General features: G+C 40.7%; 1 pseudogene across 1 annotated transcript; it reads right to left on the bottom strand.

Moving 5' to 3' along the window:
• Positions 1 to 27,575: 27,575 nt before the first annotated feature.
• Positions 27,576 to 33,071, bottom strand: LOC308340809 (RNA-binding protein EWS-like; annotated as a pseudogene). Its single transcript has 3 exons — positions 32,994 to 33,071; positions 28,379 to 28,862; positions 27,576 to 28,217 (listed from the first exon to the last, which is right to left on the bottom strand). The product of its transcript is annotated as an RNA-binding protein EWS-like (transcript).
• Positions 33,072 to 72,089: the final 39,018 nt, after the last annotated feature.

Genomic DNA, 72,089 nt, shown 5'->3' with positions numbered 1-72,089 from the left:
ATGAAACCATGAACATAGTGGGAAAAAAAAAGTATTTCTTTATTCAAGAAGTATTTACTGAGTGCCTGTCGTATGCCAGGATTTAGAAGTGCTGGGGGTGTAGTGCAGATCAAAAGAAACAAGACTCCTGCTCCTTTTAGGTCTACAGAGTGGAGAAGGCAGGAAATAGGCAACAAATGAAGGAATAAAATAAATTAACAAATTAAAGTGCACATATAAAAGATGAACAATTGCTATGGGGAGAAAGAAAGGAGAATGAGGGGGAGAGAGGCTGCACTTTCCAGCAGGACCCATGGACTTCTTCGACAAGGTGGTTTGAGTCAGCACCTACAAGAGGTGTGGTTCTGAGTGAAGGGGGGTCTGAGGCAAACAAAAGAACACACACAAAAGGCCTAGGATGGAAGAAGTACTTGGTCATCTTGGAGCGTGGATGAAGTTTCTAGCCAAAATTCAAACTCTAGAAGAAATCATTGAATAAAAAAGTAAAGTCATCGGCATTGTTAAAAAATATAATTAGACATGGGGAGGAAAACCTGATCCTCTTAATAGACTAAGGCAAGAATCCTTAATACACAAAAGATATGAAAGGAAAGCTCACAGAAAGGGTTCTTCAACCTATAAGAAGATGCTTAGCATCACTTGCAATAAGGCACATGGAAGTTAAAACTCCCCTGAGTTGTTATACTGACCTATTGTCAAAGATTAAGAAGGTAGTGGTTGTACTCTTTGGCAAAACTGGGGAAGGGGGAACAGATCCTTTCACATATGGCTTGTAGAAACATAGATCCACATACGAAGGGCAGTGACTATCAAAATGATAAATTTGTATGTTTTTTTGTTCCATAAATTCCATTTCTGGAAGTTTATCTTATTGTGTTAATTCTCATATGTAAGATGATTTGTAAATTATTATTTGCTATAGCACTGTTTTTAGTAACATGAGAGGACACCACGTAAATGCCCATTAACAGGACACTTGTAAAAACAATTCTAATATTTTCATGTAACCAACTGCTGTTGTTGTAAAAGAGAATGGAGAAAAATCCTTGTGAAAATATCTCTAAAATCCAGTAAGTTGTGTAATCATATCTTCTGTATAAAACTGGAGAAAAATAAGAATATATACTTTCATTTGCTTTCTTATGCATAGAGAAACTCTGGAAAGACACATAAGAAACTTTATAAATAAGGGGTTACTTGTTCAGGGGAGGGGAAAGAGGGAATGGAGAAAGATTTTTCACGGTAGTACTTCTTATCCTTTTTATTTTGAATGAAGTTAATGAATTACTTATTCAAAATTAATTAAACTATATGATGAAGTTTAAAATGAAGCACTCAATTTATATCTGCTATTATATTTATTAATATTAAAATTGATATTAATATTAGATATCCTGAGTTCTTGTCAGACTCTGATACAAGCTAACTGTTTGGACTCTGGCAAAATCTCATAATTACTCTAAACTCTTTTGATTCATAAAATGTTAATTTTGGGGGTTGCTTCCTCCTTTAACATCATAGCGACAGGAAACAAATGGGCATTTGAAGATCAGTGTGGTACGCACTGGGACTTTCTAAATTAGCTCCACAGTAATGCCACGTATTTCTTTTTCTCCATTTCAGAGATGAGGAAGTTGCAGTATAGATTACTTTTAGATTACTTGCTCAGAGCCCCAGACCCAATGGGTATCAGAACTGAGTCATGGACCCATGCCCTCTGTGACTCCAAATGTCTTGATCTTGCCACTACCTGAGGGAGGCATTCTATCTTAAAAGAACCTGATCAAGAATCAGAGGCTAGTACAAATGAAAGAAGATACATATCCAGACTTCATTTCTGCATTAGTTCTGCTTGAATTGGAAGATTGAAAACCAGCACCTGCCAGAACTAGATCTGTTGGGTTTCTGTGACATTTTACTGGCCATGCCAGTTTTTAACATTGTCATGGGGGGCAGAAGGGCCCAAATTTACCATCAAATAGAGTGGATTTAGTATTTCCTCTTGAAACAAGTTCCTCCTGCTGCCATATTCCTTGGGTCTGGAGTTCATGCCACATTGGTCCAATTCCTGCCATGTCCTTTTGGACATTATTTGAGACTTGCATCCAGGGCTGTAATAGGTTAGTTGTAAATCCTAACCACTCTATATCCAGAATAGAGTCTTCACCATAGGGTGGAATAGACAAGCCATTAATCTGTAGAAACCATGGTTGAAATACAAAGAGTGAGTGTGAAATATAGTTATAAGGGAGGAAATGACTTCAAGGCTAGAAAATTACTTCCATGGCTTGGATTCAAAGAACCCAGATCATAATGGAGAATCAAAGCTAGAGGTCTGGGTCAGAAAAACCAGTAAAGAGACCAGGAATGAGGAGAGCCGGATGGTATCTGTTTTTCTCTGGTATTGATCATGTGTCTTGTACTGAGTTTGCTGGTCGTACAATAAAAAGTTGGACTGCTAGATTGTTTCCAAATGTATCTCTCTCTCCTGAACCTGCCCCACTTCCCTTCCTTCCTTCTTCCCTCCTTCTTTTCTCTCCCTATCCCTATCTCTCCCTCCCTTCCTCCCTCTCTCCCTCCCTTTTTCTCTCTGTTTCTCTCTCTCCCTCCCTCCCTCCCTCTCGTTCTCTCCTTTCCTTCTCTCTTTGTTTCTTTCTGCTTTTTCCTCCCCTGGAATTTATTGAGATATAATTGATGTATAACATTATATAAACTTACAGTGTTCAACACGATGACTTCATATTTGTGTATGTTGTGAAATGATCAGTAGGTTAGTCAGCACACCCATCACCTTGCATAATTTATACACACACACACACACACACACACACGCACATGTGCACACATGTGCATGTATTTGTGGTGGAAACATTTAAGATCTACTCTCTCAGCACCTTTCCAGTATATAACATAGCGTTGTTAACTACAGTTACTGTGCTGAATACTAGACTTCCACAACTTAATCATCTTCTAACTAGAAGTTTGCACCCTTTGACCAGTATCTCACCATTTTCCTCATCCCTGGCTGCTGTTTCTGTTAGAATTTTCTCTGTTTCTGTGTTAGAACAAACCTACTATGCCTCTACAAGTCAAAAAACATGGATTTTTCCTCTTCCTTCCACCTCACGGTTTCCTGCCCTTCACTGTGCAAGTTGTTGCTGCCATGTTTGGTAGCAAGAATCGAAGTCACATTTTTTTCCAGACATCAGACTAACTAAAGTAGTTGAAGAAGTTTAAAATCTCAGGAAATCTGAGTGGTGTTTTGGTCTTGGGACTTTTCTAACTGTAAACCACACTTAGGATTTTTCTCATGGCTGATACGACTCAGGAGGATATATGTGGGATGCTTAGACAGACAGAGAGATATTGGTATTCCAGGGTGGGCCAGAGTTTGAGAGGCATTTGCTAAGAAAAATCTCCACACTTTTATTATGTGTCTGGCCCAGACCTATGATTTAAGTGGCTCTGTGTTTCAGAATCAGACAAAACATTCCTAGAGCTTAGATGATGCCTTAATTGTGCTGGGCAATTTAGATGCACTTAGAAGTGACAACACCTCCATGTCCAGCCTTTGCAGAAAGGAAAGTATCATTTATCAAAATGGCTTCCAAACTGCTCTGTTTTGTGTAAGCATGCCCGCAGGTACTCATCAGTGTCGAGGCCGAGTGCTGTGGGGAACATTTCTGAGAGCAGCCAGGAGGAAAACCGTTTACTTCGCTTTCTCTTGAAACTCTGGAACAATTTGCTGGTGGCGAATGGATGCCCCTATGCGCTGTGATCTTGTGGAGGGGGAGAAGAGGGCCGGTGTTTTTAATCTCAGCCTCCGGTATGCTTTGGAAACCAACGATTAATTTCCCAATTTCTGCAAGGTTGCTTTAGGATTTTTTTCCCCATTTTAATTTTATTTTAAAGCTGGAACATTGCAAGCCTCTGTAAACAAAGTAATCGATCAATGGCCATCAGCAATTCTTGTGAGAGGGAAGAACATTTGATGGATTCCAGACAATAGTAGAAAAAATAGTGCAAGCAAGCTGAATAAATTAATGAACATTATTATACATGGAAATAAAGGCCCCCTCAAGTGTTCTTAAAGGAGCACATTTATTTTTACTCTGAGGGAACTAACTCTTCCACAGGCCACATGGAGTTGATAATGTGCAAAAGATTCTCATTTGCAGGCTTTGGTTCATTCTAGAGCCTTCTTGAATCTGTAATTAGACTTTGCATCTGGATTACAGGCATTAGAGACATTCCTTGTTTATTTTTAATTTTCGTCAAGCCCCTGAATGTTAGTGCTGGAAGAAGATGCTTCTGTTTTCTTACACCATGACTTTCTTCCATGAGAAATAAAGACTCTAGGTCCCAGGGATGAGAAGTGATTTACTCAAGGTAACAACTGCTTATTGCCAGAGCCAAGCTTTAAGTTCAAGTTTTCTGCCTTCAAGTCCAATGCTCTCTCCCCTCCATCACGTCACACCCCTCTCCAGGTTTTATTCAGGTAACTGTAATGTGAATTCCATTATGGCTGTGATGTCTTAGTGTGCCTCCTGCTTCCCCTTCCCCCTTCTCATCCAACTTTCAAACGACCTCTTGCTTAAATTCCCTAAACAGATTTTGTCCTTAATAGGACCAGAGAGTCTCGAATCAGGGTTCAAAATTCTTTTATATGTTTCCACTGTTGACTATTTTAAATACCACCTGTCCTCTGACAGTGACACACTATGTATACCTTTGCATGTTGTGTCCTGATCTACTACTCATCATGTTTGCTCTATATTCCAAGCAGGACATTTTGGTCCTGTGAAGATATCTGTGTTGTCTCATGCTCTTCCCTCAGTTGTTGGCCTTTACCCACATCATTCCTTAAAATCTTGCCTGGTTTTCAAGATGTTTATTAGATGACATTTCCTTTATGCTGCTGTGTCTCTTCTCTACACCTCTAGCCTTCCCATGCCCAGTCTTCTGTGCTTGCTCTGTTTCTGGAATGACCTCAGAGTCCACTTACAGGAGATGGTAGAGCCCAGGTGGAAAGAAGCTGGATCCCTAAATCACCACTCCAAGGAGATTTGTTCCTAGCCAGAACAATCATTTTGGACTTTATATGAGTAAGAAATAAGGTTTTACTTTGATGGCCACATAATTTTAGGGTTTACTTTAACTAAAACAAAATAATAATCCACTATAGAGCAAAGTGGTGAGTTAAATAAGTGAACTTCAGAAGGCAAGGAGAGAAGCAATGTGACTGACAGTTTTGTGGTTTGCTGGATAAATGGTGAATAATTCCCTTTATCCAGGGCAAGGACTTAAAATGGCACATGATTCAGATTTGGTCCATCATCTGTCTGTTAAATGAAGTTTTACTGGAACAGGGCCTTATTATTTATTTATTTATTTATTTATTATCTATGGTTGTCTGCATGCTATAACAGCAGAGTTGATTAGTTGTGATAGAGCTATATGGTTCATAAATTTGAGAATGTTTACTATCTAGCCTTTTACGGGAGAAAAAAAAATTGCCTCTTTTGCTCTAGTGTTTTACCTGTGCAGGCACAGAAAGAAGAAAGGAGATGGGAAATAAGATTCTTGATTCCACTAAGGAATTTGGATTTTATCTCTCTGGGCCCCCTTTTCCACGCCATCCGTCAAATGCTTAGAGTAATAGTACCCATCCTCTGTGGTTCTTTGAGTTCAGCATGGGTTAATGCACAGAAGGTGGTCAAGGGCAATCAAAATATGTTTACTGTTAATGATCTTGAAGCCCAAGAAGAAAAATCAGATAATTGATAGCAAGTGTGCTCCAAGTCATATAGATCTTCCTCAATTTATGACAGGATTACATCCCAATAAACCCTTTCCTAAGTTGAAAATATTGTAAGTTGAAAATGCATGTAATAACTTCTAACCCATGGATCTCACAGCTTAGCCACACCTATCTTAACCATGCTCAGAACACTGACATGAGCCTGCAACTGGGCAAAATCAGCTAATACACAGCCTATTTTATAATAAAGTATTGACTGTCTCTTGTATTGTATTGGGTACTGTGTTGGGAGTGACAAACAGAACATGTTTAGGGGTACAGAACTGTTGTCTGTGTGTCAGTTGTTGACCGTTGTGATCTCCGGCTAACAGGGAGCTGTGGCTTCTGCCACCCCCCAGCACCAGGAGAGGATCGCTTGCCCTGGAAAAGATCCATGTTCAAAATTTCAAGTATGGTTTCTACTGAATGTGCATTGCTTTTGCACCACTGTGAGGTCGAAAAATTAAAGTTGAACCATTGTAAATTGGGGACCATCTGTATTCATTTAAAATTAATTACCTTGTCTGCAGCCAAAAATGGTGTTAGAAATACAGGTGGAAGGAGAGAGATACAGGTGGAAGGAGAAGATGCTTATAGAGACTTTCTTCCCAAGGAGTCTCTGAAATGAGTTTTACTTAATTATGTGCTGGTTAAATAGCACCTAGCTAATCTTAATGAAATGTACTGACAATGTCTAGAGCATGCTTGATGGCAGAGGACTAGTAAGCTAGTCTCAATACACCTGCATTCTTCTGCTCCCAAAGGGAGAGTTTCTGCTTCCAAAAAAGCACTTATATTTGTTTCATTTGTGCCTGTTGTTGTATTTATACATTGATTTAATTATGGTGTAAATAATGAAAGGTGAGCACAGAGACAAAAGAGTTGCTTCTATAATACTAAATGCTTTGGGAAGATTTGATGAAGGTGAATCGTTGAAAAAATTGTGGTTGGATCAGTGTAAGACTGTGGTGAAAAAAAGCTGAAAAACCAAGAAGTCTGCATTCATATTATTTTCCAAATATTTTTACATTTTTACTCTACTGTCAAAAAATTCATACTGGAAACCAAAGACCATACATTATGAGTGTCATCTATGCAAGAAAGACTAAAGGAAGTGTAATTAACTGGGGGCCTGTTTTCAAATCAAGACCTTGGATGTACATCTGAACCTTGGCAAATGAAGGTATCTTTTATTTTTAGATTTTTTTTTAATTTTAATTTTAATTTTTTATTTTTATTAACATATAATGTATTATTTGCCCCAGGGGTACAGATCTGTGAATCATCAGGCTTACACACTTCACAGCACTCACCATAACACATACCCTCCCCAATGTCCATCACCCAACCACCCTATCCTACACACCCAACCCCAGAAAACCTCAAGTTTTAAGTTAATATAAAATGTTTAAAATGTGTAGGTATCATTTTTATGATCTGCTCTTTAGCAGACTTTTAAAATTAATCAATCTACTGTAATATCCCCAGTTTATTGGCTACAAAGGCCTCGCATGAATTTTGAGACATTTTAAGTCACTGCTCCTCTCAGAATTCTGCTCATAGCATGTGTTCCTTTTTTGTGCCCCTGGGCTTCTAACCGGGCACACCTTTTCAACACCAGTGTTAGAGTAGCTCCAGTAACTCCTGCAGACTGTGAGGCACTTGAAGGCAGGACTAAGTCCTTGAGCTTTACTTTCCCACTTCCCATCCACATTCTAAAAGGTCTGGTGCAAGTTATTTATTTATTTATTTATTTATAAAATATTTAATTAATTAATTTAATTTGTTTGTTTGCTTGTTTAGAGAGAAGGGGGAAGGATAGAAGGAGAGGAGGCAGAATCTCAAGCAGACTCTGCACTGAGAGAGGAGCTCCCATGGAGCTCGATCCCACACCCTGAGATCATGACCTGAGCTGAAACGAAGAGCTGGAAACTTAACGGACAGAGCCACCCAGAGGCCACCTCTACTAAGGAAGTCATTTAACTGATGATCTGCACATGGACTTTTAAAAGACATTTCAAGCATTACCAATCCATCCTGCTCTTTACACATTCTTCCCGGCTCAAGGAGTCGTGACTCCAGACTTCTGGTTGCTCAGACCCACATCCTTGAGTCATTCTTGGATCGTCTCTCTCTCTTATAACTGGCATCTGATCTTTCGCCTACCCCTGACAACTCCCGTCCTTTCACAATTGAACCAATTTGGCCACCTCTTACCCCTTCTACCAGTGCCACAATGGCCTGAGACTCCCCTCCTCTCTTATCTGGATCATTACAATAGCTTCTCAACTGGTCCCTCTGCTGTTGCCTTGTTTGTCCTGTCCCTACCCTCTTCTCAATAAAGGAATCAGAATCCTATTTTTGAAGTCTATGTTAGAATGTATCACCCTTTCCTCAAAGCCCTTCTTTAGCTCCCCAGATTACTCACAGTAAAAGGTGTTCAATAAATATTTTTTAAATGAATGAATACCTTGCTGAATATTCACTGAATATTCACAATAATTCACAATGCTATTATAACCAAAGTAGTAATTCCCATAGTAATAAAAATAATAGCGACTTTATAACTGTAGTAGTACTTGCCATAATTCTCAGAAAAGATAACAGCAAAGATAATGGGAAAAATAAGGAGCTCTGCCTAGGACTGAGATGTCTGTGTAATGCTTACAAGCCCATGTAGCTGCCCACCATGTGGCCACATGTAGGTTATGGGTCTTATCACCACGCAGAACATGGGGCTGGAGGTGCGGCTATGGGAGCTCAAGACTGAAAGGCCTGGGACACTTTGAATTTTATTTTATGACAAATGTATAATATTACCAATATTACCAATAAAGAATGGAAATCAAATCTCTCTCTGTAAATGCCAATCATGATATTAATAATATTGGACCCTGATGATTACTAGTTAAATGTATGGGTGAATGAATAAAGGAAGGAAGGAAGGAAGGAAGGAATAGAATAGAATAAGCCATTGACTATTTGAGAGGGAGGGCATCAGAATTTATTTGCCATCTATTAAATTTCAGCTATCTTGCTAGCTGATTTTATGCCATTTAATCTCTACCAGATCTTAGTATGACTAATTTTCATAGTCTGTCAGGGACACTGAGTATAAGAGACTCAGGTGGTCACAGCAGAGTTTGGTTAAAGAGGATGGCTTTTGAGATCAGCTAGTGACCACACCCTGCTCTGACTCATCTGTCCTTGGAAAGTGTATTCAGTCTTCCAGAGTTCACTTGCCTTCTCTGTAAAATGATAATATCGGCACCTCTTACTGGGTTTATGTGAAGATAGAGTGAGTTAAAATAAAATGATTCCTATAGTATTCATCACACGATGGAATGGTCAGCATTGTTATTGTTGAACTAGTATGGTAAAGTTGGGTTTTGAATACTTGTTTGTCTCTTTTCAAACAGTGCATCAGATTTTGTGATGGTGAATTTTATGTGTCAAGTTGGAAAGTGTTTTCGGGTGAGATTAACATTTAAGTAGGTCAACTTTGAGTAAACAGATTGCTTTCAATTCAGCTTAAGGCCTGACTAGGAGAAAAAGACTGGCCTCCTCAAGTAAGAGAGAATCCTCCAGCAGACGGTTTTCAGATTTCATCTGCACAGTGGGGTCTCCTGGGTCTCCAGGTTGCCAGCCGACCCTGCAGATGTTGGACTTCGTCAGCTTCCATAATCCACACCTTCATGTCTGTTGGGTGCTCTTTTCCATCTGATGCTTCTTTCCCAACTGGTGAACTCCAATGTGGGCACATTTCACCAGCTTCTGGATGGCCACCCTCGCCTGGCCACCACCACCTGACTCAGAGTACTGACTTGTCCTCTCAGAGTTGGTCTTTTTCTCCATCCATCAGCTAGGATGATCATTTCAAACATAAATCTGCTCTCTCAAATTCTGCTATGGTTCCTCTCAAATTATGTAACCATCTCTCTTAGGATGGAAATCTGACATTTGTCCCATGACCTAGGAGGTGCTAGGTGATCAGCCCTCTGCTCCTTCTCCAGGGTCACCCCCTAACCTGCTGCTCTTGCCCATCCTTCCTTGACCTGATGGATTGCTATCCTTGGGAGACCTTCAGCTGGTTCCCACATCAAGGGTGTTACCTGTTTTTTCTCACCTGAACTGCCTCTTCCAGGGCTTCCTTCCGCTTGCTTTTGGGTATCAAACTCAAATACCTCCTCTTCAGAGGAGGCTTTTCCTGACCTCTCTCTGTCTTAGGAAGCACCCACATCCCATCAATCCCTACCACTGGACACTTTTGAATAACTTTAAGCATTAGTGGAAATGGTGTTACTTGTTTGCTTGTTTTTCTCTCCCACTCAAGTGGGAGCTCCATTGGAGCACAGGACTTAAAAAAAAAAAAATCTGTTTGCTCAGTTCCTAGAACATGCTCAACATGTAGTAGGTAGACAGTGATTATTTTCTGAATGAATGAATTGAAGGAACAATGTTTATTAGGTTTGGTTGCTTTGGTTTGAGTGACTTTTTTTTTCCTCTTTAAATGTATTCACCATGCTCTTGGCAGAACACAGGAGAGTGAATATAAGTCAGATGATATATGTGAAAATGAGAAAATAAAAAGGAAAAACTGCTGAGCTCCTGAATAGTGAATCTTAAGGGGAACTTTCTTATTTTCAATATCTTTATTTCCTGGAATAGAAATAGAATATCTTCGTTTGGAAAAGAAATCCCAGTGGAACTTGCAAAACGAAAGAGCATTGCTTTGCCTTTTTGGATTTTGTTTTGTTTTGCATTGCTTCAGTGTATAAAAAGAGGTTTCTGTGCATCTTTATTAGGTCAATGTTTGCAATAACGTTATCCTCAGGGCAGTAAGAAAGAAGCTGAAAGCATGAGAAAAGAGCACTAGGCAAGAAAAAGCCATCAGTTTCTCAGACCTACTCTGTGCTTCTTGCTTCACAGTAATTATTATAGTAGCTAAAAGTTATTGAGGAATTCACCCTTGTCTTGTGTTGTATGCTTTATCTGTTTAATCTTTATGGAATCTGGATAATTGGTACCATTATCCTGACTTTGTGGATAGGGAAATTGAGACTCAAAACATTTGCCTTTCCAAATCACACAGGTTGTAAGATCCTCCTCTTTGTATTTCCATGGTCAGCGCTCCAGCCGAGGCTTGACTTCTGCCCTGGAACAGAAGGAGCAGCTCCTTTGTGGACCTGCCTGCCTCTAGGCTCCATTTCCTCCAACCCTTTCTGTGGCCTGCAGGGAGATAGCAGGGAGATCACGTGTGTTCTCAGATTCCTTCTGATGGACCACCTTCAGGACACAGGATGCTGTTGGCATCCATGTGCTCCAGAACCTCTGCAATGCAGTGAAGAGAGCTGGAGTCTTCCAAACAGTGGGATCACTGGGAGCTTTGAGAGCCTTGAGGGCTAGTCTTGGCCTTTGTTCACCTCTGGATTTCCAACACTTAATAAGATTCAAAGAATAGAGAGCATATTCTGTAATTGTTAGCTTTCCTCTTAATGTGTTATGTTACTTTATGTCCAGAAATCTATTGTGTAACTCTTTTTTTTTTGTAAAGGTTTTGTTTATTTGAAAGAGAGAGAGAGAGAGAAGGAGCAGAGGGAGAAGGAGAAGAAGACTCCCTGCCAAGAGGGGAGTCTTATGTGCCACTCAATCCCAGGACCCCGAGATCATGACCTGAGCTGAGGAGAGACACTTGACTGACTGAGCCATCCAAGTGCCCCTATTTTGTAACTCTTGAGGGTTTATCTGTGAGATGAGCAGTGGCCATTTGGGACAAGCAACAGTGGTGCACAGCGTGGCTAATGTCCTCTCCACAAACACTTCATAGACCATAGACTATAGGGTTAAAGTCTCTTGGTTTCCTCATCTATAAAATGGAGATAAATCATTACACTCTCCTCACGACATTTCTGTGGGGTTCAGTGAATCAATACATAAAAACTTAAAAGGGTACCTAGATGAATTTAAATGTTAATAGACACATGTGGCCAAGTGAACACTGTATTGGACAGCACAGTTCTGGAATATCATACAGTCAAGTCATTCACATATCCTTTAAAAATATGCTTTAGGCATGATTTCTTTTAAATTTATCATGACATGTTCCATGATTGAAGTAAGGGTACTTCATGCTTAGCTGAGTATTTAGATTATAGTATTCTACTTTATGAAAATGTAAATTGAATAAATAATCTACAACTTAATACAACCAGGAAAAAAGTGCCTAGATTATCATAAGCACTTAATAAATGTCAGTGAAAATTATGACAGTTTTTATAAAAAACCTTGTGAGGAACTCACTTATATATAAGGCAATTTTATAGACACTGTCAGAGTGCCTTGGGAGACAGAGTGACTTCTCTAGGATCTCACAACTAGGAAACAGAAGTCCTTGGGCTTATATCAGTGTCTGTTTGTTTTTAACCCTCTAGTTGTCAACAGGTAATATTTTAGTCTTCCAGGAATGCTTGACAATGGCCGGGGACATTTTTGATTGTCACAACTGGAGGCTGGTGCTACTGGCTTATAGGAGGTAGAGGCCTAGGATGTTCTAAACTTCTTTCAATGCACAGGACAGTCTTCACAACAAAGAATTATCGTACCCAAATATCACTAGTGCCTACGTTTAGCAAATGTGCTTTAACCAATGATCAATTAGACTGATTGACCACCGCACTATAATCACAATCTGATAATGAAATGACCACAGAGCAGACACCCACAGAGACCACTGCAAACTTTTATGCCCAAGGATCTGGTCAACACTGGCTGACTGGAATCTGGCATCACAAGCAAAGGTGGTCCAATCAGGCCAGTTGGAGGCACCATTTTGTCTTTCTAATAACGAAGCTGCTGGTAAAAGTATCATTGTTTGGGGAGAGCAATTCTAGATCAGAACCCTAAGATAACCCTTCATTCTATTTATCACAACTGTGATTCATTGATGCATCGGGTCATTGTCTCTTTAAACACTGTTCTTCCTGCAGTGTAAACTCTGTGATGCCAGCGACCCCTGGGATTGTCCATTGCTTTCCCTTAGCATCTGGAAAAGTCTTTGAATCATAGTAAATCTAAGACAGATTCATGCTGGAGATAAACTTGCATGAATGAATTAACAAATCAATGATCCGGGTTCACATTTGAAATCTAAAAACAGAGTCCAGAGTCTAGAAGAGAAGTTTGTGATGTTTAACTTGTATTCAGTAGACTAGAATGCTTACAGGATTTGAAATTTAATGTTCATTCATTCATTCATTCATTGACCAGGTCTGACTTGAGAACCCACAATGCAGTAGGCCTGGTGAGGTAAGAGGGGCACACCCAGGAAATCTGGAGATGGGCCTGGCTTTGAGTCCTGGATTATCACTCCCTACCTCTGTGAAGTTATCTAACTCCTCTACGCTTCAACTTTCTTCTACAAAATGGGTAACCAGCCTTTGCAAAGAGACTGGTAGGAGGATTAAAAAGGGTCATTACAGGGGTGCCTGGGTGGCTCAGTGGGTTAAAGCCTCTGCCTTAGGCTCAGGTCATGATCCCAGGGTCCTGGGATTGAGCCCCGTGTCGGGCTCTCTGCTCTGGGGGGAACCTGCTTTCCTTCTTCTCTCTCTGCCTGCCTCTCTGCCTACTTGTGATCTCTTGCTGTCAAATAAATAAATAAATAAATAAATTCTTTAAAAAAAAAAAAAGAGGGGTTCATTACAGGTTTAAGCACAGCATCTGGACATGGAAGGTATTCTGTAAATGGATAGAACACACCCAGGAAATCCTTGTCACACCTTCCCTCAAGAGGCAGCAAATGTGTCCTGCCCCTTGAACAGGCTTTGGGGTTTCCTGGACTAACAGTTTGTGGCAGATGTGACACCATGCGACTCCTGAGGGCAGATCAGGGGAGGCCAAATGGACAAATAGCTCCACTGTCCTACAGAGAGATGAGAAACATAGAGAGACAGAAAGAGACAGAAGAAAAGAGAGAGGCTCAAGGAGCCCCGGTATTCCAGTCCAGGTGTGTGAGTAAAGACACCTGAGATCCTAGGAACTGCTTGGCTACAGTCCCTTTTCTTGCTCTAAAGATGCCCGATAGGGAATAACATGGGGAAGGGGAAGAGATTTTGGAAGATGAGTATAGAATGAGACATTGAAGTCAGATGTTAAAAACAAAAAACAAAAAACAACTTGTATGTTATACTCTAAAGATTGTTCAAGAATGAACTATCAGGATTTTTGTCCACAGTAGTGGAAATACAATAAAAAAGTTGAGAAAATTCAAGACACTGTGAACCATGACTTCAGCACTTTATCTTATAGAACTCAAGGTCATGGGAGGTTATATGGGATCAAGTTATCATGACATGAGCTATGCTGAAGACAGTCAGTTGGATGCCAGCCCAAACACATGGACATGTTATTGTTTTATTTCAATTATTATAGAAATAGACTACCATTACAACCCTAATCTCTGGCCTCACTTTATTCTTGCAATAAAAACTTATAAAATGTAATCAAACAACTGTTTATAGACATTAACTTCTCATTAACGGTGAAAGTATATATTTTAAGCAATACCTAAAGATTAATTTAATATGCAAATGGGACCTATTTCCTATTTCTTCTGTTATAAAAGAGAAGAGGAAAACAGTGCCAAGAGATGAAGGCAAAGGTTTTCCTGAGGCCGTGATCTTCCTTCACTGCCGGAGGGTCTGACAGCAGGTACTGGGGAGACCCAGAGACACAAAGCAGAACAGCGACCTTTCCTCCCAGCATTTGACATTTAACTCCAACTTCTGACCTTTGGATAATGTTACAATGCGATCCGATGTCATCTACCCTTGCGGGTGTTTATTTTGTACTTATTTCTTGCAGGAGAGAAAACTACCATTCCTGGTTCAGTGTGTCTGCTTCCTACCTGACGAGGAAGCAGTTGCCCCATCATGACCACAGAGGGCTGAAGCGCTGGGAGCAGCAGAAGGACCGGTGTTTTTGCAGAGCAGCGGACATTGGCTTCTCCGTCTGCTTGAATTATTGATAGCAGATTCGGCACGTGGCTAGCAGTGCCTGAGCTATTATGGCTCTTGGCGAGAGTCACCGGAGAACCTGTGTTTCCAGAGCCAGGCACCCGGCTTATCGGAGGCATAGCTAGAGGTACCACTGCCTTGCTGGAAACTCTTAGAATTCAGCGGGGAGGGCTCCAGGTCTGAGAAACCCTCCCGAGACGTGTGCTGTTGTGGTCGGCACCCGTGGGACTCTCGTACACTGGGCGCTCTCCATGTTCCTGCTAATTCGTTGCTTCATAAATCCCTGGGGCACAGGGGACAGATGTGAGCTCGAATCTCAAATATCACTGATGAGTTTCGTGACTCCAGAGGGGTCCCTGGACCTCCCTGAAAAACAGAAGTGACCTGAAAGTTATGGAGTCACCATTATATGTCTAGTGTTGTGGTTGTCTAGTGTTGGGGGAGGGCAGTAAATGCCAGGCCTCTCTTTCCTGTCTATGTTCTAAACCAGCCAGGGAATAAGAAAAATGTGTCTAGATCGGGACAGGAGTGTGAAAATATCCCGCTTACCGTCAGTTGAGGGAGGCTGCAGGACTCAGCTGACGGAGCCAGACAGTTAGGCTTCTAACCCAGATCCTGGGAAGGAGCCAGGCTCACTCCCTGGTCACCAGACTCCTGGATCGGGCTGCGTTCCCTCAGACTCTGTTGCCAAGTTTTCTGCAGGTCCAAGAGGCTTCAAGGCCTCCAGCTATCTGTCGGCAGCCAGCTCCCAAGGAGAGGAGAAAATGCACGAGCCAGACAGGCTCCAGGTTCTCTTTGTGCGTGCCAATTACATGTCTCTAGACCTCCCCAGAAGAGCAGTGAAGGACACATGGGGAAGAGAACTCAGTGGTGTGATCTCCGAGGGCCTGCCTGCACTTGGAGGGAAGTGTCAGGTGTGGAAGGAGGTGTCCCCTCTACCCACAAACATCCAGCACTGTGATGTTTGTTTCATGTCTGTTACTTCAAAGGACTATGGAAAGGGTTGAACACAATGATGGCCAAATGGAGTTACCATTATAAGATGGCATTGAGTCTTTATTATCTAGAAAGCCCTGTGCACTAGGCCTTTGGAGAATAAACAAATGGGAAACTAAATCCAAACAGATTTGTATCAAATTTCATTGACTTGGTCTTCCCTCAGAGGATAGTCACTGAAATCAAATGTCAAAGGTTTGGGTTTTACCCCTACTAATTATAAGCTGTGTGACTTTGGGCAAATTGCTAACCTCTCTGTGTCTCAGACAATAGTAGATTGTTAGAAGTGCTTTAAGAATAAGTTACTATAAGATGAACGCCTATCAGACATACAGTAAGCACACCCACAAAGCTAGTGTTGGGGATTATTATTGAAACAGTGCCCACTGGCGTCTTCTGCCCCCGTAGAGATCCAGACGTGCATAATTCTGTAGCACGGTAGAGCAGTAACATTAATCAGGTTGTAACACTCTGATGCTCAAATCCCTTCAAATACTTCCTGGTGCTCCTAGAATAAAATCCTCAGTCCAGTCCCCGCACAACTTAGCCCCTGCCTGCCTCTTCATCCTCAAGTCCTACACCCTTACCCTTGCTCAGTAGACTCCACAGACCCATGGCTCATGTGTGGGCTTCTCAGTAGACCAAGCCTGCTCCAGCTCAAGGGCATTCCTTCCACGTGTTCTTCCTGGACGACTCTTTCTCCACCTCTCTTGCCCAGATCTTTCTTATCCTTTGGGCCTGCTCAGGACCAAGTCCTTGCAGAGAACCCTGCTCACCAGTGACTCTCTCCAAGAATCTTGTCATCTTTTCTTGCAGAATATATCATGATCAGTAACTTTGTTCATCAGCTTACTGTCTTTCCCTCAGCAGAATGGGAACAAGAGGAGGACAAGGGCTGTGTCTGTCTTACTCACTTCTCTATGTCCAGTGGCTCTCAGAGGGCCTGGGCTCAGGAAAGATGCAGTAAAATAACATCACTTGACCTTTCGACTTAGGCAACCTGGATCAGAGCCCAAGTCCTGCCATCCATGACCCTTGGAACCAGGAAGTAAATTAAATCCATATTGCCAAGACTCTGTCTCCCCAGGGGAGAAAATGAGGGCTTGTGTATCTGTGTTCGCAGCAGCATTATTCACAGCAGCCAGGAGGTGGAAGCAACCAGGTATCCGCTGCCAGGTGAACAAGTACACAGAATGTGGTCAGTCACTACAATGGAGTGCTACCCAGCCTGAAAAAGGGAGGGGGTTCTGACACCTGCTAGCAGGGGGGATGAACCTTGACGACGTTATGTGAAGCGAGACAAGGCAGTCAAAAAAAGCACATGTTGTACAGTAAAACGGCGCTCCTTACGTGACATATCTAGAGTCATCAAATTTGTGGAGATGAAAAGTAGAGTGGCGGTTGCCAGGCTCCGGAGGGAGGGGAAATGTGGTGTCATCATTAAAAAGCTACAGAGTTTCAGTTTTGCAAGATGAAGAGGTTCTGTTGATGGAGGATGGTAATGGTTGCACGACAGAGTGCCTGTACTTAACACAGTTGAGCTGGGCTGAGCGCTGAGAAATGGGGATGACACTACATTTTATTTATGTGGTTTTTTAATGAGAGTTAAAACACAGAAAAGTAAAAATAGAAAAAATAGAAAAGAGGGAAAAAGCACTTTGTCTTACTGGAAAATAGAACTTGGATAAGCCTCACGGGGGACTTTTGAGTCCAGGGAGGTCAATCTGCAAACTGTCCAAGCTTCGGAGTGACCGAGTGTGAGATCTGAAATAAGGGAGGTTTGACTTTGACCGTGGGTCTATTAAAACCACTATTAAAAGCAATGTAGAAGAAACTTGTAATGAATACATGATAGCAAAAATAAACATAATGAACAAAAAAATGAGGGACTTTGATTTATAGATCCTCTTTAGTACCTTTTTCCTCTGCCAATATGAAGCAAATCTCGTTTAGCTTATTTGACATTTCAGAAGCTCTCCACTCAGGAAACTAGAGAGGTCATTTGGCCTCGTTCCCTCACTGCAAAAAGCATTGCACTGCAGATTGGTTTTTGTTTTTGCTTTTTTTTTTCCTTTTTTAAAGCATCAAGGAGGGGCGCCTGGGGGCCTCTGTCTGTGAAGCATCTGCCTTCGGCTCAGGTCGTAATCCCAGGGGCCTGGGAGGGAGCCCAGCATTGGACTCTCTGCTCAGCCTGAGTCGGCTTCTCTCTGTGTCCCTCTCCTCACTTGTGCTCTCTCCCTCTCTATTTCTCTACCCCAAATAAATAAATAAAATCTTAAAAAAATAGAAATCTTCAGGTAAGAGAGTTGAACCCTTGAACCTATGAGTTGTCGTGTTCTCCAGTTCAATACAGGTTCTTTCTCTCACCTATGTTTTGTTTTGTGTTGTAATGTGTGTTTCGGCAATAATATGTATAATGCAATTGTGGTGAAGTTGTCTGTACCTTCCATCCTGCTATCTTAAATTCCAGTGCCTCATTTATTTATGGCAGCAGCTGTTAGCTATCTTGTCCCGACCACTCACCATTTCCTTGCCCTGTGGCCTTTCTTCTGCAGGTATCTGGGATTCTTTAGCTGAGGCCTTGCCAGCCAGAGCATGATCCTTCCCTTCCCCTCCACCCCCAGCCCCAAGCAGGGCAGAGACAGCAGAATGGGGCAGCGTAACTCCCCAGGGAACAAGCCACAACCCATGATGGGCAGAAGGGCTGGATATACACCCTGGCTTTCTTACCTTTGGGTAAGATGACTCAACTCACTGACCTTATTTTCTGTTTCTATGACTATCTGGGAGTAAACAGAAAAGAACTGTCAAATTCCCACCAACACAAGGACTTACCTGGTCCTCCTTCATCTTATGGACATCAGTGAGCTAATTACCTACAAGAAACTACTTGAAAACCTAAAGTAATACTCCTTTACTATGTTTCATAGGCCTACAGGTCAGCGGAACAGCTCCAATTATTTGGACCTGTCTGGGATGATTTCTGCTTTCTTGTGTGATTGTGGTTGGCTGGGAGCTAGTGCTGTTTGCTTTGTTTTGAGGACTCAGTGCTACTCCCCACCTCTCACATCCCTTAGGCAGGCTGGTCCAGGCATCTTGGTATCATGGTGACAAGAAAGCAGTTTTCAATTTTCTGTTTACTTCAATTTGCTGCTATCCTATTGGGCAAAATAATCATCTGTCAAGCCCAAAGTCAGTGTCAGCATAGGCACAGAGAGGTAGAAAAAATCAAACCCCCTACGATGTCAATCTACTACTGTCTTTATATAATTGGATTCCTTCTCATTGCACTGATGCAAGTTGATTTTCACAATCACCTCCCAACGAGTTTCCTTGAGTCATCCGTGGCTCTTGGAATGTCCACCCTGAACACAGCAGCCAGAGTGATTCTGTTAAATAGTAATTCAAATCACGGCACTGATCACATCTCTCCAAGGACTTCCCATCCCCATTAGAAATGAAGCAAAGATCTTTCTCTTGGCTCACAGGGTTTTACATGAGTAGCTTCCCTGTAACTTTTTTTCTCATCTCAGTTCCTCCCTCTCCCCCGTCACCCACATGCAGGCACCATGGCCCAGTGCCTGGGGTATTTCCAAACCCTCCTTATTTAAGCCTTTTGCATTCTGTTTGGAATCCTTTTCTCCCAGGAGCTCCTGATTTAGATCTCCACACAAAGGGTCACCATATCAATGACGATTTCTCTGACTATGCTATATAAAATATCTACATGCTTCAATCCCAATAATCCCTTTTAAAATATAAATTTAACTAGCTGTCATTAGTTTCAGATGTAGAGCACAATAATTCATCAGTTGTGTATAACAGCCAGTGCTCATCACATCCTGTGCCCAATAATCCTTATCCTCAGCTTTTATTTTTCCTCCACAGTTGACATACTGTGAGTTCATGTTTACTTTTGTTTGCTAGTTTACTCTAGAATGTAAGCTCCATGTAGCCAATACTCCATTTGTTTGCTGTTGTTTCCATCTGGCACAATTAGGCCTTCAACAAATATTTGTTGAATAGATAAAGAGGTGGATGAAGGAATGGGAGAAGATTAGGAACAACCTGACACACTCTGGCCATAAAATGAATGAATTAATCTTGGTGTACTTCAGCATTGGGATGCTAATCAGTGAAGCAGAATGAATCACCACTATACATATCGACAAGGAAAAGTCTCATTATATAATGCTCAGAAAAAAAAAAAAAAAAAGAAAAGAAAAGAAAGAAAAAAAGAAAAAAAAAAAGAAAAAGAAAATTTTAAGAGAACTTTGGAAGTAGCCACACAAAGAATCAGGTCTGATTAACCAGAGCCAGGGGCCACAGATTAGTGTGTCATTTCCAGGAATGTAGTCCAGCTTCAGATTCCCTTTCTTGACTGCCTCTGGAGGGCGGACCATGGATTTCAGCCGCTGGGCTGCAGCATCTGAGGTGGGAGTCGTGGGGCAGATGCAAGCCGCGGGCCCAGCGGGTCTGGGCCCTGCTCTCGGCTGATTGTTATGGCAGCCAGTTGTAAAGAGAGCTCTCAAACTGAAAATAGTATGTTCTCTTGTGTTTAAGTGGCAGGGATTTTAGATATCATCTTTTCTTTTGGAGCATGCATTAAAAAAGGAAACTTCAACAAATAAGGTCTGTAGAGAAAACAGTAGGTCAAAAGCTAAGGCCAAGACATAATGCCTTAACTTTATCAGGCAGAGTTAGGAGGTACTCTGAGTCACGTAACGGAGGGGGAAAAAACCCCAAAAAACCCAAATACGAATAATATATCTACCTACCTATTTAAAACCACTTCTAGGGGCGTCTGGGTGGCTCAGTGGGTTAAAGCCTCTGCCTTCGGCTCAGGTCATGATCCCAGGGTCCTGGGATCAAGCCCCACATCGGGCTCTCTGCCTCACGGGGAGCCTGCTTCCCCCTCTCCCTCTGCCTGCCTCTCTGCCTACTTGTGATCTCTCTGTCAAATAAATAAATAAAATATAAAAAAAAAGTAAAACCACTTCTATAGTGTGTTATAATGTGACCAAAACAAATCAAATAAGATGATATGTCCCCCAAACACTGTGGAATATCCATAAAACATGACTTTGGGATTAAAAAGACCTAAGCTCAAATCCTAATGCTACAACTCACTAGCTATATGTTCTTAAACCATTGTCTAAACTTCCTAAGCTTGTTTTCAGTTTTTCTTCCAGGAAAAAAAAAATGGAGGCATTAATAAGTATGCTAAAGCTTTCTTCAATGATTAATTAAAAATATATAAAAGTACTTAGTATAAAGCCTGGCATTAAAACTTGAATAATTGCATGGATAAATGAACGAATGAATGAGTAAGCTCTATGGTCGAGTAGGGGAGACATGCAATTAATTATAATTCCATGTTCAAATGTGATGAAGGTAGCTGCCCTGCTGTCCTGGAGAATAGAGTAGATTATTATAACTGGGGAATAAGGAAGGCATCATAGAGGAGTGAGTTTAGGATTTGGTATGTGGTGAGATTTTTTTTTTTTTTTTTTTGGTAATAGAGACCAGAGGACATCATCTGTGTTGAAGGGGAGGGGAGGAGAGGTTTCATAGGGAGCAAAGGCAAGTTTGGGTTTTTTAATCCAACTTGGCAATTCTTTATCAATCTACCCATTGAACTCTGGGTTAATACTGGTGACAACTGCACATACATTCATGCAGCGTCATCAGTGTACGCTCAATTTTCCAATCACATATCCAGAAGCCTTAGGCCTGATATGCTTGAGAATTCTTCCCTCCATCCCCTCCCTCCCTCCTTCCCTTCCTTTCCTTTCCTTTCTCTCCCTCCCTCCCTCCCTCCCTTCCTTCCTTCCTTCCTTCCTTCCTTTCTTTCTCTCTCTCTCTCTTTCTTTCTTTCTTCCATCATTTTAGAAAGGCTGTGTCTTCAGTGGGATCAGGGACAGCAAATAAATGAACGTTTCTCCAATGAACCACAAGACCAGTGTCACCAATGGGACACGTAAAGACTATAAAGAGCCTCAGGTTGAGTCAGATAACATTTTACTAACAAATACGTACGAAAAAGACTTTTAGTTTTCAGAATTTTGGATTTCAAAATTGCAGTGGAGAGCCAGCCTGTATAGACCTTAAGAAAGGAGCCCGACCAGATGCAAACACCCTTGGCCATATCGGAGATAAACATGAAACCACTTATGACAAGAAGTTCGACAGAGGAAATGTTAGGCCTCTATCCCACCTACTGTGCAATAGATTCTTTGCTCCCCGCTTTAAATAAGCCACCAGAATTAGGAGGCCCTCTGGAGAAATCGGAGCTGTCACGTACTAATTAACACACATAGCAATCCTCACGTGGCTGGATTATGTCTGAAAAATCATCCTTGACAGCGCACATCTAAGCATCTCAGGAAAGTGATGACAAATAAGTGTTTTCTCTCTCTAATAGCTTGAATTGCAAGATATTTCAAAAACAAGATCAACAGAATACCAATTTGTCTGACAAGGGAGAGAAAATATGAGACATGTTTCCTGACTATTTTTTTTCCTTGAGGTGTCAAAGATTGAACTCAAATCTGCAGCTCTTCAGCATCTTGTATAATTCCAGAAGCATGGCTTAATGTGCTGGGCTCTGATGCGGTTAACATGATGAGAGATGAAAGCTCCATCCCATCACACTCATTGCAAGAAGATCTCTTAATTTCTATTAAAGAATCTTTGCAAGAGAACTGGCAAACAGAGTCCAGCCGGTCACTGTCTGTGAGGGATGTGCACATCAAGACATTGGATTATCTAGGCTCAATCTTTCCCGTTAAATTTAAGACAGTAAGCACTCAGTGTAGACGACAAAAGATCACACGTGGACACTGAGAGTCCTTCAGTGAGTTTGTCTTAATCACTTCATCTCACCAATCCAGTGATATAAGCATATTCTCATATGTTTCCACTTGAGATGAGAACTGGAATGAACATGGTTGTAGGACTTCATTATAAGAGGCCTGAGGACACTGTCCAGGGTGGCTAACAGCATAGGAATCAGGTCAATTCCAAGGCACAGTCCTTGCAGAAAGAAAGAGTGGGATGAAATGAGTTTTTAAAAATAAAAGTGGTAATGAGCTGGAGGCCTAGAGACCCAGCCAATGCTCATGAGTTGGGAGAATCTGGAATAAAATAAGAGGGCAAGATTGCCTTGTGGAAATCACCACATTTGGACTCAGGCAGCCCTAGGCTTGAAACACACTTCCCCACATATTAGCCACGTGATTTTGAACAAGTCATTGGAACTTTCTGTGCTCTTAGCCCCCCTTTCCATTTGAAATAAAGAAAATGGTATCAACCTGCTCTCATTGTAAGGATTAAATGAAAAAGTAGCATCGTGTCTGGCACTTGAAATATGTTTGATAGAAGCAGCAATTATTTTTTTTTAAGATTTTATTTATTTATTTGACAGACAGAGGTTACAAATAGGCAGAGAGGCAGGCAGAGAGAGATAGGAGGAAGCAGGCTCTCTGCTGAGCAAAGAGCCCAATGCGGGGCTCGATCCCAGGACCCCGGGATCATGACCTGAGCCAAAGGCAGAGGCTTTAACCCACTGAGCCACCCAGGTGCCCCAAGAAGCAGCAATTATTATATGATGGTGTTGCTGATTGTACTGATGAATATTGATGATTATGGTGGTAATGATGGTGATGGTGGTGATGATGATAGTGATGATGATGATGAAGATGATGATGATGGTGGTAGGGATGATGGGGATGATGATGGTGGTATTGATGGTGATGATGTTAGTGATGATGGTGTGATGATAGTGATGATGATGATGGTGATGCTGATAATGGTCATTATGGTGATTCTGATTATGGTGATGATGTCAATAATGATGATGTGATGATGATGATAGTGATGGGGATGATGGTGATGATGATATTGGTGATAATATGGTGATGATGGTGATGATGGTGATGGTGGTGATGATTAGTAGCATTGGTAATAACCAATGAATTCAGATCTAAGTGTCTGGGATTTGGAATGATCACAGCTTCATTGCTTAGCAATCTTGTGGTGCAAAGGTGTTAAAATCTAGTGTAAAGATGAACAAATTGACTTGGGAACATAATTGTTGACTGGAAGAATTGGAAGAAATACCTACTCAGTTGACATCCAAACCAAAATTTCCTCTCTAATGTGGGTCATCAATTCTTCCATGTGCTGAGGACACAGTGGCAGATTAGACAGACAAAATGTCTGCCCAAGAGGATTTATCTTCCCGAGAGGGAAAGTAAATGGAAGTGCATGGACAAACGAATACAGGAGATATGTTCAGGTACTAATAAAATCTCTTAAAATTATAGTAGGAATTACATATAAAGAGCAATGATACTATTATCATCGTCATTGTTATCAGAATTGTTGTCAGAAAAAGAGTTGTCAGAAAAAGTTTTCTGAGTAGCAGGTGTTTGAATTGAAGCTGAAATGATTTAAAAAAGGAGACTCTGGTTTATGTTGGACTGTGTAGAGCATGGTAAGGATTTCAGAGGTTTTTTTGTAAACAAAAGGGAAAATGATTAGACAGTTTTGTTTTTTTTAAAGATTTTTATTTATTTATTTGGCAGACAGAGATCACAAACAGGCAGAGAGGCAGGCAGAGAGAGAAAGAGGGGAAGCAGGCTCTCTACTGAGCAGAAAGCCTGATGTGGGGCTCGATCCCAGGACCCTAAGATCATGACCTGAGCTGAAGGCAGAGGCTTTAACCCACTGAGCCACCCAGGCACCCCTGATTAGACAGTTTTAAGCAGGGGATGACATAATCTTATTATGCTTTAGGAAATTACTTTGGTTGCTGAGTGTGGGGTATTAAGCTGCTGGGGGTCCAGGGTGGTAAGAGGGAAAGTGGGAGAAGGGCAGACAGGGCTTGTGCTAGATTCATGGTCATGGAGAAATGGAACTTGGTAGAATGTCAGGGTATGTTTTGGAGATATACTGACACTATTTACTAAAGGAAGGCATGAGAGGCAAAACTCTTCAAACCAGAATAAGCAGCCTCCTATATCACGTCCGAACCAGGTAAAGCAAGTGTAGAGCTTTTTGGGAACTCACCTTGTACTTAAGATAAGTCCTGACCTCCCTAACTGAGCTTCACATTCTTTCCACACCCTTGCCCCTACTGACCTCCCACTTACTCTCTGCAAAGCCTTCAGGCTTTAGCCACACTGACATACTTACATTTGTACCAATGTTTTGCTACCTGAGCTTGTTGTTCATGCCAGTCCTTTACCTGGAGTGCTCTGGGAGACATTTCCAGAACTCTCCACCTGGCTAATCACCAGCCTTTCTCCAGGTCTCACCTTCAATATCATTTCCTTGGAAGACTTTCCTGACTGCACTGACTGGGATGACTCTGGTGTACACTAATGCAGCTCCCTGAGCGTCTTGGTTAGAGTAACAACATGATTAATAGCTAACATGTCCTGAGGGCTTGCTATGCAGTAGCCACTTTGGGGCAGTGTCCATCAGTCGTCACCCTGCTTCTCACAGCTGCATTATAAAAGAAGTGGTTGTGTTATCTCTGTCTCACATACAAAGCATTTGAAATTCAGAGCATTCGGGCAACACAGCGGAAGGGAGCTGGGACTGGGGTCTGAGTAAGGCATTCACTCAGAAACTGTAATTTTAAACTACTCAATTCTGACTTCCTGAACCTTGTGACTTTCATATTTGGTGTAATCATTAGTTTTGTGCCTGTTTTCTCTGAGGCTTAAAGCTTCATCAGGGGCAGGAGCACATCTGCCTTGTTTTGAAGAAATGTTCAGCCTTCTAACTCAGGTCCTAGCGTAGAACCTGGGTCAGGGTAATCGCCTGACAAATATTTGTTAATTGATCATTTATCATCTCAAACCTGTGCCATGTGAATGTGCGAAGAAACCCATGCAAAGCACCCAGGGGCTGCTCCTGTAACCTCAAAGAAGGCTCATTCAGTGTTCAGAGGTTTCAACTCATAGAACACCTGCATGTCAGACTAGGGCCGCCCCTGAAGATTTTCCCCACTTGGCCCCATCTGCTGATTGCCAGGTGGAGGGCCTTTGGTGGGTCACATGCTCACAGTGCCTTCATGGGGGCCCCAGACAACAGTCCAGTGACAGCTGCTTCTGCATTACTTGAGGAACTTCTGTTGAGAACGAGAGATTCTCCCCAGAGAGAGAGAGAGGAGCTATCAGGCCATATGGGTCACGTGGCTTTTACAGGAAAACCTCAGTCATCAAAACCTGCTACACAATGGGGACATTTTGATCCGGAAACTCTCTTTGTGTGTGAGCTTCCTGTGTGCAAAGCTGACACTCGTGATGACCCAAAGCAATGACGGTGCCATTTTTTGTGGCAAACGTGTGGCAGATGGGTGGGAGATCAGTCTGGACTTCACATTGAAGGAGGCGCTGGGGATCCGGACCCTGCCACTTAGTTGCAGAATCTGGAGCTCTTTGAAGCTCGGGCTCCTCACCTGCATGGGGAGATGGCATCATCTAGAGTCGTGGGTATTAAAATAGACAGTGTAATAGCCTTCAGCAGCTGCGTTCCTGAAAGGAGTGTTTCACGTTCACACAGCCCTTGTCAGCCTATAAAACTAAATCATGTCCACTTACTCATTTGTCTGAGGACAATTGATGGCAATTGATAATCTAATTTTAGGACTCAAGCAATAATTTATAAAGTACTTATTTTGACCTATTGCATTAATGATGCTAAGATAGCTTGTGGTCTACGGACAACCTCCAGAACAAGAAGAAACCGGAAACCTCAGTGGCTTTAACACAACAAATGCTTATTTTGGTCTCCTCACATGTTGGATGCGGTAAAGCAGTGACGCAGACCTAACCAGCAACACCACCACTTCGGGGTCCCTCATTTCCAGGGCAGGGAAAATAAAAGAGCCTCTTCACTGCCTTTTGTTTTAAAAAAATAATAATAATTATTATTATTACCATTTAACTTGCTTTAATGTTTCTTCACAAATGTTAAAAAATACAAAAGGACAGACAAGGAATCATCAAACTGTTGTGGCCAACATTACAAATATGGAGTTAAAAATTTAAAACAGTTTTTGGTTTAAAGAATGAATCTGGGAGTCAACGCAGCTCTGCGGGGTCTCTGCATCTAGGAGGGCCAGTCTTTGCATTCCTGACTGTCCTTGCCTTTATCCATTTTTCCAGGCCCTCCGTGCTGGTCTCTTCTTCCTCCCATCTGTTCCATCAAAGGTGCAGGGTGCCCACCAGGGCCACCCCATTTTCTTCCACCAAAGCCACCTCAGTCCATGCTCCAGCCACCACAGTGGACCCCTTTGTCTCCACCACAGCCCCCTCTGAACATTCCCCCAGGACCACCACAGTCCTCTTCCACCCTGCATGCCACAAAGACCGCCTCTGCCATGGTGACGGTCATCATCTGGGGGAAAGGGCTTCAGGGCCTTACACTGGTTCATTCTGTTCTTCAGGTGAAGTTCTTGTTTTCACATCCCAGACTGGGGTACTGCCAGTCTCCAGATCAGTGCTAGATGTTTCCTCCTCTGGATCAGTTTCCTTGGGAACCCCATGGCTCCTTTGGGGAAAGCCACCTCTGGCTCCTCCATGGCCTCCCATGAGACCCATGGGGTCCCCAGGACCTCCTGGGCTCCCTGGACCACCACGGAGTGACAGCAGCATCCCTCTGCCATCACAAGAAGGCATACCACCCCATATCCGGGGCTTCTTCTGAGCAAGAGAAATCTAAAGTTTGCTCCCTTGAAAATCTTTCACATTAATTCATTCCATGGAAGCCTTAGCAGTTTGTGGGTCTTCACAGTGGTGGGTCTTGCTCATCTTAACAATTCCACACTGTTTAAAGAAGTCTGCCAGATCATCTAGAGTCACATTGTCATTTAAGCCTTGCACATAAATTTCACTGTTGTCAAAGTTTTCATCTGGATTTATAGGTGGGCCTAGATCAAGATCTGGTCCTTTGTCCATGAGTCCACCAGGCTTATGGAAGCCATCTCCCTCTCTAGAGCCCATTCCACCATGTCCTCCTCCCTACCCACCTCTGCTCATACCGCCACAGTTAAGTCTCCCTCTTCCCCTGCCCCGGTTATCAGGGTCATTCCTGCTCTGGTTCTCTCCTGATCCAGAAAATCCTCCAGAATCCTTCCCATGAACACCCATGCTACTGGGGAGGTCTTGTTGGAATGAACTCTGCTGCCTGTCCTGTAGTTGTTGCTCTATTGGCTATGTTGACCTGGAGCCCAGCTGTAGGATCCAGTGTGGGAGGGATAACTAGTGGGTGGCTACTGCCCATTGCTGCTTTGTTGGCCATAGCTACTTTGCTTTCCATAGCTGCTGGGTTGCCCATAGGTGTTCTGCTGAGAGTAACCACTCTGCTCATAACCAGGCAGCCATGTAGAGGAATAGCTGTTAGAGGAAGAGATGGTGGTGCTATAACTGGCTGCCTGGGGTAGCTCCTAGGTACCTACAGATAACTGTAGCTACCCGATCCATATCCCAGCCTGGACTGATTGCAACCCCATGTGCTCGATTGGGGTTGGCTAGTCTCAGCGGTTACTATCTGTGGTCTTGCTGGTGTGGTGGCTGCTGGCCGCTCTCCATTAGCTGGATAAGCAGGCTGAGTGCCATATGAAGACTGAGCTGCATAGGAGGCCTGGGTGGTAGGGACCATAGCAGTGGTGGTATCATAAGCACCAGTGCTGTACCCCTGGACAGGATGACTGTATGCCTGGGGGACAGTTGGAGTTTTATAAGCAGTGGGAGGCTGTCCATCAGAGTTGCATAGGTGATCTGCTCATAGGTCACAGTGGTCTGAGCTTGGGTATAGCTGACATCAGTGGGCTGTCCATAGGTTCTCTAACTTTGCTGCCTGCATTTCTGGGTGGTCTGTGCATATCCTTGCATGGGCTGGGTGGTGTATGCACTCTAGCCCTGCAGGACTACAGCTTGGCCACAGGTACTGTGATCCATGGTCAGCATTTCCTCCCCTTCCTTCTTGTTCTCTTCACTGCCTCTTACCAGAAGTGGCACATCAAATCTGCTTATGTCACACTGTAAGGGCAGTCAGAGGACATCATTGTTGTATATTTGTGCTGATGGTAGGAGGGGGGATCTTGGAAATGAGGAAGAGTGAATGGGTTTTTGTGACCATTAACAGCCTCTGCTATATCCTACTGTGAGTCAGGTGCTAAGAATACAGAGTTTCACAAATAAATCACATTTTCTCAATATAAAGTTTCACACTGTTTTATAGCTTACATTATGAAATTGGAGTAAGTTTTATAATCAATGTTTATATTCTATAAAGTAGGGTCTTTTTAGAAATCAACAAAAAGTCACAAAACTGACGATGTGTGTTATCATCAATGACATATTAAAATCAAGAATTTCTCCCTTAAGAGTTCATGTTCTAATGGCAGGAAGAGAAGCAAAAGATTTTTGCAGGATTTGCCTAGCATTTGCAGTACAGGAAAGCAAAATGCTGTCAAGGTTCATTGAAAAGCAGCTAATCCAGCCTGGGAAGGGTCAGAGGGGGCTTCCTGGAGGAAGTGGTATCTGTGATTTAAAGAACAAATAGGAATTAGCTATGAAAAGGAAGGAGACATCCTTTATAACCACAGAGGGAAGAAAGAGATGGCAAATCATTCTACACTGCTAGAGAACAGTCTTAGAAATGAGGGGATGTGATAATGGACATCCCTGCCATGTTCCTGACCTTAGCAGAAAAGCTTTCAGTTTTTCTCCATTGAGAATGATATTTGTGGTGGGTTTTTCATAGATGGCTTTGATAATATTGAGATTATGTGCCCTCTATCCCTTCACTTTGAAGAATTTTGATCAGGAAGGGATGCTGCACTTTGTCAAATGCTTTTTCAGCATCTATTGAGAGTATCATATGGTTCTCGTTGTTTCTTTTATTAATGTCTTGTATCACATTGATTTGCGGATGTTGAACCAACCTTGCAGCCCTGGAATAAATCCCACTTGGTCGTGGTGAATAATCCTTTTAATGCATTGTTGAATCCTATTGGCTAGTATTTTGGTGAGAATTTTTGCATCTGTGTTCATCAAGGATATTGGTCTGTAATTCTCTTTTTTGGTGGGATCCTTGTCTGGTTTTGGGATCAAGGTGATGCTGGCCTCATAAAATGAGTTTGGAAGTTTTCCTTCCATTTCTATTTTTTTGGAACAGTTTCAGGAGAATAGGAAATAGTTATTCTTTAAATGTTTGGTAGAATTCCCCTGGGAAGCCGTCTGGCCCTGGGCTTTTGTTTGTTTGGAGATTTTTGATGACTGTTTCAATCTCCTTACTGGTTATGGGTCTGTTCAGGTTTTCTATTTCTTCCTGGCTCAGTTGTGGTAGTTTATATGTCTCTAGGAATGCATTCACATAGTACTAGAAGTCCTAGCCTCAGCAATCAGACAACAAAAAGAAATTAAAAGCATCCAAATCAGCAAAGAATAAGTCAAACTATCACTCTTCACAAATGATATGATACTATATGTGGAAAACCCAAAAGACTCCACTCCAAAACTGCTAGAACTTGTACAGGAATTCAGTAAAGTGTCAGGATATAAAATCAATGCACAGAAATCAGTTGCATTTCTCTACACCAACAACAAGACAGAAGAAAGAGAAATTCAGGAATCAATCCCATTTACAATTGCACCCAAAACTATAAGATACCTAGGAATAAACCTAACCAAAGAGGCTAAGAATCTATACTCAGAAAACTATAAAGTACTCATGAAAGAAATGGAGGAAGACACAAAGAAATGGAAAAATGTTCCATGCTCCTGGATTGGAGGAACAAATATTTTGAAAATGTCTATGCTACCTAAAGCAATCTACACATTTAATGCAATCCCTATCAAAATCCCACCCATTTTTTTTCAAAGAAATGGAACAAATAATCCTAAAATTTATATGGAACCAGAAAAGACCTCGAATAGCCAAAGGAATATTGAAAAAGAAAGCCAAAGTTGGTGGCATCACAATTCTGGACATCAAGCTCTATTACAAAGCCGTCATCATCAAGACAGCATGGTACTGGCACAAAAACAGACACATAGATCAATGGAACAGAATAGAGAGCCCAGAAGTAGACCCTCAACTCTATGGTCAACTAATTTTTGACAAAGTAGGAAAGAATGTCCAATGGAAAAAAGACAGCCTCTTCAGTAAATGGTGTTGGGAAAATTGGACGGCCACATGCAGAAAAATGAAAGTGGACCATTTCCTTACACCACACACAAAAATAGACTCAAAATGGATGAAGGACCTCAATGTGAGAAAGGAATCCATCAAAATCCTTGAGGAGAACACAGGCAGCAACCTCTTTGACCTCAGCCGCAGCAACTTCTTCCTAGGAACATCACCAAAGGCAATGGAAACAAGGGCAAAAATGAACCATTGGGATTCCATCAAGATCAAAAGCTTTTGCACAGCAAAGGAAACAGTCAACAAAACCAAAAGACAACTGACAGAATGGGAGAAGATATTTGCAAATGACATATCAGATAAAGGCTAGTGTCCAAAATCTATAAAGAACTTAACAAACTCAACACCCAAAGAACAAATAATCCAATCAAGAAATGGGCAGAGGACATGAACAGACATTTCTGCAAAGAAGACATCCAGATGGCCAACAGACACATGAAAAAATGCTCCACATCACTCAGCATCAGGGAAATACAAATCAAAACCACAATGAGATATCACCTCACACCAGTCAGAATGGCTAAAATTAACAAGTCAGGAAATGACAGATGCTGATGAGGATGCGGAGAAAGGGGAACCCTCCTACACTGCTGGTGGGAATGTAAGCTGGTGCAACCACTCTGGAAAACAGCATGGAAATTCCTCAAAAAGTTGAAAATAGAGCTACCCAATGACCCAGCAATTGCACTACTGGGTATTTACCCTAAAGATGCAAACGTAGTGATCCGAAGGGGCACGTGCACCCGAATGTTTATAGCAGCAATGTCTACAATAGCCAAACTATGGAAAGAACCTAGATGTCCATCAACAGATGAATGGATAAAGAAGTGGTATATATATACAATGGAATACTATGCAGCCATCAAAAGGAATGAAATCTTGCCATTTGCAATGACATGGATGGAACTAGAGGGTATCATGCTTAGTGAAATAAGTTAATCGGAGAAAGACAACTATCATATGATCTCCCTGATATGAGGAAGTGGAGATGCAACATGGGGGGTTAGGGGGGTAGGAGAAGAATAAATGAAACAAGATGGGATCGGGAAGGAGACAAACCATAAGTGACTCTTAATCTCACAAAACAAACTGAACGTTGCTGGGGGGAGGGGGGTCGGGAGAGGGGGGTGGGGTTATGGACATTGGGGAGGGTATGTGCTATGGGAAGTGCTGTGAAGTGTGTAAACCTGGTGGTTCACAGACCTGTACCCCTGGGGATAAAAATATATTATATGTTTATAAAAAATAATAATAATAAATTTAAAAAATTAAAAAAAAAAAAGAAATGAGGGGATGTGAGAGATGGAGAAAGAGAGTGGGACCGAAACAAAGGAGTTGAGGGAGAGAGACAGGAACACACAGACCTGATTCTGAATTCCTGGTGAAGAAATGAGGAGTTCTCATGCCAATACTACAATTGAGAAAAAATGACAGGTCCTAGTCTCAGTACCAAAGAGATATCTTGCTCCCACCCAAGGAATTAGATTGTGGGATGCCTGTGTGATCTGAATCTGGAATGTGATTAGCATGGAAAAGGGCAGATGTGTTTGGGGTAGCAGGAGGAGATGGGAAACCTAAAAGGGGATGGGGTTTCCTTTATTTCAAATCCTCTAATGAGAGCCAGAAACTCAGGCAGGACAGCACTTAGAGAAGCTGGATTTCCAGGTCACAGCCCCGTTCTCCTCATCAGGGAAAATGCATAGACAATTGTAAAGGATAAGCGCCTGCCCCTTGATTTACTGGGATGTCCGCACAGGTCCCCTTGGAGGGGAGCAGAGGCTCTCTTCTCCTGGCCCTTTCCACCCACCATGCCCTCTTTAGCCTCCCTCCCCAAGTTATCTCTGTCAATCTGCATTTTCTAAAAATTCTGTGAATCAGAAGTAATTACCTCAAGAGGGAGGAGTGAGTTAGCAGCCAGATTAGTGACAAGAGCTAGTGACGCACCATCTCGGCTCACTCACATGTGGCCTATGCTCCTGCACAGATGTCACATGTGTTCCCGGCGTTGGCATGCCAGCCTCACACAGCAGACACGCCATGAGCCTCCAACAACTTCCAACAGCCTCCAACAGCCTCGTGCATTCAGGAGTCCCCAGAGGCCAGGCTGGGGCAGACTATGACATTGGGCAGACTATGACATCCTTTTGAATCCCCTGCATGGGCCTGCCAAATCCCTCCCACCCCCAAGCCTAGAGGACTACGAACAGACTTGAGAAACAAAAGGAGAAAACTTCATCTTCAATCGAGTTGTACAGAACTATTTCAAAAAATACAACACAACAAAAGAAAACAAAAACCTCTAGAAACCCATTTTAATTTCACCATGTATGCTTTTCAATTTTTAAAAATTTTTTTCAATTGGTATTTTCTTTTAATTTTTTTATTATGTTATGTTAGTAACCATACAGTACATCATTGGTTTTTGATGTAGTGTTCCATGATTCATTGTTTACGTAGAACACCCAGTACTCCATGCAATCCATGCCTCCTTAATACCCATCACTGGGCCAACCCATTCTCCCACCCCTCCCCTCTAAAACCCTCAGTTTATTTCTCAGAGTCCACAGTCTTTCATAGCTCATCTCCTCCTCCAATTTCTACCCCTTCATTTTTCCCTTCCTTCTCCTAAGGTCCTCCATACTATTCCTTATGTTCCACAAGTAAATGAAACCCTATGATATTTGGCTTTCTATGCTTGACTTATTTCACTCAGCATAATCTCCTCCAGTCCCATCCATGTTGATACAAAAGTTGGGTATTCATCCTTTCTGATGACTGAATAATATTCCATTGTATATATGAACCACATCATCTTTGTCCATTCGTCTGTTGAAGGGCATCTCTGCTCTTTCTATAGTTTGGCTATTGTGGACATTGCTGGGGTGCGTTGCTGTGAACATTGGGGTGCATATGGTCCTTCTTCTCACTACATCTGTATCTTTGGGGTAAATACCCAGTAGTGCAATTCCCAGGTCATAAGGTAGCTCTATTTCCATTTTGTTTTAATATTGTATTTCTTTTGAATTTTACCTAAGGGTGTGGGGAATAAGGTAGACTTTCCAGGGTCCAAGGACTCTAAGGGAAATAACCCTGCTCTGGTCCACCCATCCTCATCAACTCACATCATCCCAGTGTCTGTAGGACCCCCACTTCTAGCTCATACCCATGCCAAACTTCTGCTCACACTGACACCAAAACCACGTTCTCATAACCCATGCTTGATGGCACTGCTTTTCCCCATAAAACCACGAGCAACAAGCTAACGCCTCAGGTCTTCAATCTGGGGCACAAGACCCCCGTGAGCTCTCCACTTTCCTCAGCTCTTCTTTCACAGTCATCCATCTGGACAGGACACCTTGATGCCCTCCATTCCTCCTGCTCTCCTGGTGAGAATGGAGACCTCCCTTTTCTGAACATCTTTGCAACATGCTGGGCACCTCTGTTATCAGGCTTACACTGTGTGATGTGTGTTTTTGAGGTACCTGTCTTCCTCCACAAACTGCTGGAGATTCAAAAGGTTAAGTTCCCCTTACCTTTTTAGTCCAGCATCTGAAGGGTGCATGGGATAGAGTTAACATTCATTAAATAAAAACAAGTTTAAAAAATGACAAGAAGGAAGGAAAGAAGGAAGGACAGAAAATGGAAGGAAGGAAGGAAGGCAGGCAGGCAGGCAGGCTGACAACATCATGCTTAACAAGGCTTAGAAAAACCACCCCATTGTCACCCTCTCTTCCATGAGGAAACCTGGGTGAGCACACGTTGGCCAGCCGGCCCTGAAAGAAACTCACTACACTAAGATGTATGGGTTTCTGGCTGCTGCTGACACAAGTGCTTCTGACCCCAGGGTGAGATTCCATTCTGAGGCCAAATGGAAACAAGACAGAATTCAAAAATAGAAGTGCAGTTAATGAAGCATGAGCTAGCCGGGCTATGCTCTCACAGCCTCTGTGGGATGAGAAGGATGCTATTCTCAGGCCACTGGCAGGGGCTGCCCAGTTGACCAGGAGGCATGTCCCTGGGGCTCTGGGATGGTCTCTTGTTGCTCATGTCAAGAGCTAATGTTGTCAGCCACACTATCTCCTGTTGCCTGCCCAGACCTCAGGCACAGAGTAAGTGATTGATTCTACAAAGTCAGCTAAGGAAGATGCAGTGTGTCCGACAAGCCCAACTCTTTAGAGATCACTCTCCACGCTGTTCTCCAAGTACTCGGCATTAGGCTATCTAAACACAGAACAGCAGGACAGGTATAATTGGAACATCCAGCTGGCTCGCATGGATTGACCTTTTGGGTAAAAATCATGGAATTAATTTAGCTCCTGTCTCTTCCCCTTTACAATGGTGATCCTGGGAAATGCCCTTCTGCTCTCTGAGCCTCTGAAAATAACAATTAAAAAAAATATGCTATGTCCTATCTACTGATCTCATAAAATTGTGCTGGGGATCAAGATAACAGGTGTGGGATTGTTCAGTGAAGTATAAAGAATTATTCAAAACTGAGTTTTTATTACCTGGTCTCTGTTTCTATATTTACTTTACATATTCAAAGTCAAACTGCAAACTCATCCGTTCTGATTTCTCCCAAGCATCCCAAGAGATGGAGGGAGAGGGCTGGGGACCTGCTCTGCTCCAGGAGGGGATTATCACCATAGCTGCTATGTACTGACCACCGGCTCTGGTCTGGTGCTAACTCTCTGGAGCACACTGTTGTAGATGACCACACTGCAGAATACATTGTTGCTTCATTTAACAGATGAAACCAAGATTCAGAAACATAAATTAACCTTTTCAAGGTGATACAGCTGTAGATTGCAAAGCTGAGAACCAAATTCAAACTCTTTCGCTCTAAAGTGTTCTTTCCGAAGACCATGCCAGGACTCTTCCCACTACTGTCTGCATCCCCCGCATGGAGAGCTTTGTTTGAAACATTGGAGGGACTCATAAAATGCTTAAGTATTTAATGGAATTGACCTTCACCTGGAAAATGTAGTCACAGGTCTGTAGAGAAGCAAAAAGTTGGGCAGCAAGGACCTTATTCTGTAGAGACATTTTATAAGGACAGAAGTTCGGAGGTTCCTCTTTTCTCCATCCCTTCTTGCATCCCCTCTCCTTGCGAGTGTTGTTGCTCATCTGTTTATAAATCTTACTTCATTAATCACTGCTACTGCACCTTTCCCTTCGGCACGTTGATCCTGCGAACTCAGAGAAATGCACTGGACGATAAGAATTCTTTGTCCTTTCGGAGGGCTGTTGTGAGCACCCCTGTAGAAACTGCCATGTTCCCGGTGCTCAGGAGCTACTGGCCCCCTCAGCAGTCCCAGAATCACCTTCCAAGTAGTGATGGCATCAGAATACCGGCAGACACTGTAGAACCCCAGAATCATTCATTTGATTTTCCTGGCTAAGACAGGAGTCTCAGGCAGAAACAGAACACTGGAGAGAGAAAGGAGAGGAAGTGGCAGAGTTGGAGGCCAACCCTGAGCCCTGAGGCATGAGGGTTTACATGGCCAGGTAGAGAATGTACTTTCTTCCTCACAGACCTGCTAGGCAAAGAAGACCTGTGTGGTGGACTTTGTCTGATTTTCTGAGGCAGCCAATGGTAACTTGATGCAATGGATAGGACACTTTTTGTCTTGTAGGGAAGTGAGGAGAAAGGGAATTGAAGGTGTGAGTCCCACTGTTGGAACACAGCCCGGATCCTCGCCAATGTGACTGGGGTCATTTCGGATCCTGGGAGAAAACTCCAGGAGATGGAGGGCAAGGGTCTTTGTGGGCCGAATAAACATGGGAGGATCCCCGGAGTGCTTTCATGTCCTCCTTTAGATGGATCCGATAAGGTGGAGAATCCTTAACTTGCTCTTGTCATTTAAAGCTAAGAGATAATCGTTGTTGTTCACGTGTCACACTCGATTGCCTGCACGTAGCCTACGACCCTCACATAGCTCACACCACACATGTAGCCGTCCCGCACGTAGCTCACATATCACACGCAGTTCATGTCCTGCACGTAAATCTACATGCTGTTTGTAACCAGATTTTGTGTAAAGTATAAAAGAGGTGATTGTGAGAAATAAAGTCATCTATTGATCGTCAGTCGGTAGTCCCCCCATCATTTCAGCTCCGATCACCAGGATCCCCACCTCGAGAAGGTGACAACCACCCTCAGATGATCTGGGGAATTGGCTGAAGTCCTGCTTCCCTCCTCTGTGTGACTGTGGTAATAATATCTAAGGGTGAAAGTGCTTGTTATGATAATATGAGATCCTTATAAAAGTACCGGGCACAGAGTTGGGCTCAGAATAGGGACTAAAAGATACAAAGTTCCCTTACTACTTTGTCCCATCTGTTCCCATTTTGGGGGAAAATATAGGTAATAGTCCAAGAGGTTTTTAGAAGGGAAACTTACAGGAGGAAGTTGGAATAGGTAGGAGAGATTCAAGTTTAAATTGTGAGAAGCTGGGTATTTTGAACACCTAACCAACGTAACGAACACTAATGATTTATTCGTTGCTGTCTGTAATCTACTTTAGAATCTGTTAAAAATTTTGAGCCATGGCATATTCCATTCAGCTTAAGTATGTGATGAAGTGTAGTATCTGCCTTTCTTTAGTCTTACAACAAGTCTTGCTGTCTGGAGCCTAGAAATATCTGATTATATGATCTATCTGGCTCCTGTCCCTGAAATTATAAGAAGGGTAGTGAGGGGGAAGAATTTTCTTGATCAGTTAACTCCTAGCAACAGCACTGGGTATATTCTGGAAACTGAAATGAACCCCAAAGACAGCAGACTGAGGGTGGTGTAGGTCAGCTTCTTATCCCTGAAGATAGCTACCAAGTTGGATCCGAGAAGCTGCGGGGATAATTCTTGTCCCTTTGTAATCAGGGAAGAGATTGCTCTATCAGCAGAGGGTGGCCATTTTGCAAACTGAGAAAATTGGGGAAAATCAAGTTAAGTGTGGAGTCTGTCTGGTGGAAGAACCTGAAAGCTATGAAGGGAAGAAGGAGGCAAAGGACACTGAAAACTGCTCTTTATTCCCTGAAGTGAGTGCCATGGGAATGAAGGGTTGACATCTGTCCTCCCTGAGGGTTTAGGGGATAGTAACATTTAGAGTCAGAAGGTACATCAAGAAACCCCAATTCTAGTGTCATTTCCTCTGGAATCCTTTCCTGGTATTCCTGACTATATCAAACCTCTGTGTTGTATTATTAAAACAACAGCACCTTTTCTTCCATAGTTCTTATATTCCTCATTAGGAGCCAAATCTGTTCTAATTTTACACTCTATTCCCAGCACCCAGCATGGTGCTGCACATAGTAGGCATTATGTGTATCTTTGAAATTACAAATGTATTACATTCTCTTTGAGGAGGCATATGAAGCAGATTAAAAAAAATAAAATTCAAATGACAGAAAAAACTGAAACGTATTAGGCATAAATATAATTATTTTGGAACAATTAAGTTAAAATTTATTTTTAATTAAATTAAATTGTAATTAATTCGATTAGATTGATTTATTAAGTTAATCAATATTAAATAATGATCAATTATTTATAAATTATTTATAAATAAATCGTAAAACAATAAATAATTAAAATGTAATTAATTAGAATTAATTAAAATCTGGAATGTGGTTAAATGATGTAAGGAACTTACATCATTTAAAATGTGGTTAAATGATGTAAGGAACTTAAACTAGAAACCCAAGGAACGGCAGCACTTTTCTTTCCTTCACAGCCTTCTGCTTCTGCTTGCAGTTGGGCTATGGTCTGTTCTCTCTGAAGACAGGACAGATACTGGGCACCGGCGAGGCTAATTTTGCTGCCGTTTTAGCCTTGTTCCCCTTTGAAAAATCCCAGGGAAATGCTCTGATTGGAAACCTCTGGGTTGTGAGCCAAAACATGTTCAAGGCTTAGCATACACTTCATGTTTCCTGTTCTGTTTTTTTGTTTTGTTTTGTTTTTTTAAGATTTTTAAATATATCATTTAATAGGGAGCTAGGAAATTTTAATTATTAATACCTCTCAGGAAAAGAATCTATCCAAGATGTACATTATCATTCAAATTAATAGTTATCTTTATCATGAATTTCAGCAGACTTATTTTATTTTTTGTAACAAATTCTCATTTTTATTTTTATTTTTTATTGCTTTTTCATTATCATTATGTTATGTTAGTTATTACTTTTTTAAAAATTTTTAAGTATTTTTTAAACATATAATGTATTATTAGTCCCAGAGGTACAGGTCTGTGAATCACCAGGTTTACACACTTCACAGCACTCACCATATCACATACCCTCCCCAATGTCCATAACAGTCACCATTAGTTTTTGCTGTAATGTTCCATGATTCATTGTTTGCATATAGAACCCAGTGCTCTATGCAATATATGCCTTCCTTAATACCCATTGCTGGGATAACCCATCCCCCACCCCCCTCCCCTCTGAATCCCTCCATTTGTTTCTCAGAGTCCATAGTCTCTTATGGTTCATCTCTCCCTCTGATTCCCCTGCCTTCATTTTTCCCTTCTTTCTCCTAATGTCCTCCATGCTATTCTTTATGTTCCACAAGTAAGTGAAACCGTATGATAATTGACTTTCTCTGCTTGACTTATTTCACTTAGTATAATCTCCTCCGTCCATGTTAATGCAAAAGTTGGGTATTCATCCTTTCTGATGACTGAGTAACATTCCATTGTATATAAGGACCACATCTTCTTTATCTGTTCATCTGTTGAACCCTTCATGTTTCCTGCCATGATGCACAAGGTAGAAGGGAACAGGGTCGCTCCCCCAAAACAAGGTGCTGCCATTCAAGAGGCAATAAACTGGGTCACAACAAAGCAAAAAGAACCAGTATGACTACCAGTCCCTTTAGCCAACAGAAGTTCCTCCTGAGGTCACAAAGAATCAACCCTTCCTTCTCAGAGCTCATTTCTCTTTCTTATGAGAATTTAGTATGATGGACTCTTTCCTCAGAGCTGATCTTTGGACTTGACAGATTATATAAGTGTGTGTATGCATATATACCTAGATCAAACGTGTATGTATACAATATGTATATGCTCCTGGTTTCACAGCAGTGCTCTTCATGAATATATTGCTACTCCTCATATAAGGGGTGCTTCTCTACAATAGCTGACTTTACTGCATGTGTAAGCTAACAAAGACTCTGGGAGTTACATGTCTGGGAGTCACAGAGTTACATGTCTGGCACCACTGTATGACACAAGGATCATTTCCCCACTCAATGAGAAGTCCTTGAATGCAAGATCAAGATCGATAAGTTCCTATCTCTGTATCTCGCACAGCCCTTACCATGAAATTTAGAACATAATAGGTATTCATTAGCATGTGAATGAATGAATGAATGAATGGGTAAAATATGTATCACTAAAAACCACAAGCTAACTAATTTTTGTACTTAGGATTTCATAATTCATCTATAACTGACTTATGATTTTTCTTATCAAATCTGAGCATGCTATTTTAATTAACCTTTTTATTTTAATGATTAACTAACTTTATTTAAACTTTAATAAAATTTAATAAACCTAATCCTTTTAATAAACTTTATTAGTATCTTGCCATTCAATTTGCTAATTGAATTAAGAGGCTGACATCTCTGCTTTTCTACAATATGATATTTATTCATTTTTTAATTTTTTTTAAAGATTTTATTTATTCATTTGACAAAGAGAGAGGGAACACAAGCAGGGGGAGTAGGAGAGGGAAAAGCAGACTTCCACTGAGCAGGGAGGCTGATGCAGGGCTCCATCCCAGGACCCTGGATCATTACCTGAGCCGAAGGCAGACGCTTAGCAACTGAGTTACCCAGGCACCCCTATAATATGATATTTAGAAGCAATACTTAAAACAAAAAAGAAGCAATACTTCATCCATATGAATTAGTTTCTTGTGAAAACCCCTGCCATAAAGAATAAGTAAGTAAAGGTTGATCAAAATGAATACAAATTTACAATTTACCCTGAATCTTAAATTAAATGCGGACTTGTTAATATCCTTTTCCTACAGTTGATAGTTGCCCAGATTTTAACTTTAGCAAAGATATTTCCTCTTCAAATGACCAGACTTCAGTTAAATTGATTTAGTTGAAATTTTAGGGAGTTTCAGTTGCAGAGGTAGTACAACTTCACTTGGGATTTATTTTTCAGAATATATGAGCTTTTTGGTTGACGTTTGTCAGCATTAATGAATCAACAAAGCTGAGTGAAAGAGATGGGCTGATTCTGAAGACTTGAGATAGGGAGTTCTTTGGGACCACGGTGCCTGTTCCAGAAGGCAGGGGTGGTGAACAGTTTCTCAGATATTGGTTTTCTGTCTACCTCCTGTTCTCTTTAAATGAAAGAGTGTAAACTAGGTAGACAGACAGGTAGACAGAAGGAAAAAGAGCAATCTAAGCAAGGTAACAACTTAAGCTATAACACTTGCTATTAAAGACCTGCGAGCTTTTCTGTGAAACAGATCAATGAGGGAATCCCAGCAAGTCACAGGTGAGAACACTGGAACTGGAAATTATTTCTGAAGAAAGCTCATGTGATAGACATCTGTAAGAGGTCAATAAAAGCATGCAAATTTGATACACTCTCCTTCACTGAATACAAATATTAGTAGTGTTTTGTTCATTGGAATTCCCAAAGCCTAGGTCTGGACTCTCTGGATGGCTTCTTTTTGTACAAATGGGTGCATCTCCTTCCAAAAAAGCTAACACCAGGATGCTGGGATGTCCTGCCCTGTGATAGGATAGACAAAGGACAGCTGTTTTTCTTTGTAGCTGGAGATGAGTATAATCACAGACACAATAGTAGGCAATTAGAACCCAGGAAATAATGCAAGGCAGGGCAAAGAGGGAAGTAAAGTCTTAGGTTCTTGGGGCCTGTGGAAGACAGGGGCAGGAGATAAGGATAAACCTAAGAAACCAGAGGATGAGAGGGACCGCATTATGGAGTAAACCGGGGAGTTCTCCTGTCTTGGGATTAGTGGCTTGACTGGGAGGTACTTAGTCTGATAGAAAGGTCCAGTTGTACCATGGCCATCATCTGATATAGTGCACCCTTAGTCATTGTTGAATTGTATTGAAGGAAGGAAGAGAGTAATAAAAGCTAGATTCACAAACCAGACACTCACAAGACTTTGGTTTAAAAATTATTTTCCCTCTTTAATGAATGAGGAGATTAAGAATGAGAGAGATCACCTTGCTCAAAGTCCCACTGTGAACCAGCCTTTCCATCATGATCAGAGCCCATTTCCACCTGATTCCAAAACCTAAGCCTGCTAGCCTGTGGCATGTTGCCTTCATTGATTAGGAAGGAAGGGGGGAAGTAGGAGATCAAGATTAAAGGTAAGAAGAAATAAATGTGTGTGTTTCAGTGGGTGGGGTGGAGGACAGGGGGAATAAAGCTTTCTGTTCCAGTTCCTGGAAATGGTTGTTCTGCCCGAAGTCTGAATTTTCTGACCTGAATGTAGAAGGGGAGATGGGTTATATGTTCTTAGTCAGGTTATATGTCAGGTTGTATGTTCTTAGTATTTGGCGAGAGCAATCTCTTCTCCTGGGACCAGAGCTCATGGTACTCAGTGGGCTGTATGAGTAGACCTCCCAGTAAACAGGTAGTAGAGCCAAAAGTGAGAACCTGAGATTTGGGGTCAGACACATTTGAACCACGGTCTTGGCTTTGCTACTTATTTCTTGGGGAAACTGGATATATTAAATGTTCTGTGAACTTTAGCTGCAAAATAAATAAAAGTAGATATAATTTATTCCTCCAAGAATTATTGAGACAATTCAGTTAGATGATGCATTTCCATGGGTCTAGTACAATGTCTGAAATATTGCATGCTCTTAATATATTGACCCCTGCTCTTTCTAACAATATGATACTTCTCCGACGTCAGCGTGCTTTATGCCATGCTCATACCCCAAGTCACCCAGTGCAGTCTCATGTGCCAAATAATTAGATCCAGATAGATCTTGGTGAAGTTGGAGAGTTGGCGAATACTGAGTTCAGTACAACAGAATATCTCCCGTGAATTATTTTGTCTTTCAAAGACACTCATTGTGATGACCTCATTTGCATAATTTATTTCTATCAGGCTCCATTTCAACTTCAAACTAACCAGAAAAACTGGAGAGACAGGATTTGTTCTTCCTCTTCCATGTATAATTTTTATTATTAGCCTAAAAAACCCTTGCTCTTAGCATCAATGTTTTCCTCTGTTATTCATCCTGTGGAAAAAGAGGCCTTGTCCACACTTAAATACTTGAAAGTATCTTTCAAGAAATTTGGGAAAGTTTTCGTGGGTGATGGGCAGAATCCTTTCTAGTGTCCTTACAGTCGTGGCTTGCAGGAAATGCTCACACAACACCACAAAATGCCAGCCCTTCTCTGAGTACACGGATTTTTTTCTTTCTTTTCTTTTCTTTTTTTTTTTCCTGCACTGCTCTCTCTGTACCATTTCATGGCCCTAAAATCTGAGAAACCCTGGAAATAAGAATTGGTGTAGCAGTGATAATGCTTCAGCTATCCTACTCCAATACAAAGAACACATTGCTTCCTGTTTCAGATCAGGTCAATAACATCTTTCACAAACTGATACTGAATAATACATGTATAGTACAATGTGATACAGTGTAAAATATGTAAAGAATAAGTTATTTTTTGATGATGCTTATCCCTTCCTCTGCCTCATTTCCAGTGCTTGGACAGCTGATTAACAATGGCCTCTTTATATGTCTGGTGGCAGGGGCTAGAGGTGAGGTTCTCTTGCATATGTATAATGCAATATCTTTTTATTTTATTTTATTGCATATCCACTATGCAAAATATTTTAATCTTATTTTTGTTTATTTTATTGCATATTTTGTTATTTGACTAACTAGGTGTTTGACTTCGCATTAGGAGCCTCAATAGTGCTGCTTTGGTCTTGGGGAAGGTAGAGGATCACTTGCAGGAATTTTCAAAACCTTGGAGGGCCAAAATGACTCATTTGTAATAGCATATGATATATGCATTTTATTTTTAAAAAGCAACTGAAATACAGTAAGATTTCACAAAATCTTCCTGAGAGATGGATAAATGCAAAATAGAGAGGGCTAAAGCAATGGTGAGAGTTGGATTAAAACAGTTTTGAGATGATACTATTGCAATCAATGTTTTTTTAGAAACACAACTGCATAATTCTTGAAATACATGATAGCTTTTATTCATCTATTTATTCATTAAATGAATAATTACTGAGCTTTCGCTATATGCTGGTTGCTACCCATATTTTATGGTTCTATATCAAATTCGTTGGTTCAGCTTAAACTTGATTTCCCTGTTTGTCATTCTAGGGCCCATTTGGGCAAGTGACTGTGTCTTTTGTGCAGAGATGACTAGCTCTTAGGGAAGACTGTGGCCTCCAGAGTTGCACCTGAGCAGATCACAATGCATTCAGAGTGGCTTAGTGATTGATGTGTTGTATAAATAGAACACTGGAGACACAATATGGGAATAAGAAGAGCCAAATGTCAAAAAAATGCCCTGAAAATAACCATTCAAACGTATGCAAATTGCTTAATTAATTGACCTCATTTGTGCATGCAGATATCCTTTGCCTTTCCCTTTGTGAATTGGTTATTTTTCATTGTGCTCCAAAACAATATTCCAAGGCTAATTAAACCCTTTCAAGCTATAGGTTAATATTCAATTCATATGTAAACACATTTATAAACATTAATCAAATTCAAATTACTCATTTCATAAATACTGTTTTATTCATTTTCAGCTAATAGATGTGTTCTCTGCATTTATTCAGTGTTGGTCGTGAGAAGTTTGCATTTGGGGAGATGATAGCTATTTAAATGGCAACCTTGTGTTTACTTTCAAGTTGATTAAGACTTTTCCTAGTTTCCAATTGTTTGTTTCTGTAAAGATTTAGCACAAAGGCTTCATTTGGAGTGTTGCTGGGGCGTATAAAATATAATGATGATTATCAGAGAACTGCTTCATCCCAGAGCATTTGTGTTTAAAGAGATGTCAAGGGGAGGTTTACTGCCTGTTCAGGCTAGACTCAAAAAAGCAGAATGAATCTTAATGGGGTCAACACAATCTCAGATCTATCCTCAGTTTGATAATATATTTATCTGTCCATTCATTAATTAAATGGCTAATTGATGTATTTGTTCATTTTTATTTATTTACCCATCCACCCAAACATTAATTCACTCAATAGAATCTGCAAAATACCTTCTGCATCAAAATTTAAAAAGTGCAACTACCTAAGCCCTCTCACAGATCCACTCAACCTGGCATACCTACATTTTTAATAAACTTCCAGAGTAATTATTATATGCATCAAAATTTAATTACTTCTGTCTTACATTAACATATATCATACATGTGTTTGGTGCCAAGCACTGAAATAGGTATTGGGCACTGGGGGTGTGTTTGTGGATGAGACAGACAGTCTCTTCCTTTAGTCATTGAACTTTTAATTAAATGCAATGAGTGCCGTGACAGGGGACACACAAGAAATCACAGGACTATATCACCTGAGATCTTAAAGTAGGATAAAGGTCAAGAAAGAGCTCCCTGAGTTTATCATGTTTAAGGAAGCCTAAAGTTTGGATGGGATTCAGCCACATGAAAAAGATTATCCAGATTGTATGGTTCTATGCTGGTGTTCTGAGTGTGGGGTGGGTGATGAGCATTGAAAAACTGTATACTCCTGGAAGTGTATCATTTACTTCTATGGCAGAAGACTGATAAAGTGAGAAATAACTATTGCAGTTACAAACACTAAGTCATACATGATGGAACCTGTTCTGGAGTTTGCAGTCGGTTCACCACTTTGTGACTCTAGGAACAGCATCTCCTTGCATTTCGTCTTCCTTACTATTAAAAGAAGGTACACTATCTCTTCCTCACAAGAAAGCTCTGATAGTTCAGTGACACCATTGTGTGTACCAAATACTAGAAGAGCTCCAGGAAAGCTGGTGCTCTGGGAGGAGGGCTCTCTGAGGGCCAGAGATATATACTAGTGCCTATTTTCCAAGGATCCTGCTGGGAATGGCTATGGTCAGCACTTTTGGATCCTTGAGCATCTCTTAACCTCCAAACGCCAGTGGGGGACCAAACCTAGAGGAGCTGGAGCCCTGGAAGCCAGAGGAAGTGATAAAAAGGGATTGGAAATTGTGGCTACTTGATGATGGACTTGGAAGCATCAGAGATTAGCAGGAGATCAAGAAAATGATGGGCTTTCAATTCCCTCATCTTCAAAATGAAGCTCATATCTACCTGGCAGCATGCTATGAGAATTAAAAGTCTGGAAATATACACAAGGCACTTAAGACAGTTCTTGGAAAGTCATAAGCACTTACAGAAATCCAAGAACGTTGACAAATAATTATTTTCTTTGTTTTATAAATCAAGACTCTATGGCTCAGAGTTATTAAGGAGTTGCCAAGACACAGCCTTAGGGTAGGAAATCTGACTAAAAGGGATGGAATTCCAAATCAGATCACATTCCTCTATATGTAGCTTGGATCAATGTATTCAGAAGTTCTGACTTACTTAGTGATTCCTCTTCTCGACACCAGGATTGTAATTTGCACCAATGTGTTTTTTTAATAGTGCTTGATTTATTTCTAGCTTTTAAAATCATATTCATTCTAATTATTAAATATGCTCATTTATATCCCAGTTTATTTTTGGATTAGATGTAGAACAACAACTCCCATCTGCATGTATACCTCTTAAAGCACTTTGGAATGTAGTTACAAAGTTTATGCATCTCTAATAATGAGTATGTTAGTGTCCATACATGTATATATGTGCATGGGTGTGTTTTTACCATCTTAGAAATTTTCTGGTACCACTGTTAACCAAATCATTCCATGCAGGACTATGCTGATTGGAGAAGTAGTTGAATATAGTCAGAGGTTCTGTAAAACATAAAATGCTGAGTTTTCTCACCCCTGGTAATACTTTCTGGTTTGTGATTTATAGCGCTATGGTAGAGGTGTGATTTACATTAATAGAGGCATGTGGAAGGCAGGTTAGCGACACTGGATTCTTTTCTGCTTGGGCATGAGATTTTCTAGAACATCATAAGTCAGGTAGTTCAAATCCTGACTCTTAACAGGGTACTCATGGGCAACTTACTTAGTACCTCTGAGCATCTGTTTTCTTATTTGTAAAACTTGGATAAAGTTATCCTACCCAATACAGGGTTGCGACAAGGCTTAAATTAGGATATATTTGTAATGTGTTCAAAGTCTCGGAAAAATCTCCAAGTCCACTGCTGTTCCCTTTCCCAGGGCACCATGCATGTAATTCAAGGCCATGGATGCTGCTGGTACCATTTCTTACCATCTCCGCTCATACCTCTCTGGCTCTAGGCCATGCTCAGAAGCCACCTCTCCCTGCGGTTCTTGCCGATGCCTCATCCCAATACCAGATTTATAATGTCCTTATCTATGCTCCCAGAATGCTTCCAACGTGTGTCTCTCCTGTTAAATCTTCCTCTGGATCTCCATATGGTGAGCTTCTCAAGGACAAAGGTTGGGTTCATCTCTGTGTCTCTAGACAATGAAAGTGAAGCTCAATGCATTTTGTATTAGAGTATATATTGAATATTACTACAAATTATCATCTCATCAGGGGTACAAAGTATGTTGCTACTAATGCACGTAAAGCGGTCACGGTCTCCAGATATGCGGAATGCTTGCTTCTATTCTGTGCCCTCCCTACCCTGGCTCTTTTTTATCTTAATGTTATATTTTCCTTTAAAAGATCTGCAGTTTTCTCCTACTATGTATGTTGCAAAAAAAGAGAAATATCACTGAACGAGGCTTGCTTTTGTTTTCTGATTCTTTGTTAAATGGTTAATTGATTGTCTATTTTGAGTAGTGATATACAGCTGTTTCCATAGATACCTGTTCATAATAGCTAATTAGCCAAGCATGTTTTCTGAAGCCATTCGAATGACATTTTTAAACATTCAGCTTTTATTCAATTAGTACATTTTTCTTATTTTTCTTTGGAAACATTCATAAATGCTACATGATGCTTCAATAGATAAAATGTTATAGGATCCGGTAATTTTGGGTTCCTATGAGGCCGTGTCTGTTCATTACTCCACCTAGAAGTTCTCATTCTCTTTCATGAGCTCCCAGAGCAGAACTCTCAACAACAAGGCACACTGGAAAACCGCTTATTAGTTGGAAAAGGCGTGTGGGGATACATCATTTCACTGAAACTTCACAGAGAACCGAGGGATGTCTGTGGAAGCACCATCCTCTTTGTACAGACAGGGATGCTGGCGCTCCCCCATGCAGAAGCGTGGTGCATCACGTTGAAGGTTTGATGCCTGGGGTAGTGTGAGTGTGGGCGCCCAGCAAACACCCATCTGAGCCAAGTTTATGCAGGTGACAAGTCCTCCTTCCTCCTGACCCATCACACTTCCACGATTATTCCATTCCATTATGCTCCTGGTTTGTAACGAACTCAAGAGCAGTCACCACTTTGTTCACTGCATTGTACCTCACACACCTGGTTTCTATAAATTACAAGAGTTGCATGGAAGCCTTTTCTTCCTTTCATTAAGATCATATTTATTGACCATCTATTATCTGACATACAATAAAGGGGAAACACAATCCCCGCCATTAAGGCATCAGTTTGCCCTTGTGTTCCCCCAAATGCTCTGCCCAGTATTTGATAATGATAGAGACGAGATGCAAAACCTGTTTCTTGAAGCCAGGCTATTTGTAGGATGCCTCACTCACTTAAATCAGCATTTGGTCCAATTAGCCATCCCTTGCTCTTCACCAAATACATTCCAAGTGGAATGAACACCCTTCCTTCTCTTGTTGAAGCTGCCCTCACTCTTTGGTCATGAGAGTCTCCTCTCATTTCCTAAACACTAACCACACTTAACTTCCTCTGAGGATAAATTATAGGAATTGAGATGAGTGTTTATACATATTTACAAAAAAGCAAACAACTATTGGCCAAAGCTCTCTTCACCTCACATTCTCAAGTTTGATTCTCACACTACGAGGTAGATACCCCCACGGTATCTATTTTAGGGATGTGGAAACTGGGGATCGGACAGGTGAAGTAACATGGTTAAGTTCACACAGTGATTGACAGAACTAGAGTGTGAACTTCTCTTTTGTTGATACCCAAAGCAATGTTCTTAAACCTCAGCCCCCAATGCACCTGTACCAGGATTCTGCTTTGCATCTCTTGCTCTGGAAAACAAAACAAAACAAAAATAGTACATTTCTTATTCTCTTGAAGGTATGAGCAAAATGTGTAATGGGACACCCTCACATTGGGTTCCCTCTGGTACCATCCAGTCTGGAGGCCACACAGCTAATGGATTCCTAGAACCTGAGAGGTTCTAAAGTCACATTGTTTCATTCTCTTTTTTTTTTCCTATTGAAATGTGCCTGTGTTGGAAAGAGGTGCCTTCATGTGGAGATAGATAGCATGCCTAAGGAAAAAAAAATATGTAGGTTTAATGATGTCTTGAGCAACATTCTCAAAGTAAGAGAAGTGAACATGGGGTCAGTTGAAATCAGACACCATCTCTGAGCATCAGACTCCATGAAGGTCAAGTTTTCATAAGACTTCCTGATGGTACCATAGGTATGTGGTACCGAAATCATTATCCAATGGTGCCTAAAGGTGTTTGCCCTCAGTTGGCAGCTGGTATTTTTTAAACAAACATTTGCAGCCAGCTTCTAGCCACTTCTTCATACATAGTACAAGGAAGAATGGCTAAACAGGAAGACCAGACGTCCCCTTTTATGGAAGGTTGCTCCGACTCTCACTCCCCTTGTGATGGGTCACAGGCATCTTCTCTGTACTTACTCACTTCCTTGCACATGACCCTCTCTGAGTACAAGTCCACCTTTGTGTTATCATTTTGTATTTGTGGTTCCATCCTCCCTCCCACCCCCACTGTATTGTTGGCACTTGGTATTGGGGGAATTTATTCGGTTTATAGATCTGGTGTGTTATGCAGGACATGGTTTAAAATCCCTGCTGAACAAATATTTGCTGAGTGCATAGACATATCCATATACCACTGGATGAGATAAGTAAGAGATGCCTAAAACTCTTCAATGTGATGTGTTAAAATGCAAAAAAAAAAAAAAATACTAATGCAAGGGGAAAAACAATAAAAAGAACAGTGAGTACTAAACTGTGAAGAATAATCAGAAATCATTGTTTTAAAGCCTTGGGATTTTCCTCAGTGTAGGTAGGTGAGAGCGAGAGAGCAGCTCCCGTGATCACCTCTCTCAGACAAAGGCAGAACCACAGAGAGGAGTGACTGGTTACAAATTACTGGTCACCTGGTGAGGACTGGTGGGTTACCGTGGAGCTAATGTCCCTCATGGCTGAGCCCCAAGTCTTCTTGTTGAGCCCAGACAGCACAGCCAACAAGTTCACTAATATGTTTTTCTGCTGATTCTGGGCAATTTAATAAAAATCTTGAGTTCCTCCTTCTGGGGTCCTGACCACTTGGTCTATGCCTGTGTGAGCAATAAACCTCTGAAATACTTGATTTCACTTGTGGGAGTGTTCTGAAGCTCAATACCTCAAAAGGGGAGGGCCAAGTCTGACCCTTAACAGGCAACTTGCCAAAACAACCACCCCACCATCGTGTACTAGAGATGGCACCAATGACCATGTTCTGCCATCAGACCTGTGAGTGAAGCTGCAGGTTTTTCTATTAAAGCAGTGACCCTTACGTTTTCAATGATGCAGATAGAACTGGATGGAGATGGGGCATGCTTAAGCCATAGGGCTCTCTCAGCCTCCTTTTGGCTGCTGCTGGAGTCCCTGGGGAGTGCTGGAGGCCCATGGCTCTGGTGAGGACAATTTGAAACCATCACAACATATCTCCTTCATTTTCCTCTGGCATTCTGTACGGCCCTGTGGATTTGACTGGAAAATAAATACCGGTCAAAATGCAAGACTAACAGAGTTCATTTGCACATGGTCTGAGTCCTTTCCAATTAACTGTTCTTTTTCTGATAAGTTCTTTGTTTAGTAGATTGCATTTGAAAAATACAAAATAGCACAAAGAAGCATCATGCTCAAATAACCTAATTTACGTATAACAAAAAAGGCCAAAACAGAGATGAAACGGTGCGTGAAAAATACCTTAAAAATTGGACACTGCAAATTTGGAAAACAATAATCTAGTTCTCCTTGCCGAAATATTGGAGTTACCTGTGCATTACTGAAGGGTCAGAAAAGCAGCTGACATGCTTGACTCGGACTTCAGAATGAGTCATTATTTTGAATCTTTGTTCTACCATTGAACAGCTGTGTGATTTGGGTAAGACTGTTTGTCTGTTGATTTATATATCCAAGCCTCAGTGTTCTTATATGCAAATTGAGAGTGCAAGCTAGCATAGAATGTATGTCTGTTTAACATCCTTTCTTTGACAACACTACCATATCCATTTGGTCCCGATAGGGCTCTCAATCAGGACCCTATTTCCCATCAGTCCTTAAATACCATTCTTGACATCATTACAGGATGGGCATTTGAGCTCATCGCCTTGATCATGAGAAAATGTTAACACAAAAAGTTTGTTCCAAACAGGGCCCATGAGTGTCCTCCCTGAGACTGGTCTATGAACTCTGTGAAAGAAAAATTTCTTGAGGTGTGGATCATGAGTCATAGGCTCTTGGTACTCCAGCAACGATGCCTCCTCTCCTGGGAAGAGCTTGCCTAACTAATGACAAAGCCAACCCAGGAAGATGAAAGGCAGGAAAGTGGAAAGGGAAAGCAAAGTCAAAACAAAATTCAAAACCTCATTTGAACGTCTGAATCCAGCCCTGCCTGATTCTGGTCCCAAGCTTGAACTTCACAGTGAGCGCTTCCACAAAACCATGTCTTTTGTAAGTTAAAATTGAGATTCTGTCATTTGCAGTGGCTGGAGTTCCAATAAAAACACCTAACTTCAGATTATTTTAAAATTAGAGGTTTACCTGGGACAAATAATACATTATATGTTAGTTAAAAAAAAAAAAAAAGAATTAGAGGTTTAACACACAAAACTTGAGGCACATAGTAATCATTCCAAAAATGGCAGGTCCGTTTCATTGTTTCTTTAGATGAAGGAAATGGAATGTTCATTGACCAGTTTGCCCTGGACTAAGCTCAATTTGTTTCTTCTTTGTTTGTTGCCATTTTAAATCCTCAAGGCCCATTGAAATTGGTGCATCTTAACAGACTACCCACCTACTACATTAAATATATTTAGTAGAACTTACAAATATTGTGATGTTCACATTTCTATTCATATTCTATTCTGCTAATAAAAAGAATTTCCTTTAAATAGAAGCAGGAGGGTTATGAACTTAATAATAGTTCTAATAATGCTCTTGTTTATAATAGTTTTAAGGCTCTTTAATGAGGAAGGGGAAAAACTAATATTTATTAAGTGCTCATTACCTTTCAGGATACTAAGTGTTAATAAATGCTTTATCTTGTCTGGGTCTCTCTCCAAATACACAGTCAAGCTTTCCATTCTTAATACATGGGTGAGTAAACTGAGGCTGAGAGATCTTGAATGCCTTATCTAACCCGAAAGAAATAAAGAGAGATGGAATTGATATTCAAACCTAATTATGTCTTCCCCCAAATCCTGTGCTCTTTCTAATGTGCCAAAGTGTTTCTCTAAAGAATAAAAAGAGGTATCTACTGGGAAATTAAGAAGCAATAATGTTCTTCCAGAACAGAATTTTGGAAACATGCTTTAGCTCCTACATGGCTGTCCAAGACAAATTTGCTGTAGGATCCCTGCATTTAGCTATGCCAGGTTTCGCCTTGGAGTATCTGTACCAGCTGTTACTTCTGGCAAAAATGCTTTTCCTACCAGCCTTCTCAGAAAGCAGGACTGATTCCTCCCTATGTTCCTATCTCAGCTCAAAGGCCAACTGCTCAGAGAGGCCTTCCTTAACCACTCACCCCAAATTAGCCTCTACATCCCTCTGTCTCTTTATGCTGTTATATTCTCTCCGTAGAACTTACCACTAACCATATTTTTGGTTTGTTCATATCCATCTCTCCTCCACTAAAACCTTATCTTCACAACCAGAAGGAAACTTTTCCTCCTTTTCTACCCCCTGAATCTCGAATTCCTTCTAGAGTACTTGTTACATAATATGGACACAACACATATCAGTTTCATGTTGAACAAACCACTTTTGTTATGAGGCTTCAATGAGGCACAGTGCAATCCAGACATTATTATTCTACCCTTCTGGTCCCTCATCCCCACTGAGTTCCAATACATGCTGTGAGCTGTCCATCCTCCTTTTGCCTGATAAGTACAATGGTGAATGGCAGGGTGTGCTGGGTAAGTGGGGCAGAAAAGGCTTCAAAACCTTTCCTCTAAGCTATGCAATCTCTAAGAGAAATGGCCATCCTACAGTCTTCGGGGAGGACATAGCAAACACCAGGCCACTGGGACCATTAAAACTGTGCAGAGCTCTGATCAGAGTCACTCAGTCAAAACTGGGAGGCTTGCTGGTGAGCTGGGATCAGGCAGGCCTGGATCCTGAGTGCCGGCCACGTTAGGCATCTTATCCAAGGCAGGTCAAAGTAGGGAGAAGAGATGAGTTACCCCACACAGGGTCACTGAAGAGAGGCAGAGTCAAAAGACAGGGAGAACAGAAACAATCTCCAGGTCTGAGATAGCAGGATGAGAGGAGGAGTATGAGATGTAGCAAGGGCCGGGAAGCGGCTCTGGACCCCCAATCTATAGAGGAGCAGGTTGTGAACATGTGCAGAGTGTCCTGAGTGATAGGCTGTGACCTTGACCCAATTTGGTTATTCCACAGAACTTGGCTAGTCCTGGACAGAGGCCAAGGGACAGGGTCATGTGGGCTCTGACTTCCTCATACAGCTTACTTCGTTATGGAGAGAAATGTGTGCTGGGTTGGGAACCAGTACGTTAGCATCTTGTACAAACCAAGAACTCCATTGCCCTCAATACTTCCCTCTCTCCAAACCCTGCACCCCAATGTTATCATTAATTATCAAACTCAACCTTGTAAAAATTCCAGTTTTCTTTTCTAAAACTTGACTTTTCCTGGCTCATCCAGACTGGCCCTCCTGGGCTGCTGCAAAAATCTGTCAACCGATCTCTTTGCCTTCAGTAACAGCCTCCAAATATCTTGTTTCCAGAGTGATATTCTTTAGAAATTTTGACCTTATTCTTCCTGTCCTTGAGTAAATGCCTTCAATGGCTTACCACTGCCCACAGGATAAAAACTAAGCCTCTTACCTTGGCAAAGTATGTCCTTTGTGATCCTTTATGGCCAGGCTCCTCCCACTTATGCTATTCTTCTCTCCCTGCTGAATAATAACATGCTTGGAGTTCCGTAAGCTCTCTCCTTTGTGATTTTTCATGCACTATTTCTTCTGTGGGATATTCACTTTCCTCTACTCTCTACCTGGTACATATCCAGCACTCATCAGGCTCTGTGCAGTTGTCACTTCTTCTCTGGCATCTTTCCTGAAGACCTTCCCTCACTTACTCTAATGTAGGGGCCCCTGCCTGGTCTCTGCAGAGACCTCTGAGCATGCTTATAGGAGAAAGCATCCTTTCTCCTATAAATGCCTTTTGCCAGGTTCTAAAAGTTCATGATCCCGTGGTCTACCATTGAGAAGAAATAAGACCTCAAAAACGTGTGTTTGGAAAAACAAGTGCTTACTTCAGTTGGGAGGGGCGGGAAGATGAGGACACTATGGGCATGAGGAACCTCCCCAATTTCAGAGTTCTCCGGTGGAACTCAGGTGGTTATCATGGAGAAACTCTCCTCTGAAATCCCACACTAGGAGTTTCACTAAATTGTTTTTATTTGTTTTATTGGTTGTGAGCCATGATACTCTAAGGGTTTGTCCTGCAACTGCTCAGGCAGGGTCGTGATGGGAATGTGTGTTTGTGCAAGCATGTAGGACAGTGCACTTCTCTTAGAAGAACCTTGCTGTGAAAAACATGTCACCCGACAGAGCTCGCTCTGGGACAGTTGGCTGCATTCATGCACAAAGCCCTTATCTCACTGTGGAGTGGAAACCTGCAGTTTTGTGCTGGCAGATGTCTTTGAGCCACACTTGTGACGTCCTCTGACTGAGTGTAGGAGACCAGGCAGGGTATTAGGAGAAGTCCATTTTTACCTGGTATGGAAGATTGGCACACGACTTAAGACTCTGATGTGTTTACTTCTCTTTTCCCAGGGCCTGCATTAATATCTACATCCAGGCTTAAAAATAGTCCTAAAAAAGGAAGTCTCTGACAAAAGGTCAAAAAGAACCAGAAGTTTCAGCCAGTCTGTCCCTCCTGTCTTTGTGACCTTGGCCAAATCACTGCCTCTCCCTTCTACATTAAAAGGACCGATTAATCCTTGTCCTGTGTTCTTTCCTGGCATTTGTGAAGATTAAATGTGATAATCGTTGGGAAAGAGCTTGGAGAACTGTAAATTGATGTACAAATGGAAGGGATTAAGGGATTAGTTTCAGTTCAGTAGAGATCTTCTCTTTTATAGAACAACCCACTCCACATCAGCCCCCGGGACACCCACACATGTAACAACCGCCCCAAGCTTGTGCCTTAGCATCCCCCGTGCTCTCTCTCGGAGTGGTTTCCTCAACTTGCCTCCTGCACCAGCCTTCCTCCACCCATGAAAATCGTTATCCAACACGACTGTAGGGAAACTGTATTATGTCACAGTTGCCCAAGGACAACGTGCTTGATGAAACATGTGCGTGTGTGTTTATCTGTTGATTTGGGATTGTTCAGTAGAAGAAGAAACCTGAGAAGGAGACGTCTAAGAGAAACCAGAAAAGCTGCTCTTCTGTCCTCCTTTCCTGGGATTGTTTATAAACACAAGGCTGGTAACAAAAGAGTACTGATTTGTCCCATTCCTCATCTTTTCTGTAAAGGACAATTGTTGTCTGATTCTTCTTAAAATTTTCATGATTTCCCCCAGGCATCTTGTACATGATCTCTCTTGAGAGAAGACTATTCTCTGACCCTCTGGTTTGACAGCTGCCGTGTGTGGGGAAGTTTTCACACTGATGAGCTGTTTGACCTCACACTAGTCACACAAACTGGTCTAAGATCCCTAAGAGACTCAGGCAACGAAACTCAGTCTCATGCCATGTCACAGCATATTTGCACTCTGGGATAACATGTTAAATAGCTCATGTCTTGTGCCATTTGTGTTCCTGTCCCCCTTCCTAAAAGTGAACTCTTTGAGGGTCGGGACTATGTCTACTCATCTCCACATCCCACATCTAGGTCCTGCCTCGTGTGGAAGCACCTTATTTATCGAATGATTGACACATATGTACCTGCATACTTACAAACATACTTACAAAAGATGTTATCATCTTTTCAGTATACATGAAAAAAATGCCCCTCTTTGAAATAAATAATTCTATCCATATCTTCCCATATAAACAAAGTCAATATATAATTCAGAGGTTATTCCTGTTTCTCCCCATATATATCTTTGAATTTTTATAGAAAAATATGTATTAGCTACAAAAAGAGAAAAGCAAGAACAATGTGATTTCTTTCTTCATATGTTTTCATTTTAACTCCCATGGAGTCGACATGCATTGATTGAAAAGCAGATCCCAAGGAAGAACTCATTTTGTGCTTCTGTGAGACTTCATATTCTATCTGCTGCGGCTGGGCCAGGCAGGACAGGAAGGCTGGACGTGGACGATGAGGTGGGAGGAGGAATGATATTTGAAGGCAGCAGATAGGAAATCAACAAAATAAAAAGGTACAATAGTTACTGGGGTGAGCATTCCAGGCAGTAGTCATCCAGGAAAAGGATATTTTTTATTCTTGAAGACCCACAGAGGGTAATGAAACCCCTCCCACTACGTTCCATAGCATTTTGCAGAGGTTATTGTCATGATCTTGCATTCAAGGAGAGTCACACTTGTTGAATTTTATCATTTTTGTAGATTTACAGATGGCTATGGGGGACAGAAATCATTAAAGACCTATATAGACTGCTTATACATTCTGGGTATTTAAGGTTCTGTTCTTCTATGTTTTAAGGATCATATCTGAGTAAATGCACACTAACTAGCATTTTATTTAATTGATCCACAGTATAAATAAATATAAGGTTGGCGTTGAAATCACACAGATTTGCCTTTATCCCTCGAAGAGCACAGTCAGTTGTCGATGATGAGAAAGGGGTAGCTAGTGACCCACATTGAGGTGCTCATACCACTCTTCAGTAACAAAGATTTGATCTAAACTTTATTAAAGCCTGTGCAGACAAGTACTTATTACATAAAAATCTGTTGTGTACATATGGACACCGTTCATAGTCAATATACACTTAGGTGGTGTGTGGAAGGCACTAGTGATACCTGGCGACCGTCCCTGTGAGTCAAAAATCTGTTGGTATTTTATTGAGTGAACGTAGTTCCTCCCATGGAGTGGGTTCAGGGCATATTTCTAACTCTTCTGATCTTTCAAAAATCTGAAGGGGAAGCGACTGAACATAATAGAGTCAATACTGCTGGCATGGGTCCTGCGTGGCTCAGACTGTCCAGAGGAGCTAAAGCGGAAACTCTGTTCCATGTGCTGTGGGCTCGTCCAGGGTGACAATGTGGCACTTTCTGAATTGGACTCAGAAGACAGGCAAAAAAACAAAACAAAACAAAACACCAAACCAACAAACAAAAACAACAACAACAAAACAATCACAAACCAACCCAAAACCAAAACAAAATAAAAAGCAAACAAATAAACAAACAACAACAATAACAAAAAAAGAAGACAGGCCGAGTTTCACCACATCACCAATAATGAAGCATTGGTCAAGTCACAAGGTTTCTTTAGCCTGTTTTTTATGTGTGTCATGAATAAAATCATGCCCTCCCAAAGCTGTGAGGACTACATTAAGAAATCGTTTAAAGCACCTTTTCTTGTTCTGTGTACATGACAGAACACACTGATTGGAAGCTCAGACAAACCGAACACCAAAACTGTCTTCTACAGCTGTAAGGGCTTGGTAAGAGTTATGCTGCTTCGTCCTTACAGATACTCGTAGAGATAGGCACCCTTTCTCCCATACAGAAGACAGGAAGCTAAAGATTGGAAAGGTTAAGCAATTTAGCCATACCTTATTCCTTTCAGGGACATATTTAAGACTTGTGCTAATATCTTTGGAGACTACAAGTTACTTAGTACTTTGCCATAAAACTTGTCCATGATTTCTATATTCTCCATCTTCCTAGGTGGTGCATATGACGGTCCTGTCACCTTCAGAGGTTCTCCCTAAAGAACATGTATGTTGTCTGCATTTCAGACAGCCAAGCTAAGATTGAGTCAGCTCTGCAGGGAAGACTGCTCTCCCCACCACCTCCCTGGCCTGTGTTGCCTCATTGGAGGAGGCTGGATCTGGAAGGAGAGACATCTCTATGCTCCCTGGAGGCTCCCAGAAAATCCTCTCTTTTGCTGTCATTGGTGCCATGATCATGGTCATTGACCCAGGCACTCCAATCACGGGTCTGGGGTCAGAGAAGCAAATCAAAATAAGAATAGAAACACAAATAGGAAAAATCACAGTTTGCATATACTTTTAAAAGTCCTGTTAGTTGTTCCTTGATAATGGGTGAACTGCCATTCTGCCCCTTCTCAGGGTTGGTCTGTGTCATCCAGGGGGAGCCCCTGTCAAGTCCAGTCTTAGATACACACTATCATTCTCTTCCTATTATGACTTGGTGGTTGGCTTAAGCTATTAGGCACAATCATAATTGGTTCCAGGCATAAATTAGAAACAGAATTATATACACTTTATTATTTTTTTCATACCATGAAGTTACTTTTGTGCCCAATAATTATGATGGGGAAATAAGTCACTAGAGATTGGCTTCGGGAAGGTCCCGTCAGCTCTGGCCTGCTTTACCTGGGGCTAGACTCATGGGACTGAAGGAGGCAGAGTCAAGAATAGCAGGTGGTATTTAAATTTCTAAGTCAGGAAAGTTCTGAATAAGATGTATAAACAGCGTAATATGTCCACTCTGTCTTGCAAGTTTCATCTCTAAATTTTTAACAATACTTTATAACTTCAGTTGGGATAGGTTTTAGTGGGTGTACCTCCTCTCAGGATATCCCGGGAATTCCTGCTTGCCCTTTTCTGTAGGAAAACTTCATGACTTGCTCCATACAGAGAAGGGAAATGCAATTAAATATGTATCAAAATCAGAGAAGTATATGATATTTATAGTTTCTAGAACTAGCCACACATGTAGCCACAAATGTCATATGGTAGAATATTTAGTCATATTCAGAAATAAGTACAATATATGGTAAAGTACAAAATGTCATAAAACAGTATTTAATCATGTATAAATTGTGTAGATTACATTTGAAAAGGACATATAGGTGAAAAAACAATGAATACTGTTACGCTGAAAATAAATAAAAAATTAAAAAAAAAAAAAGAAAAGGACATATATAGAAGAAAGAAAATAACAGATAGTTAGTTAAATATAGGAAGTTATCAATGACTATTTCTAGGCTACACTCTCTGCCATGGTCAGTGAGTCTCTCTTTGAAAAGGGGCTAGACAGCACATTTTCATGTTGAACATGGTCCACCCCTTGTCTGGTAGATGTCCTTATCAATATATTTGGGGACCAAGATATAGAACTTGAAAAACCCATACTTGCACAGAAGGCAAGCACACATTTACTCTGTGCGTCTCTCTGAGTGCTGTGTACCTGCCTGGATTCCCTGAGCATATATTCTTCTGACTGGGAACAGAGTGTCATGTAAAGATTTTTGTTCAAAAAGTAGACTGGGTCTACTATCCCAAACTCTTATCTCCATACTATTGTTCTCAGTTGTGCTTGGTAGGCCAGTTCAACAGTCTATCAAGGCAGAAGTTCCCAGGTGGTATGGTATGATACATCCAGAGGATTCCATGGTCATTTGACCTACTCTCCCAACATCTTTTCTACAAGATAGATTCCCTGGATTCACATGATATTATATGAGACCTTTTAAATGTGAATTAAATGCTCCATAATCCATTGAGGAGTCATGCTGACTAAGACCCTATGGTTAGGGAAGGAAAGCAAATCTGTACCTGGAGTATGTGTCTATTTTTGTGAGAACAAACTTCTGGTTCTTTCAGGATAGAAGGGCCCAGGGTGTCCAGTTGTCACCAAGTGGTTTCAGGGTCTCTTCAAGAAATTGGTCTCATTGAAGCTTTGGCATTTATTTCTGCTGTTTATAGGTTTGACATTTGGTAGTAGGAACAGATCAATCTCAGTGAGCGAATCTTTGCCTTTGGACTCATGAATAGTGTTCACCTGTGCCACTGAGGACACTCCATCCATGTGCCTACTCTGGTAGCTTCTGGGTGGCCAATGACAGAGGCCAGCTGATATCAGCTAGGTTGGCCCTTTTGTTACTTGGCTGGAACTCCTTTCATCGCAAATGCTTCCTGTTGGACTTTAAAATGTTGATACTAAGAACTTCACACTTTGTTATCCTTCTCATACATCCACCCAAACTTCCTTATTATCAGAATTCCAATATTTTCTCCTGAAGCCCCTGAACATGTATCCAGACCATTTACTCCTTATTTATTCTAATTTGGGGCTACTTCTTTTTCCATATAAATTGGTTGACCATATGTACCTCCTGAAGTTTTGCCTGCTGGGAGGATTTACCATCATCATTATCTTTATCTTCAGCCATCTCTAAGAGAGGTGGTTGGGATGCTGCTCTCCATGTTAGGCTCACATTTACATCCTGAATCTAGCCATCTGCAAACCAAGCTTCCGTTTTTCCTCCTAAGTCTGCTGTTCATCTGGAGAGGAGAAGTAAGTTGGGGGAAATTGGAGGGGGAGACAAACCATGAGAGACAGTGGACTCTGAGAAACAAACTGAGTGTTTTGGAGGGGAGGGAGGTAGAGGAATGGGTGAGCCTGGTGGTGGGTATTCAGGAGGGCATGTATTGCATGGAGCACTGGGTGTGGTGCATAAACAATGAATCTTAGAACACCGAAAAAATAAAATAAAAAAAAAGAAGATAAAAAATAAAAATAAAATAAAAATAAAAACTCTCATATAACCACAGGGGACACATGAAACATTTCCATATACCTGCATGACAGTTTTATTTCCAGTTTATCTTCCTAAAAAGAAAACAGCTGGGTTGAACTTGATAAACTTATGTTAAAACATAATCCAGAGGCACCTGGGTAGCTCAGTAGATTAAGCCTCTGCCTTCAGCTCAGGTCATGATCTCAGGGTCCTGGGATTGAGCCCAGCATCTGGCTCTCTGCTCAGCAGGGAGCCTGCTTCACCCCCCTCTCTCTCTGCCTACTTGTGATCTCTCCCTCTCTGTCATATAAATAAATAAAATATTTTAAAAAAAGAAGACATAAGCCAAAGTTGTTCTATCAACTTATACTCACACTTCAGAATATCAATATTTCTGTTTTCCTACATCAAAATCAATACTTTTATTATTAGATCTTTTAATTTTTCCCATTAGTTAAGAAGTGATATATCCAAGTTGCTTTAATTTACATTTTTTAACCATTAGAAAGGTTAAGAATCTTCTAGAAAATTTTATTTACTTACTTATTTACTTATTTACTTATTTTAGAAAGAGAGAGGGAGGGAGCTCAAGAGCAGAGGGGGAGACAGAGAGTGGGATAAGCTGGGAGAAAATTTCAAGCCAACTTCCTGTTGATCAGCGAGTCCAATATGGGGCTGGGGCTGGATCTCACAGTCTTGAGATCATGACCTGAGCCAAAACCAAGAGTCAGATGCTTAACTGACTGAGTCAACCAGGTGCCCCTCTTCTAAGTTTTTTAATATTCTAATTTTTTAACATTATAATTTTTTCTATCATACTGTTTGTTTATTCTTTTCTTATTTTGCAATGGTTTACTTACTTTTGAAAATATTCATTTATAGGATTTCTTCATATATTTTATATACTAATGTGATATATCTATGTGTGTGTATTTATATGTCTTATCTACTCTCATGCTATGAGTTATCTTTTAATTTTGCTTATTTAAATAAGATATTTGTCACACAGAATTAATCTTAATCAATGCAACTTTATCAAACTATATATATTTTTTTGTTTTTATATCATACATTTTACCAAATGCTGTTGACTAAAAGGAATTTTTGTGCTTAAAATTTGTTTCTTCTATTTTGATCTTTTTCCACCTGCTCTCTATGTATATATCTATATCATGTCTGTATCTATCCCCCATCCTTGTCCAAATCTATCTATATGTGATATGTGTGCATGAGTTTAATATCAGATAAAGACCTCATTTATTTTTTTCTCATGTAGATGATAAATAATCTCTATATAACAATGATGTCATCTTTGTCATATATCATGTATCAAATTGTCTCAAATACACCCATACGGGTGCACGGACTTTTTTTTTTTTTCTTGGTTCTTTAACATGTTTCTTATTGTATTGTTTCTTAAATTTATTTTTTCTATCCCTGCTCAAATCTCATACTCTTCTTTCTGTGTCCTTATAACCTATTTGAGTTTCAGTAAGCTGAGTTTCCTGACCTTCCACTCCAAATTATAATTTGGTGTGGCTGTACTTGGATTTGCATCTTTCTGCATAACTTTATATATTAGCTTGTTATGTTACACAAAACCACATTGGTTTTGATTAAAGACTAATTGGCAGTAATCTCAACACCTTTACAATATTGACTGTCTTCTTTCAAAGCATGAAATCTATTTTAATAATTTAGATCTCTTTGTGTGCCTACACTGCTCACAAGAATAATTTATTTTAACCAATTATTCCTGATGTTTAGAACATTGTTGGTATTTTATTGTGATCCTATCTTTAGCAACCTTGATCTTTTTAATTCTAATAATTTGAAAACTGTCATTTTTCTAGGTATTATCATATTGTTCATCAATTTATCATGGTGCCAACTTGATTTTTTTTTCCTTTTTGGTCCATATACTATTTCTTCTTCCTGTTTGGGGTCTTACTGCCCGGACAGGCATCTCCAGTACCCTGAAGGTAAGCATTGTGTGCTGGTCCCTGACTTTAAAGAAAAACTTTCAACATTCTCAGGAAGACACTATTAATGCAATTAAAGTAGTTTCTTTATTTGGATCTTACTTCCATTCTAATATATGCATTTACGTCTGTACATTTTCATTTTAAAGTAGTGTTTGCATGTTCACTCAATTTGGAATACTGTGTAATTTATATTGTGACTTCTTTTTCAACACAGAACTTAGAAGCTTAGGGCTTTTTAAGATTCATTTTGTTCTAAATAAAGTTTAAACAATATGTGGTTTTGTATCATCTATACCAAATTGTTTACATCACCAATTATTTCATGATTATTAAAGGTGCACTTAACATGTCATAAAAAGAGCATTGCACAAAGTTAAGGTTAAGAACTACTGCTGGAAACAAGGTGCACTGAGGAAAGCAGCCATTTAGAGAACCACGTGGGTTGTCCAGCCTGCCTTCCTGAAAGCAAGCAGCCCGAGGAGGTGGGTGGGCGGAGGTGGTTAACAAAGGCCCTCTCAGGTGACTGGGCACGTGCTGTCAGTCCAACCACTGACATTTATCAACAGCCCCACATGTTCCTCCCCACACGGGTTTTGTCAGAGGCTAGAAGTTTTGTTTTCAAATTTCTAAATATTTGCACATTTGGTCTTTCTTTTATGATAATTTTTTAAGAGGGGGATTGAGAGAAAGAGACTGTGTGCATGAGCCAAGAGGGAGATGGACTCAGTCCCACGACCCTGAGATCATGGCCTGAGCTGAAATCAAGAATCTGAAGCTCAACCAACGGAGCCCCCCAGGTGCCCTTATATTAATTTCTAATTCTCTGGCGTTATGGTATGAAATTGTGTTTTCATGATATTGGCTCTTGGTTATATTAATTGAGGCTTGCTTTATAGATCATTATGTGATCAATTAATATAAAATTTTCATATTTGCCCAAAAGGAATGAATGGATGATAATCTATACATGATTAGAACACTTTACTTGTTTGGAGCAGTATTGAAGAAATATCCATTAGATGAATTCTGTTACCTGCTTTCTTATCTTCTGGATGAAGTTCTGGCAAACTGTCCCACTGACCAAATTCAGCTCACAGCTCAGGCTTGCTCTGTGTGGCTTATGAGTTCAGAATGGTTTTTACATCTTTTTTTTTTTTTTTTTTTAAAGATTTTATTTATTTATTTGACAGAGAGAGATCACAAGTAGACAGAGAGGCAGGCAGAGAGAGAGAGGGGGAAGCAGGCTCCCTGCTGAGCAGAGACCCCGATGCGGGACTCGATCCCAGGACCCTGAGATCATGACCTGAGCCGAAGGCAGCGGCTTAACCCACTGAGCCACCCAGGTGCCCCTGGTTTTTACATCTTTAAAGGGTTTTGTATATGAAAGAGAGAGAGGGACAGAGAGAGAATACATTACACAGATTGTATGTAGCCTGCTAATCTTAAATTATTTATAGAAATGTTTTTACAGAAAACATTTTGCAATCTCTTTCCTATGTCTCTAGCATTTTTTGGTCTGATTTATTTATAATTTTCCACAAAAATGTGTTAAAATCTTTCATTGAGTATTCCTTAATTAATCAAATGTCATTTTGCTTTTACTTTTAGCATCTATGTTTTTAAGGACTCATAGGTCCGGGATTATATCTTTCCGGTGAATTATTCATTTTATCATTTATAAAGGTCACCTTTATCCATATTAATGCTTTCTGCATTCACTTAATTAGTATCTGTCTTGCCTATGTTAAAAGAAAGCTGGTATCGAAATATGGGTATCAGAGGTAATATTTTCATAAGGGATTTTTTTATTGTTGGTGTTGATTAGAAAACCATAGATTTCGGAAATGTTACCGTGAAAAGATTTTGACTTACCCTTCTCTGGAAGTCCCAGGGATGTCCTGGGCTTGAGATGAGTTCATTTGTTAATATATTGGTTTAAAGATTTCTGAGAGGGGTGCCTCGGTGGTGCAGTCTGTTAAGTGTCCAACTCTTCATTTCAGCTCAGGTGAACAAGGTAGTGGGAGAACAGAGGATGATCTGGGAGGATACTGAGTGGAATCAAGCCAGGAAGTGATGTAAATTGTTTCTGCTATCGGCCAGACTCAATTACAAATTCCTCTCTACAAGAAGAGTTAGCAATTTTAGATCCTGGCTAAATGGTAACACCTACGTGTCAGTAACACCTCTATATCATGAAAGGGAAACACAATCTTTGATGGATAGGTACTAGTCTTTGTCACAATAATATCTGTTGAATGAATATATAATTTCAGCACACTTTGTTCCAAGTAAGATTGGGATATGAGAAACTCCAAGCAAACTCTATATTTCTGGTTTTTGTTTGTTTGTTTGTTCCATTTTCTTTTCCTTTTGTTTTTGTTCTCAGAGAGAAAAATATTGGATAATATTGGATAATATTCTTGAATGTGGAGGAAACTGGGACTCTCAGAAAATGTCATTAAGAACAGGGCACTGTCATGGTCCTTCTGAAGAAATTGAAGACAGTGTTAGGGTTGTTAGGGTACCAAATATCTTTTTGGAATTCTTTGAGGGGGCTGATGATGGTTTCCTGAACCAGACACGTTTGTTCTTCTATCATTGACATATCGTTCCAGGTTTTGGAAGATTTCAGAAGATAAAGGAAAGAAAAGAAAGGAAATAGAAGAAAAAAAAAAACTTTTATTGCACTTCTACAATGTGTCTGGCCTTATCATAGCCACAATACATAGATTATCTCATCCAATTATTTCCATAACACCATGGAAATATATTAGAATATTGATTTACATATAAAATTAAATATAATAAAAGTGCAACAGTAATAAGAGTTAACATTTAAGGTGGTGGGGTTGTGGACATTGGGGACGGTATGTGCTATGGTGAGTGCTGTGAAGTGTGTAACCTTGGCGATTCACAGACCTGTACCCCTGGGGCTAATAATACATTATATGTTTATAAAAAAATTTTTTTAAATTTTTAAAAAGAAAAAAAAAGAGTTAACATTTAAAGAGTTCTTACCACGAGCAGTGTTTTATATAGGCATTCTCATTTAATCTCCTAGATAACCTCATGAATTTGGAAGCTTCACGAGGTTAAGAGATATGTTTAAGATCATTCATGCAGTAAAAAGTAGAGAACAGGCAAGAACATAGGTAGATCTTCCAGTTAGTTATAAACTAGCCTTGAGATTTGACCAAATTCCTGCCCTCCCCGAACAGGCTGGCAACTTTGGTCTTCGGTAGCCACTTATTGTCACTTGCATACTCCCAAGTGGAGGAAAACTGAAGGTCACATGGCACCTGAGTGGAACTAGTTAACTGCAGCAAGGAGGAAGAAGTAGCAGGAAGGAGGCAGGGACAATGGAGGGCAGTGAGCTCGCAGGAAGGATCCCTGAGAGCAGAGCTGGGAGGAGGAGGCTGCCAACCATGAGATGTAAGGTCAAAGGGCTTCTGCTCTGGGTGCTCTGTGCAGTGTGGCATGGGAGTTATCAGGTGACATATGTCTTTGTCTGACTGTAATTCTGCAATGTCTGTTAGAACTTGTTGGTGCCCTGGCTCTGGGGTGATAAATGCATGCAGACAACTCACGAGGCAGGTAGCTTGTGTGTATTTAAAAGAAAAAAAAAAAAAAAACAGACATTCTCGGGCAATGCAAAACATTCATTCTCTAGTTTGATTCTAAGGCCATATGTGTCTGTGTGTGTGTATAATTACATGCATACATGCATACATATGTGTGTATGTGTCTATGTGTACACATATGTGTATACATATGCATATATTGAGAATATATGTATGTATGTGTGTGTATCTATCTATCTATATGTATGTATGTATTTATCCTTCAACTCGATTAGCATTTCTCAGCTGAAAAAAACTTCATTATCAGTAATAGCATTCTTTCTGAGGATTGAGAGGTTGGGTGAAAACACATGTCTCAATCTTATTTTTCCACTTGCTCCAAACTTTTTGACCTAAAAGAGAAAAATATCAGGTGATAATTTTCCCAGTCCTTGAGGGAAATGACAATAACCTTACATTGCTCCAAGCTTTCTGCTCTAGTGGTGTTGGCCCTGTGTGTCTTTACATATTGTATTAGCCAGAGTTCTCTAGTGAAACAGACCAATAGGAGATGATACATAAATAGATAGATTAGATGCATAGATAGATAGATAGATAGATATAGATGATAGGAGTAGGGTCACACAGTTACGGAGGCCAAGAAATCTTACCATCTCCCATCTGTTAGAAAACCAGGAAAGCTAGTGGCTTATTTCAGCCTGGGTCTGAAAATCTGAGAATTGGGGGCTGATTGATAGCATCCCAATCTGAGTCAGTAGATGTGAGAATCAGGAGGGCTGATGTTGATGCCAAGAGTGGAAGAAGATGGATGTCTCAGTCCGAGCAAAGAGAGAGTGCAGAGTGGATCTGCCCTTCCTCTTCTTTTTTGCAAGACCCTCAAAGGTTTGGGAGATGCCCACCTACATTGAGGAGGATTGTCTTCTTTGCTCCATACTCCAGTTCAAATGTTCATCTCTTCTGGAAACACCCTCACAGACACACACAGAACTAAAGCTTTACTAGGTACCTGGACATCCCTGGCCTAGTCAAGAAGACACAGTAAAGTTAATCATCAAACATATGTAGTCTTTGTTTGAGATCAAACTCCACTAGCCTGGGAGAAAATGTAATTTTGTTGAATATATTTTTTAAAGATTTTATTTATTTATTTATTTATTAGAGAAAGAGAGAGAGAGAGAGAGCTGAGGGAAGGGCAGAGAGAGTGGGAGAAATAGACTCACCACTGAGCCCAGAGCCCATCACAGGGCTTGATCCCTAAAATTAGGACCCAGCTGAAAGCAGATGCTTAAGCAACTGAGCCACCCAGGTGCCCCTTGTTGAGTCCTTGTTATGTGCCAAGCAGCAGACCTTTACCTCTGTTACTGTTAAATGATACTTCTTATTACTTTGAGAGGGTGATAGAGATCTCATTTATATATTTGGGGAACGAGGCTCATAGTACTTAAGTAACATGTTCTATATCATATGGTCAGTATATAATGAAGATAGGAATGAACCTAGCTCTCACTAACCCAAAGGCTACAGAATTTCCATAAAGTCTATGGATTTCAAGTTTTGGTGTACTTCAGAGTCTGTATTTCACAATTTGGAAATGAAGATCTCTGAGTCCTGGCCTGACCATGTTGAATCTCGCTCTGTTCATATTGTACCATGTTTCTTTTAGGACAAACAAATGAATAAGATAAATGTTGGTCTTTAGAAACTAATGAGCACTGAGGGTTATAAGCAACTAATGAATTGTTGAGCACTACATCAATAACTAATGGTGTACTATATGCTGGCTAATTGAACATAATAATAAAAAACTAATGCAAATGAAAAGAAATTAAAAAATGAAATCCCCACATCAGGATGGTCAACTTATATATTCTTGAAGATTCAGTCTTCAAAATTTGTACTAGTTATTTATTGCCATGTAACAAATTGCCCCACAACTTGCCAGCTTCATAGAACAAGTATTGATGATTTCACGTGTAACAGAGGTCAGGACTCTGGGCATAACTTAATTGGAAGGCTCTGACTCATATGCTCTCATGAGGTTTTAGTCAATCTACCAAGTAAGGCTGTGGTCTTATTTGAGGTCTTGATCTAGTGAAGAGCGTCCACTTCTAAGCTCACTTACATGGCTGCTTGTGGGCCTTGATCCCTCACTATATGGGCCTCTCCATAGACTTACACATGGAATGGCATCTGGCTTCTTTCAGGGAAAGAGATCTTTAGGGGGAAATGAGAATGTCACAATCCTTAAAACCTGATCAGAAGTGGCACCATTTTACTTCGGCTATATTCTATTTGTTAGAAGTGAGTCAACAATTCAAGCCCATATGCAAGGAGGGAAGGTATTATACAAGGTCATGGACATAGGCATGATTGGGGGCCATCTTGGAGACTGTTCACCACACAAGTATCAGGGCTTCTTTTGTAGGGTGGGTGAAAGAAGCCTGGAAGAAGTCAAAGAGTGAGTGATTTGAACTCCTTTAGAGATTGGTGTGTCTAATAAACACTTGGATTAAAAGAACATCTGATTCAAAGTTATCTTTGCATATACAGACTTCCAACAGATTTGAAATTAATAGTCCCTGCTCAAAATATTAAAATAATAGTGCAATAATGACTATTAACTAACTGCATGCTACGTTCTGAACTCTTCAGAGGAAAATGAAAGGTGTTACATGATGTGGTTATAGTCTTATGACCTTCTCCCTCATTATTGCTCCTTTTTCATTGGTTTGTAGAATGACAAAAATAATCAGATTTGGGAGTAGTAAACCTCTAGCTTTGGCTCTGGCATTTTTGGCTGACTGACCTTAGTTTCAATATTATCATATGGAAAAGAATAAAATCCATATCAAATATATACAATATATATAATTATATATGCATAATGTATATATATTATAATTCTATATTATATAACTATAGTTATAAAATATATAATATGTAATGTAACTATATTAGATATTGTTATATACATAGTATATAATAATATATAATTATAATATGTATTATAATTATAATATATAGTAATATAATAACACACAATAATACAAGAAAAAATTAAATGAAAGAATTTATCATAGTGGAGATAGTTGTGTATAGTTGTCATGGTAATAGAATCATATATAATCTCTACTCTAGACAAAATGTCCCTCAGACATTTGCACATATCTTTTTTTTTAAATTTCTTTTCAGCGTAACAGTATTCATTGTTTTTTCACCACGCCCAGTGCTCCATGCAATCCGTGCCTTCCCTAATACCCACCACCTGGTTCCCCCAACCTCCCACCCACCGCCCCTTCAAAACCCTCAGGTTGTTTTTCAGAGTCCATAGTCTCTCATGGTTCACCTCCCCTTCCAGTTTCCCTCGAATACCTTCTCCTTTCCATCTTCCCATGTCCTCCATGTTATTTGTTATGCTCCGCTAATAAGTGAAACCATATAATAATTGACTCTCTCTGCTTGACTTATTTCACTCAGCATAATCTCTTCCAGTCCCGTCCATGTTGCTACAAAAGTTGGGTATTCATCCTTTCTGACGGAGGCATAATACTCCATAGTGTATATGGACCACATCTTCCTTATCCATTCATCTTTTGAAAGGCATCTTGGTTCTTTCCACAGTTTGGTGACTGTGACCATTGCTGCTATAAACATTGGGGTAGAGATGGCCCTTCTTTTCACTACATCTGTATCTTTGGGGTAAACACCCAGTAGTGCAATTGCAGGGTCATAGGGAAGCTTTATTTTTAACTTCTTGAGGAATCTCCACACTGTTCTCCAAAGTGGCTGCACCAACTTGCATTCCCACCAACAGTGTAAGAGGGTTCCCCTTTCTCCACATCCTCTCCAACACACATTGTTTCCTGTCTTGCTAATTTTGGTCATTCTAACTGGTGTAAGGTGGTATCTCAAAGAGGTTAAGTATCTGTACTTGAGGAACTACAGAACACTCATAAAAGAAATTGAAGAAGACACAAAAAGATGGAAGACCATTTCATGTTCTTGGATCAGAAGAATAAACATTGTTAAAATGTCTATACTGCCTAGAGAAATCTATACTTTTAATGCCATTCCAATCAAAATTCCACTGGTATTTTTCAAAGAGCTGGAGCAAATAATCCTAAAATTTGTATGGAATCAGAAGAGACCCCGAATCGCTAAGGAAATGTTGAAAAACAAAAATAAAACTGGCGGCATCACGTTACCTGATTTCAAGCTTTACTACAAAGCTGTGATCACCAAGACAGCATGGTACTGGCATAAAAACAGACACATAGACCAGTGGAACAGAGTAGAGAGCCCAGATATGGACCCTCAACTCTATGGTCAAATAATCTTCGACAAAACAGGAAAAAATATCCAGTGGGAAAAAGACAGTCTCTTCAATAAATGGTGCTGGGAAAAATGGACAGCTATGTGTAGAAGAATGAAATCGACCATTCTCTTACACTGTACACAAAGATAAACTCGAAATGGATAAAAGACCTCAACATGAGACAGGAATCCATCAGAATCCTCGAGGAAAACATAGGCAGTAACCTCTTTGATATCAGCCACAGCAACTTCTTTCAAGATATGTCTCCAAAGGGGATGAAAACAAAAGCGAAAATGAACTTTTGGGACTTCATCAAGATCAAAAGCTTCTGCACAGTGAAAGAAATAGTCAACAAAACAAAGAGGCGACCCATGGAATGGAAGAATATATTTGCAAATGACAATACAGACAAAAGGTTGATATCCAGGATCTATAAAGAACTCCTCAAACTCAACACACACAAAACAGACAATCATATTTAAAAATGGGCAGAAGATATGAACAGACACTTCTCCAATGAAGACATACAAATGGCTATCAGACACATGAAAAAATGTTCATCATCACTAGCCATCAGGGAGATTCAAATTAAAACCACATGTGCAGGTGGTGGGTATTGGGGAGGGCACAGATTGCATGGAGCACTGGGTGTGGTGAAAAAAACAATGAATACTGTTACGCTGAAAATAAATAAAAAATTTAATTAAAAAAACACATATGCACATATCTTAATCAAAAGTTTTCATGCTGATTTCTCTAGCTGGAGGTCCCTTTCCTTTATTTTGCTTACTTTCAAAATGCCCCCTGACTTAGAGGTCGGTGAAAAGAGATTACCCAATCTTGTCCCATCTTCTTGGATGCAATTAATCTCTTTACCAAATTTACTTTGTTTAGAAGTCTCATGCTACTTTTGTCTGGTAGGATTTACATTCTGGTGTCATGTGTTATATCTCTACATGATCATGCACTTCTACAGTGAAAAGGCTGTTTGTGACTCATCTTGGTATATGCACAAACCCTTATGAAGTTAGTTAAACTTGATTTCATTTCAA

This window comes from Martes martes (assembly GCF_963455335.1).
Source record: "Martes martes genome assembly, chromosome: 4".
Classification (NCBI taxonomy): Eukaryota; Metazoa; Chordata; class Mammalia; order Carnivora; family Mustelidae; genus Martes; species Martes martes.
This window is presented reverse-complemented; position numbering and strand designations above follow the sequence as displayed.